The following is a 53,318-nucleotide window of genomic DNA, read 5'->3' as shown; positions in this document are numbered from 1 at the left end:
TGGTTGCATAAGTGTGTACACCCTTTAAAAAAGGAGGTTGTAACTGTGTTGAAATTTAACCAGTCACATTCCAGATCATGTACAAAGGTTATTTGCCTTCGCCAGACATCAATTGTATTGATGACAATTACACACCTGAAGAAGGCTCCACTGCCAAAACGCTGTTTTTTTCTTTTTTTCAGCATGGAATAAACCTATTACTTGATCAATTGTATTGATTCTGATTAGTTCAGTTGGGTAGCTGCGTCAGCATGCGTAGGCTGCAAAGGAACAAGTAATAGGTGTATTCCATGCTGAAAAAAAGAAGAAAGAGAACACAACGTTTTGGCCGTGGAGCCTTCTTCAGGTGTGAGAGAGACAGGGCAGTAGGCAAAGGTAAAGTAGCGGGAGAACAGAGGAGTGAGAGGCGGGAGCAGGGGACAGAAAGAGAGCCCAATCAAGAGGTGTGAAGTCAGAATGGGTGCAGAGAGGTGTGAAATGAAACTTCCAATGAATGGAGAAAATTTAAAATAACAGTAGTCTGTAGTTAAGAGAAGGGAGAATGTGTGATTCTAGCTGCAGAATAATTTTGGTTTCGGTGGTCTTTCTGATGTATGAGTTCGGTAAACCGTCTTTGAGAACACAGACGGAGAGATTAGAGTGGTCGTGGCCGTCAGAGGTGAAATGAGAAACAACGGGCTTGGAGAGATCTTTAATTTTCACAGGCCTGACGTGTTCTCTGAAGCGGTCTCCGAGTCTCCTTCCTGTTTCTCCAATGTAGATGGCTGGGCATTCACTGCAAGAGATACAGTAAATAAGGTTGCTGGAGGTACAAGATGCTGTCTGGGTGATCCGGAATTGTCCTGAGGGTCCTTGAATGAGTGTGGTGGTGGCTGTGTATTTGCAGGTGATACAGCGAGCTCTGTTACAAGGGAAAGTGCCAGGTGTGGATGGTTATTGAGGGCGGTCAAGGGAGCTGTGAACAAGGAGGTTACGCAGATTAGGTGGTCGGCGATATGAGATGATAGGGCGATCAGAAAAGAGGGCCCCAATGGAGGCATCATCCTGTAGGATGGAAAAGTTGTGGTTAATGGTCCTGGGGATTGGAAGTGTGTTAGGGTGGTAAGGAAGCACCAAAGGAATGTGGTTGTTACGGCGGGAGTTCCTGATCGGGTTGATGGTCCGGGGGGTGTTTTTGGCTCAGGCAAGGGCCCTGTCAATCACACTGCTGGGGTATCCTCTGTTGATGAAAAATGAGTACATTTCGAGGGCTTGGTTCTCGAAGTCGATGTCGTCGCTGCATAATCGTCGTAACCTAAGGAACTGTGAAAAAGGAAGAGAGTGTTTAGTGTGGTTGGGGTGAAATGAGCTGTACAGGAGGTAGCTGTGTGAATCCGTGGGTTTGTAATAAACTGAAGTGGACAGTCGGGGGTAGTTGATAGACAAGTGGATGTCTAGAAACGGAAGAGTAGTGGAAGATATGTTAACCGTATATTTGAGGGACGGGTGGAAGTTGGTGAAATGGTGCAGAAAGAACTCAAGCTAATCGTTGGAGCATGTGGCGGCACCGACGCAGTCATCAATATATCGTTTGTAGAGGTCAGGGACATAGCCAGTGTAGGAAGCGAAGAAGCGTTCTTCTACCCAGCCGACAAAAATGTTGGCATAGCTGGGTCCCATTCTGGTGCCCATGGCAACTCCACTGACCTGTTGGTAAAAAAGATTATTGAAAGAGAATGCGTTCTCAATAAACCTATTACTTGTTCCTTTGCAGTCTACGCATGCTGACGCAGCTACCCACCTGAATTATTATTGAGAGACAGGGTGACTGTTCCTCAGGCTGGGACAGGAGATCACACACTATATTATTACACTGTTATGTTATGTATAGTGTATATTATATTGCCCTGGTCTGAGTGCGTGCATGCCGGTGTGTATCTTAGCTGACACCACATTACACAGCTGTGTCATCAACAAAGCCCACATCCAGAAGACAAGTTCGTTTTGCCACCTGAATTCATCAATGAGACAATTTATGGGTGTGATCCAGGCTCCTTTAACACAGTCCACATCTGCAAGACCTGTAGCGACCTTCAAGGGCTGTGAACAGAAGAGAGCAGGGAGCTTGCGCTCAGAAAGGCCCCATTTAGAACCAGTGAATGAACTTGACGCCCATGTACTATACCTCAAATTAACCCATTCCCCCTCCGGAAACGGCCCTCCGTGTCACCTGTGACCAGGGCAGTCCATTCAAATAACTGGAGATAAGCATTCAAATATGACCTCTGATCTCGTCCTTTCTCCCCACTGACTCCAGGGGCTCTTAAAGCAGCCTGTTATTAATAAGTCCTTTCAGATCTTATTTCTGAGCTCCTTGAAGACGCCCCCTCTCTTCCTGAAACTTGTGACGCCAGCCAGCTGTCATCCTGAGGTGTTCCCCAGGCTCATAGAACCCCCTGATGGTAATATTGTAACAGGTAAGAGTCTTTTGCCATGACTGGATGCAATTTGTGGGGTAGCTTGGTGATGGTTATAGTATTGCTGGGGTTTCTGGGTTCAACTCTTGGGAGCTATCTGTGTGGAGTTTGCATGTTCTCCTATGTTCAATTGGGTTTCCTCCCACAGTCCAAAGACATGCTGGGAGGTTAACTGGCTTCTGAGATAATTGTTCCTAGTGTTTTAGTTGTGTATGCCTTGCAATGGAGTGGTGAGAAATAATGGACTTATTACATTATAATTAATAATAATTGCTAACACTTATTTTCTGGACACACCACTCAAAGCACTTTGCAGGACATGGGGACTTCCCTCCACCACCACCACCAATGTGCAGCATCCACCTGGACGATGCGACGGCAGCCATAGTGCGCCAGAAAACTCACCACACACCAGCTATCAGTGGGGAGGAGAGAAGAGTAATGAAGCCAATTCATAGGTGGGGCTTATTAGGAGGCCATGATTCGTAAGGGTCAATGGGAAACTTGGCCAGGACACTGGGGTAACACCCCTACTCTTTTCGAGAAACACCCTGGGATTTTTAATGACCACAGAGGGTCAGGAACTCCATTTTACATCTCATCCGAAGCACGGCGCCTGTTTACAGTATAGTGTCCCCATCACTATACTGGGGCATTAGGACCCACATGGACCGCAGGGTGAGTGCCCCCTGCTTGCCCCACTAACACCTCTTCCAGCAGCAACCTTAGTTATTATTGTCAAGAATAAAAGAATATATGAACATGAAAAGGTTGAATGTCTTAAATGCGTTTTTTATACTGATACAGAGCCACGCACACACGTCATTACAAACGCACACACACGGAGACGTCCGCAAGCGCCTTGTGCACAAACATGGGTTCAAATAGGAACAAAAAACGCCAGCCTGACAATTCGGGCATTCAAACCACGAACCCAGCACGCACTCACGCTGGCAGCCTGGGCAGAAAAGCAGAAAGAACCACAAGTCTTCTCTGTTGGGAGGAAAAACACACTCTCTCTCTCACACACTCCTGATTACCTTAAATAGCTCATTCTTCATCTCTGGCTCCTACATACAGTATAGCAGTGCTCAGTCTGATTTGAATGAGGCTCAGCCCCCCACCTACACAGAAGACGCACACGGTTACAAACATACGCCTGAACAGAGTTTGACCCATGCAAACGAGCTTGATAAAGATAAGATTTTAAAAATATATCAGGATAAAAACACAAGACCGAAAGAAACACACAAGCCTTACCCGTTCACAACCGTGTACCCCCACCTCTCTCACACTCGGCACGCCTGAGCTGATTTCCTTAAACAGCTTATCCTTCATCTCTTGTTCCTACATACAGTTTTGCAGGGCTCCGTCTCCGTTGAATACACCATAAATGAAAGATGTATTTTTTTTCTTTGCAAGAGGCCTAACATCTCTCCTCCGTTCTGGGACGATTATATAAAATAGCTGTGTCTGAGAAACTGTTCACTGCCCCGATGGACAGGGAAGCCCGTTATCACTGGACATTCCCATACCTCCTGTCTGTCAGTGTGAGACACTCCCTTGAGTCTAAAGAGACTCAGTTCCTCCAGTCTGTCAGTGTGGGACACCCCCTTCAGACTGAAGAGAAACAGCATTTCATCGTATAAACTTCTTTTTTTTTCTTCTCTTTTCAGCATGGAATAAACCTGTACTTGTTCATATACATAGATCTCGGCACATACGATGTGTAAATAGGTCTATAATTTATACGACTTCGCGCATGGAGCGTTGACTGTTTACCAGTGCCCTCCACAGCTACCTGTAGCGCCCCTGAAGAGGGAAATGATTAAATAATCAGTCACTCAACTCATTGTTTCCTCATCAGTGGCTTTTAGCGTGAATCTATATAGGATAAACAGTTTACAGTAATACAATATAACAAAGAAAATAAGCTGAAAGTTACAAAAATGCTTCTTAATATTTTTCTAATTATATATTAAGAAAATATTCTGCATTATGTCTTATTCAGTCTTCTTCTTAGTATATTATACAGTTTAGTAAAAAAAAATAAGAAACACTAAAACACAATGAAATCGAAGATTTTGTGAGACCACGTTAATATTTCTTTAAAAACGTAATGTTCACTAGCAATATAAATGCGATAGCACTGTGGTTATTAAAATAAAAAAAACACGAATAAATATAGAAAACCAGGAACAGTGAAACTAAGGCTATTACCGAACATGAACTTAATTGCTAATCACTAAAACATTCACATTTAACATACCAAATACATGGCCTTTATGCTAACCACGAGGATTCGCGCTACTAACTTTGTTCTAATAACTCGATATAACTTAACAAATACACTCAAATATGACCGGAAAATACTTCTGTCATAATAACAAATAATTTATAACTGTTTTCTGCAAATAACAATCGTTTTTTATACACTTTTTACCTGAAGAGGGAAATGATTTAATAATCAGTCATTCCACTCATTGTTTGCTCATCAGTGGCTTTTAGTGTGAATGAGGAAAGGCAACGGGAGCTCCCTCTCACTGTTTCACAGACAAAAGTAGTAAATTATTGATTAAAACTGTAGACTCCACGGGTAGATAACAGATAAAAAGATTGAACAAAATAACATCCCAGTGAAAACTATACGAAACAACAGCGTCCATTACAACCCATTACACGCGCAGGAGAAGTTAACACAGATTGCATTTTTAAAAGCTTATTTTTAAAAAAAGTGTAAAAACAGTAGGGTTTCTAGAGATTTTGTATATTTAAGTCAGGAGTACAGCAGGCTGGTAGCGTGGTATATCTCCCTCTCCCGTACATGTTATTTTTCCCTGTTTCAAACTTTTTTAAAAAGTTTAAACACGACACAACATCGTCATTTCTAAAATTACTATTAGATTTATGACATCATCTCACTACCCATCACTAAACCCGTCTGCCAGTATGAACAGTGCGAAAGAGAGCTGGGAGAGAATCAGCCTGTATTCATGAGTCAGTAACGGATTTAATCTCCACACTGACAGCAGGCAGCAGCTCAAGGTCTTTATCTGAATCCCAGGTACAGAAGACAGGATAGATCTTCTCCCCCTGAGTGAAGACCATGTCAGTGAAAGTGTAGAGATGAGCTCTGGACTCCACTGTGTAAAAGGAGACTTTCCTTTCCTCAAAATCCACACACACCCCCAGCTTCCTGGGCCGCAGACTGAGGGGGAGGTGGGTCCGAGGGTCAGTGAGAGCAGATAAATCAAAAGGCTTAGAGTGCAAACTCCAGTATCTCAACATCCAGTAACCCTTCTCAGGGGAGAATCTGAAATCTCCTTTACTCTGTACAGACTCTCTGGTCACTCCTATTATCCAGTATCGATTCACCTCCACCTCCCAGTAGTGTCTCCCTGAGGTGAAGGCCTCCCTGCTCATCACACAGCGCCAGTAATCAAATCTGTGAGGATTGTGAGAGAGACTCTTCCTCTGTCCCCGTCTCACTCTCTTCTTATCCTCAGACAGGCTGAGCTCACAGTGAGCTGTATCAGGGTCCAGAGTCACAGCAGCTGGGGAATAAAACAGCAAACATCACAACAGGCTCCTGCCGATTACATTACAACTCAACTCAATTATACTGTGAAATGTCTTTGTCCCCCAAACACACCAAGAGAGAAAAACAAGTAAATGAATAATTACTTCTCTTCCCTTCATGTGAAATGACATATTTTGTAATTGTTTCACTAAGTATTACACGTGCAACTGATGCTTAGGACAAGAGTGGAAACTACAGCCCTGAAGCCGATATGAAAACGTCTTCTGCTGATATTTCACACTCATTCTGTGTAGAAAAGGACAAAGTGTCAAACACTGACTTAGTCCACAGGAGAGTCTATCAGTCTGGAAACACAGACACCCTCTAGATCAGTGGTTCTCAAAATATGGTACACGTACCACAAGTGGTACGCGGAGCGTCGCTAGGTGTTACACCATATGACCCTGGAACTTTGTTTTCCAACTGAAAAATTGGGACGGGTTTTCACAATTTCTATTTTAATAAAATTAGTTTGTGTCAAATACGGCGCCTATGTACTACGATACAGCACACGCTAATACTTGATTGGACACAAGAGCTATTCTAAACCATTGTATAGGAGTGCGTGCTACGAACATAAGTGACCAATTGTATTTTAAAAAAGTTATCTCCAGCAAATAGGGAGGTAGGAGAATGTATGTGATTTTGGAACAATGCCAAACTTGTAAGCACAAGAGAGTGTGATAGATAGAAAAATATTTAAGAACTGTTCTAGGTTAATTTGAGAAAAATACACAGAGCGTCTCTGTGTTTCGCTCCCATGCGCATGAAATAAGAACTTCTTTTAACTTCTGAGATGGATCCCTGAAACAGGGAAAAATGCAAGCTTGCAGATTGCTAAAGCAGGTAAGCCCCAAACTATTTTTGAAGAACCTTATTTACCGCTGGGAAAAGAGCTGACACATATTGTCTGTGGAGAAAAAGCTGCTAAACAGCTCGACCTTCTGCCCCCTGCGAAAGACAATCACTCGTAGAATTATTGATATGGCGGATGATATCAAAAGATGAGCAGATGCTTTTCACTGCAATATTTCAGCTTCTGAATGAATTTACCGAAGAGAATTGCGTCAGTTGGATGAAATGCATCGGAGTTTGTACAGACGGCGCTAGAGCGATGACAAGCCGACACAGCGGTGTAGTTAGAGAGGTTGTTCTAGATATGAAGTGGACGCACTGCAGCCTTGGCCGTCAAGAAAATGCCTGTTAGACTCTGTTGTGAATTGTATCAAGGCTCGAAAAATGACTTCACATCTGCTTTGCTCGACTAAACAGTCTCACCCCTCTCAATAAAATGGTGCTTTTTTATTCTTTATTTTTAATTGTTGTTGTTCCTGTTGTCATTTTGCAAAGAGCTTTGAGAAGCCACCTTTAAAGGGGCTATATCAAATAAAATTTATGATAATATTTATTATAAGTGTATGTGAGTGTGTGTGTGTGTGCACGTGCGCTCATGTTGGTCATTGAGATTTTCTGGGGTTCCTATGAGATGATGACTTGTAGGTGGTACTTGGATGCTTTGGTTTAATCAGGGGTGGTACTTGGTCCAAAAAGTTTGAGAACCACTGCTCTGGATCACTCCTGTTTGAAATGAGGTCTCCAATATCATAGGCGAACACCCCAGTTCACACTCACTCTGGTGGGACTAATGAAATAATATTGACACTCCAGTGTCATTCTTAGTGAAACACCCCACTGGGTCTCTTAATGACCAGGACCATGTGAGAACACCAGCTGAGAACACGTGTCTGAGCTGCTCTGAGGAAAACAGGCCACAGAGACACTGACTGACTTCATGTCATTGAAACACTGTCAGTAAAGAGAGATCAGAATTAATTACCCCCCTGTTCTGAGAGGAGGGCAATTCTCAGCTTAATACTCAACTGCCACTTCCTTTCACAGTGCTGGCATGAGTAACTGAAATTTACAGAACCTTATTAGCGCCACGGAGATAAGGTATTTATTGTGGTTAGATGAGATAGTATTGTGTTTGAATGCAGCAGTTAATTTGTGAACAATATTGTCTACTATTTTAATATCTGACATTATATATTGGGTAGTATTGTAATAATAGTGGGTTTAAATGAGAAATTTGGTGTGTTTATACGAGATATTATTGCGTTTGAATGCAGTAGTTACAGTAATTTGTTAACAATACTGCCTGCTATTTTAATATCTGGTATTATATATGCAATGATACTGTCCTGTGTAAAGTAGCATTGACTCTAACAACAGAAGAATATGGTCACACTCCTTTTTCTGGAAAAAAAATAATCTAAAGGAGCATGTGTTCTGTCTTTTGTACACATGAAGTACAGCATTGTGTCAGTAAGTGTTCCTGGGTTAAATGTGTGTCGTTCTTACCATTTCTGTAACAAGTAGAATTGACACAGCTTTCCAAACATCTGTTACTCTTGATGTGAAACTGCAGAAACATGTCCTGTACAGGGTGTTTGCTCACTCTTTAAACACTAAACAGAATACATTTACGATGACTTATCCCCCCTATTGTCTTCCTGTCACTGTTACTGTTGGTCCCAGTAAACAGCAAGCCAGCAATAGAAAAACTGTATAACGGGTTGTGTGTTGTCCTGGAATTCTTTTTCTTTGCCACACCCTCTGCAGCCAGAGGGCGCTCTCTGTCCTGTCTCTCATTTCCGGTTCTCTGCTGTCCTTCTGGTGTTTCTCTTTCTCTGGGGCTATATATTTCTGGGTCTTTCATTCTGCCTTGGCTCAGCATTGACGTTCGGATGTCCTGAGAGCCGCATAGCACCAGGTCCCCCCACGTCCGCTACCTGAGGACATAGGTTGCTTTACCGCATTCCCTGAACAGCTGAGCCCAGGCTAACCTCCGTCTCGCTGCTATGCATAGGGTCTTTTCACTCTCCTGTCATTTCACGGTTCGTCCTTTCCGACATCCGTGACATTCTTTTTGTCTGTCATTCCCCTATCTCTTTACATTCATCTGCATAAAATACGCAGAAATACTGTTTTTTCATCCTTCAAATTACACCTCTCCTGCATTTTATTGTGTAATTCCCAATTCAAGTGTATTTGATGTCTACATACTGCGGACTAAAAGCTTTTGAGGATTTTCTGCTTGAAGATTTAACGGGTGACCAACAATAACCTAAGACATTCTTATTTTGATAGGAAACGAAGAACAACCAAAAGACACCCAAAAAGGTATCCACAGCTGAAATGCTGTGTTTCTTCTCTTTTCAGCAGGAATAAACCTTTACTTATTCCTTTGCAGCCTACGCATGCTGACACATCTCCTTACTTGAACTACTTAATGTGAATGTATTACCCTTGGCCTATAAATAGTTCCTCAATTCAAACAAAAACAAAAAGTTTGAGAACCACTGCCCTAGGAATAGTCCCTCAATTCAAATTTAATATCCCCAACTATTATAGTAGCGTTTTTTTCACACATACATTCTTAGACACACAGTCACTGTGTCACTCTTAGAAGATAAAGTCCTGTCTGACATGGAAACACAGGAGCTAAATTTACTCCTCCTGCCCTGTGAAGACAAACCCAAATCTGAGGTAAAAACCCCAGTCTTCACTGACAATATTGATTAATGAACGGATGTTGAAATTACTGATCTATTCTGAGTCAATCACACCACTGAGTCTCTTACTGAACCCACATCATTGTAGCCTGTCTCAGTAGAGCTCAGAGCTCTCAGATGTATTCTCCAGCCCAGGAAACAGACTCCTTACTGACAGATAAACACCCCAACATCTCTTTCTATGACTACTAAGTCATCTGATGGTGAAGAATCTCAGACTCTGGAAGAGAAACAGTCCACTGAGTCTCTTTCTAACTGGACCTGAGAGCTCTGTCAGGATACACCGATATGCCTTCTGTCCTAGGAAGAGCCCTTCATTCCCAGATAATTACCCCCTGACTGAGAGGCATCTGCCCCAGACCCCTTTGTAACCAGACAGGTGTGGTGACACCAAACCATTAACTTCAAATTACAGCTCTCAGTAAACACATCATGTTAAAATGTGCACATCTGAGTGTCCTGTAATTAATTCTGGCAGAGGGAACCCCTCTGGGTTCCCAGATTTTCTACTGGTCCCCTTTCAGAGAAGCCTGCACAGTCCACTGTTCAGACATTCTTCCCAAAGAGACTTTCACTCTTCAGATTAGCTCTTCCTCCTTCAGCCAAACTCAGGAAGTCAGAACAGGAGAATTCCTCTCAGGTACTCCATGTCTTTCAGATACTATAATCACAAACAGAGACACCCTGGTGTGCTGAACTCATATTAACCCTTTACACCAAGTTTACCATCTTCATCTTAATCAGTACCAGTCACCTCCTATAATGAGACACTGGAGCAGAAACACCAGAATATTTTATCACAATGATTCTGAGCTGAAAATCACTGTAAGACCCTCCTTCTCACAACAAATTAAGAAGATGCACTCTCTCCCAATATAAACGGATAAATGTAGTTGAGTTTTCCTTTCACTCTAATTGTCCAGATATAACAAGTCCTGACTCTGACCCATCAGCCTGGTCGGCATGTGAAGTAGCCATTTCGCAGACAAGAAAGAGGCCTACAGGCCCCAGAGGAGCCCCTGTACCAGAGTCACACTGCTGCCTCTCGCAAGAGGCTGTGTGTTTGTGAAGCTGCAGGGGAAGAGTACTGTCATTATACCATCTTTTAACAGTCCTTCTCCTCAGGATTTGAATGGCTTGTTATTATGAGACTGGCTCTGCACCTGATTCATTCCTCCTGGTATTCCACAGTTATTCCCAAATCCAGGATCACTGGTTCTGCCACATTCAGTCTGTAGACCCTCATTCAGCAGTAAGCAGAGACCAGAGCACATGGCCTTCAGGGAAAATTAGTTTCCTACACTGTCAGTCCCTCCAGGAGAGACTCATACTGGCCAATAGACTGAAACACAGGATGGAAATAGAAATTCCCACCATGAAACTTTGATTGATCTTCACAGCCCACTGAGATTATATGTAGGATGATACAGAAACATGAAATTGAAATACATCTCCTTCTGTATACAAACCAGGAATGACTTCCTCACACTAAAGAGACCTTCTGGAATCAAAAACTCAATAACCACAGACACTAGAGCTTAAAACAGCATCTCTGTCATCAAGAAGAGACAGACTTACCTGCAGCACTGCACAACCACTGCCATTCTGAAACACAGAGATACAGACACTTTTAATCACAGTCACACACTGGAACACAGAGATACAGACACTGTGAATCACAGTCACACACTGGAACACAGAGATACAGACACTGTGATCCACAGTCACACACTGAAACACAGAGATACAGACACTGTGATCCACAGTCACACACTGGAACACAGAGATACAGACACTGTTAATCACAGTCACACGCTAGAACACAGAGATACAGACACTGTGATCCACAGTCACACACTGGAACACAGAGATACAGACACTGTTAATCACAGTCACACGCTGGAACACAGAGATACAGACACTGTTAATCACAGTCACACGCTGGAACACAGAGATACAGATGCTGTGAATCACAGTCACACGCTGGAACACAGAGATACAGACACTGTGAATCACACTAAAACTCTGGTAATAAAATGTCAGTACAATCAGTGTTGTCAGTCAGCAGATTTTCACAGAGTGTACGTACGTGATTTAGGGATAGGGGCTCGCTTCACAGGATCTGCAGATAGAGAGCAGATTTTTACTGTATTAATACCTGCACTGATAAATTCAGTCACTCAGTCAGTGATACTGGTCACTGTAGGTATAGGTCACTCAGTCAGTGGTACAGGTCACTCAGACAGTGTTATTGGTCACTCTGAGTACAGGTCACTCAGTCAGTGATACTGGTCACTGTGGGTACAGGACACTCAGTCAGTGAGTCAGTCAGTGACTGAGTGATACTCAGTATCACTGACTGAGTGACCTGTACCCACAGTGACCAGTATCACTGACTGAGATACATAGATGTTCTGCTCACTTGTCACACTGCCTGATCTCTAGACATCAGCTGGACAGTGAGAGGTGTCAATGATTTGAACCGGCAACCATTCCAGTCACAGGCGCAGATCCTTAGCCACAGAGCCACCGCTCCGCCCGAACTACTTGGATCCTGTCCAAGCTACTGGCCAGCAGACTGAGGACCGCCCTGCCCCACATCATCAACAGCGACCAGACGTGTGGGGTGGAACAGAGATCTGTCAGCTGGAACCTCCAGCTCATGAAGCATGACATAGCCATGTAGGATGAAGCTATTTAAAGAGGTAGCCAGGTGGGGTTTCTACACAACAAAAGTGCACTGGACAGGACAGAGGGCTCTGTACAGGGGCTGAAGAAAACCCAGAAAAACCTGTTCCTTAGTGCTCCTCTTCAGAAATGGACAATTGCAGTTTCAGAGCCAGGACTGCATCCACTGGTAACACCCAGGAGGCTTGGAGGGGCTCTTATTGTTTGAACCAGCCTCACTGACCACTTCAGGGGGGAGCTGTTGTGAAAACATACTCACAGTGTAAAAGCTCTGCTCTTGACCCAGGCACTGGAGTCAGCAGACTGTAGACTTCAGTCACTGGGGAGACACACAGAGAAATGTCTCATCAGGGCTGCAGTAACAGAGTAACAGGAATAACAGTTGTTCTGCTTCACTTGGGCTGTAGATTCTGTTGTAACAGGACTGATCTACTGTACTGGGATTGTAGCTCCTATTGTAACAGGACTGATCTACTGTGCTGGAACTATAGCTGTTATTGTAAGAGGTCTGTTGTACCGTACTGAGACTGCAGCCCCTATTGTAACAGGACTGTTCTACTATACTGGGACTGTAGCTCATATTAAAACATTCCTGTCAAACTATATACAGCACAATATAACAATACAGTTACTGTCATAAAGATTTGTGAGACTAAAACTTTTAAGATATTTTACTGAGAATTTGAATCATTGACAGATAAGCTGCACTGATAAATTCAGTCACTGCACAGAAAATCCAGTTACAGTATAAGAGAAAAACAGGAAATATATAAGATATTCAGAAAGACATCAGTGTGTTTCTCCACTAACCTGTCGTGGAAATCTTTATTGATTCCTTCTTGCAGATGTCCTCCAGTCGCTCTTTCAGTGCAGAGACAGCTCTCCTCACTGGCTCAGGAGAGAAGTGTGGACTGACAGGGATACTGGGTGAGTCTCCAGCTCCAGGAGGGACACAGACAGACTGGAAATTCTGCAGCAGGGAAGAGAGAGGAGTTTCCAGTCAAACACAACACACATTCCTGGGGAGAAGCCAGGAGCAGCTCTGTGTGAGAGACACCCTTCCGTACTGCAGAGTCACAGAGCAGTGATGTTACCTGGAGGAAATGGATGTGATCCTCTATGTGTGAGAGCTGGTTCAGCTCAGCATCTCTCCTCTTCAGCTCAGTGATCTCCTTCTCCAGTCGCTCTAGAAGTCCTTCAGTCTAGAAGTCACGGCAGCCCTCTCTTGAGCTCTGATCAGCTCTGTGACCTCAGAGCGTGTTCTCTCAATGGAGCGGATCAGCTCAGTAAAGATCCTGTCAGTGTCCTGTACTGCTGTGTGTGCAGAGCTCTGAGGGAGGAGTCACACAGTGGATTATTACACAGGAAAACACTCAAACTACATTATTCTGTACGCTGTGTTTTCTAAGGGTACTATCCAATATCCAGCTGTGGAAATGTGTGCCAGTGTGTCCACTGCTCTGGTCAATACCTACTCTGAGTGACTCTACAGCCTGTCTCAGCTCCTGCAGCTCCTTCTCTCTCTCCTGGATTCTCTGCTGGGTTTGTGTCTGTGTCGCCCCCAGCTGCTTCTGTGGAGAAACAGAGACACTCAGGACATTTCTGCTGTAAAAGAATCACATCACAGAGACACCCCTTAGAGTCACCCTGGAAAATTCACACTCTGTATCCCTGATGTCTTATCCACATGAGATGTGTTTCTTGGTCCTATCTGACAAGCTCCTTTTTCATGTCTAATCTACACCGGCAGCGTGTGCAGCGCAGCAGAGCACGAGTCTCCACCTCCTGCTCGAGTTTCAGGATGGCCCAGGGCCAAAAGGTATACCGTGTCCCGTGTTGAAGATATAAAGTCCAGCTTTGAATTGTTTCTGCCAAAGGCTATTGTAAGGACAGTCCTAGATATGACAAACCTGGAGGGGAGACGTGTGCATAGCGATAGCTGGAGGGAGGTGGTCTGGTAGACTCTCAACCATACGTGGGTCTGTTGATTCTCTCTGGCATATACAGATCAAGGAATGAGGCCACCACCAGCTTATAGCATGCCGAGTCTGGTCGGGCCATTTTTCGGACTACTATGTCAATCCTTTCATATTCTCTCAAGAGCCATTCACTTTGACAAGCAGGACACAAGACCTGCTCGACGTCAGCGAGACGAACTCGCTGCACTGGAGATGTCTGGGACAAGTGGGTTGAGCGCCTGCCACTCGTGCCCAAAGGGGTGTAAAAACCAGCATCGTACACCACAAATATAGGCACTTTTGATAATCACTCAACATGTTTTCCTCAGGTCTTTACTGTAGTCAAAAAAACACATAAATTGTGCTTATTTTACTCAAAAATGAGTAAAAAAAAGTAGCATAACTTCAGGTAAATTAGGTCTATATACCATAAGTTCCAAAAAGAAGTGCAGAACTTGTGATAATGACTAGGAATGAAGTTGTAACTTAATAAATATTTATAATTACTTAATAAACAATAATATTGGACACCCATTTTTGGGTGTGAACATCACCAATAGAAAGCTGTCTTTTACATGGGCTGAAGGGGTGTTAGGGTGGTAAGGAAGCACCGATGACATGCACTTGTGAGGCCAGGAGTTCCTAATTGAGTTAATGCTACTTTAACACTCTGTAACTTTGGCTACTGTAATGCTCCGCTCGGTAGGGTATCTAAACCCAGACTGAACAAATTTCAGCATGTCCAGAATTTGGCAGCCAGAGTCTTCACCAGGTCTAGTGCAAGTGATCCCATTACTCCTGTCCTGTAGTCCCTGAAATGGCTTCCTATCAGGTTTCGTGTCGACTTCAAAGTCCTCATGCTCCCCTAAATGTCTCTGCATGGCTGGACACCTCAGTACCTGCCAGAGTTACTGTCATCCTACTCCCCACCTCACAACCTTCACTCTTCTAATTCTGGTCTCCTCTTTGTCCCCCAGGCCAGCACTTTGGGTGACATGGCTTCTCCTGCTGCAGCCCAGAGCTCTGGAATTCTATCCCTATGGATATCATAGAGTCACCTTCCTTGAGCTCTTTCAAATCCAGACTCACAATCTACTATTCATTAAGAGCTTTAATTTAACTGGGTCTGTTTCTGCCCCTTTGCTTTTCTGCTGTTTTTCCAAACCCCATTCTACCATCTCTTCTTAGTATGCATTTTTATGTACAGTGCTTTGAGAAGCCATTTTAAAGGTACCATATAATTTTTTTTTATATTAATAATCCTATTGTGGTGAAATTAAAGAAGGACTTCATTGGCGAGGGTGCAGTCTGTTCTAGACGTGTTGAGTGTGCTATGCATTAATGAGGGTGCAGTCTGTTCTCGAGGTGTTGAGTGTGCTGTGCAGTAATGAGGGTGCAGTGTGTTCTAGAGGTGTTGAGTGTGCTGTGCATTAATGAGGGTGCAGTCTGTTCTAGAGGTGTTCAGTGTGCTGTGTAGTTGTACAGGTTCATCGGTGCTACATGAGGACAGTAAAGAGAGAAACAGTGAAGGTGAGGAGGAGGAGGAGATAATGAACAACAGACAGAAGAACAGGAGACACAACCTGTGTGGATCACAGCTGAGTACAAAAGCTGGACTCAGCAGTGGAGAGATACAGCATTGCAGATACAGTAAATACAGTCCAGAGATCAGTTAGAGCCCCAAATATCCTAAATATCCATTTTACATCTTGTACTAGACACTAAATGCAGACTCAAAGTCCTCACCTGTTTCTCAGTCCTTCCTGCTGCAGCTGAGGCAGTATCATGGCCTCTGTGGTCATCCATTGCACAGAGATAACAAACACACTTCTCATCAGTACGGCAATAGACCTCACACAGTTTGTGATGAGTGGAGCAGATCTTCTCCTGCAGTTGTCCTGTGGCATCAGCTAGCTTGTGTCTTTTCAATGGAACAGCTTCATAGTGAGGCTGGAGGTGAGTCTGACAGTAAGAGGCCAGACACACCAGACAGGATTTCACAGCTCCCCTCTTTCTCCCAGTGCAGACATCACATAGCACGTCTCCAGGGCCAGCAGGACTGTAAGCAGGTGGAGGACGACTGCACCCTGTCTCCTTCAGTTTCTCCACCACTTCAGCCAGGATGGTGTTTCTGTGAAGATCAGGTCTTGGAGTGAAGGTCTGTCTGCACTGGGGGCAGTTGTAGATCCCAGTCTGATCTTCCTGATCCCAGTGGTTCTTAATACAGCCCATACAGTAACTGTGTCCACAGAGCAGAGTCACTGGATCCTTCAGCAAATCCAGACACACTGAACAGCTGAACTGGTCCTGAGAAACTGAAATACTGCCTTCTGCCATTTTTCTGACAAGTAAAAACTGCACAGAGAGGAGCAGTAGAGACAGAGCTGCAGTGAGTCTGTTTCTAGTGAAACGAAACTGATCTCTGAGTTTCACTTCCTGGATCTGCACAGAGCTGTAAGGGTGTGAATGTTCGGGGGTGTGGTTGTTAGGGGGTGTGATTAAGGTTATTAGGGGGAGTGGTTTAGAAACAGCTGTGATTTCTTTGGTGGTTGTTGTTTGAAAGAAGGTGTGGTGTTGTAGGGATGTAACTTATCGTGTCATATTGCACTTTTTAATGTTTTAATGTCAGTAGCTGCTCATGTACAGATATTAATGTGAAGTCAGTCCAGTGGTTTGTGTTCCCAATAATCAAAACAATAAAATACTAACTCACCATGAGAAGATCAGAGCATGATGGTGACAAACAAGAGGAGGCCAGCTGGCCCATCCAGCTGTTTTAACAAACCCCTGATCTTTGTGTGAGATTGACAACACCCCGTGTGTCTGATTATTATTAGAAAGAAAGTAATCTGACTATCTCATCACATTACTCTAAAGTGTTGTGGAACCTGTTTCACACACCCACCACTGTTTGTGTAAAGTAGTACTCCTGTAACAGAAACCCACTTTCTTGTCAACACCTCTGAGAAGTTAATCAGTCTGGATACAGTAAGTCCTTCCTGAATCTCCTGCAGCTGTGATTCACTGGTGTTCAGTGTGACATTTTCAGAGGTCGTCTGGTCACAACCAACTGGGATCTCAAGGCTCTACTCCCTGAGAAAAGCCAGGATTTTGTCCTCAAGTCTTTTATAACAAAGGAATCCAAAGACACAAACAAGCTACCTGTTTTAGGAAGAAAAATGCAATCAAATGGGATCCTTAATACAAACACCAAACTCCAGGATTACTCACTTTGTCCTTTTCAAGAGTCCAAGACAAGCCATCGTCAAAAACCAGACTTTCAAATCGTTCTCAAACAAAAGACCCCTAACTCCAGATGCAGGCACTCAAAACGCGCAGTATTTCTTCCTAATACAGTAAAGGTTGTGCGGTGCATTGCAGTATGCAGTTTGCTGGCCAAAGATTATCAATAAGTGGCTCTTGTTGTGCATTAGATGTTAGTGAAACGCCTGCTTCATTGAATCTGTATCTCTACTGTGCATGTTTAAATCCACTTTACATGGAATATTAAGATGGAATTGTACAACTAAAGGGAAATTGTGGTAATATTCTGGTCAAATCAGAAGTATACCATAATTTATACCTAATGTAATTCAGATTTCAGCAACAACTAATCAAGAAATAATTTAACTTTAAATTTTGAATATAAAACATGTAAAGGGAAATTTTGCTAGTAAAACAAAATATCAGAAGTGAAACATGATATATACCTCATGTAATTCAAACTTCAGCAACAAGTAATCAGGAAACAATTTAACTTAATTTTTTTTTATTACAAATATATTTCACACATACCGCGCTGTAGTAGTTTTAAAGCCATACAGTCTCATATGTAATATATACCTCATGTACATGCAGTAGATGGTAGTGGTAGCTAAATATATAAAAAAGTACACAGTATTCCACCATCTTCATAAATATTTTATGCATCAAAGTCTTTAACTCAGTAATGTACGGTGGTTTAATTCACTTGTTCTATGTATATGAAGTATATATACTTCATTAAAAAACTATAATGTTTTATCCTTTTCAAAGAATTTGTAATAAGAACACTTGCTGCCATTGTTATAAAAAAGGTGTAATACTGATTTAATACCACATTATAGGGAATATTAATATGGAATTAATATTAATATGGAATCCTGTAACTAGAGAAAATTGGACAGTTACAAATATCACTTGTGGATATTTTGACATCCATATTTTAAATCTCATTACAGTGGTAATGGATCAATAAACTGTAATGTAGGGTACTGTCCCCGGATGGCAGTTTAGTGCAGTAGTTAAGACAAGTGGTTGCTGTTCTGATGAATGTGGTTCAAGTCCTGATAATCACCAGGTCTCTACAACACAAATTAAACTTTTAATATTAATAATATTACCAGTGGGACAGAGAGCTGGGAGAGAGTCAGCCTGTGTTCATGAGTCACTGACAGGCTTAATCTCCACACTGACAGCAGGCAGCAGCTCAAGGTCTTTATTACGATCCCAGGTACCAAAGACAGGATAGATCTTCTCCCCCTGAGTGAAGACCATGTCAGTGAAAGTGTAGAGATGAGCTCTGGACTCCACTGTGTAAAAGGAGACCTTCCTCTCCTCAATATCCACACACACCCCCAGCTTCCTGGGCTGCAGACTGAAGGGGAGACGAGTCTCAGTGTCAGTGAGAGCAGAGAAACCTGTAGAGTCAAAGTCCAGACACCAGTAACCCTGCTGGGGAGAGAACCTGAACCAATCTTTCCTCTCTGCACACTCTCTGGTCACTCCTATTCTCCAGCTGTCATTCACCTCCACCTACCAGTAGTGTCTCCCTGAAGTGAAGGACTCCCTACTCAGGACACAGGGCCAGGAATCAAATCTGTGAGGATTGTCAGAGAGCTTCTGTTCCTCCACATCCTCATCATCATCATCACTGTCATCGCTGTCATCGCTGACATCGCTGTCATCACTGACAATGCTGACAACGCTGAAAACGCTGACATTACTGTCATCAATGTCAGAGAGATCCTGTTCCTCCTCTCCCTTTCTCACTCTCTTCCCATCCTCAGACAGGCTGAGCCCATAGTGAGCTGTATCAGGGTCCAGAGTCACAGCAGCTGGGGAATAAAACAGCAAACATCACAACAGGCTCCTGCCGATTACATTCCAGTTCAACTCAATTATACTGTGAAATGTCTTTGTCCCCCAAACACACCAAGAGAGAAAAACAAGTAAATTACTGTAGCGATGGCAATAATCATGCAGACGTGTGGTAGTGGAATTGTTCTTTTATTGATCAGAAATGCATAGTATGCTTAAAAGCTGCTCTCCCTAGCAACACCATCTATCCCATCATACACTGCTGAGGCTGACATAAGCGCCTGATGAAGGCGCTACATTACTAATTACTTCTCTCCCCTGCCAGAGAAAGAACATATTCTGTTATTGTTTCACTAAGTATCAGACATCCAAATGATCTCCAAAATCCTCTTGATATTCTAGCGCTCGTGGGGTTTGTGCAGGAATAATCAAGACAACGTTTTTGATTGCAGACACACTTGCCGACAACGGAGAAAATAGGAGTAAATGATTAACTCCTGTTACATAAAGTGTTATAGTGACTATTCATACCAGCAAGGTGACCCTCAGAACATCCACCGATTACAGTTTCCAGCCTGCACAGCAGCACAAGAGAAACTACAGCCGGACCACTCGTTTTCAAATACTTCAAAACCCACCACAATGACCTGTATACTGTAAGAAACTGGACAACCTGTCTTTTAAAACGGTTAATTTCAAATCCCACTTCAACAGCACGTTCATCTTCTCTAAGACCATTTCCTGATGACGCAGAATAAAAAAGTGCTGTAGTCAAAGAGTGTATAATGGTGACTTTTACAGAAAAATGTAATGGCAAAAGCAAAATCTTGCTAAAATATAAGAAAGCCATCACACATACTTTGAAAATGCCAAGAAATATTCAAAATATTCAATTTAAACCAGAAATAACACATCAAGAAACCCGAAGAGAAAGACGAGAGAAACAGAGGCGCTCATACTGACTTCAGACTGCTCGCGCTCAGCTGTCCGCCTCTCTGATAGGAGACAATACGAGCAGTATTAACTCTTAATTCTTAATACTTAATACTAAATAAATACTCTCCCTTTGTCTGCCTGCCAATTTAGTGAATATCAAAGAGATTCCTCACAGTGCTAAATTTTTCTTTACTCCTGGAGTCTAGAAAGGCTGGCACCTACCTACATGAATTATAAAAACACCTTACTCATTTCTGGACACAGAGTGCCTTTGGTTTAGTGAGAGAGAGTTCTGAACAAGACTGGACACTGCAGGTCTGAAGCCAACATGACAGATATTTCACACTTATTCTGTGTAGAATAGGACACAGTGTCAAACACTGACTTATTCCACAGGAGAGTCTATCAGTCTGGAAACACACACAACCTCTAGATCACTCATGTTTGAAATGAGGTCCCCAATTTCACAGGCAAACACCCAATACACACTCACTCTGGTGGGACCAATGAAATAATATTGACACTCCAGTGTCATTCTTAGTGAAACACACTACTGGGTTTCTTAATGACCAGGACCATGTGAGAACACCAGCTGGGCTGAAGAGGAAGACCCCAAAGTTATTACCCCTGGCCAGTAACAGGAGCCCTGCAGCCCCAGTAAATACCCCTCTTAATCTAACTATGAGCACCTGACTCTGACATGTCTGAGCTGCGCTGAGGAAAACAGGCCACAGAGACACTCCAGACACATTTCTGGAAAAAAATAATCTAAAGGAGCACATGTTCTGTTTTTTGTACACATGAAGTTCAACACTCTGTCAGTGAGCGTTCCTGGGTTAAATGTGTGTCGTTTTTACCATTTCTGTGACAAGTAGAATTGACACAGCTTTCCAAACATCTGTTACTCTTGATGTGAAACTGCAGAAACATGTCCTGTACAGGGTGTTTGCTCACTCTTTAAACACTGAACAGAATACATTTACAATGACTTATACCTCCTGTTGTCTTCCTGTCACTGTTACTGTTGGTCCCAGTAAACAGCAAGCCAAACATCTGTACTTTTTGACTAAAATGTTCCAAAAGGTCTGTTTTAGTGAACTAAAAGGAAGACTTATGTGGCATTACGCAGGGGTATTCCCAGTGTGGAGCCAGAGCCCAGGTTGATGCCTCGCCTTTGTAGTCCCAGCAGTCTTGGCTTTTAGCTGATGAGCCACAGCTGGGATTGGTCCTATAAAGGCACTGTTTTTTCACTCATCTTGTATTATTTTTGGTCCCTGCTAAAGTCGCAGAATGTGGGCCGTTGAGGCAGTTACAGGCTGGGATTGATTGGGTAATGGAGATTGCCAGGATGGTGTCAATGTTGCCTCTCACCCAAAGCAGGGAACAGTCAGGAACAACTCATTCAGGAAGCAATTAGAACTGATGATTGGGGGTGTGAGGAGTCGCTGAAACAGTTTTAACCAGACCAAGGGAGGAACAGGGAGAGCAGGAGAGTGAACAAAGAAGTGATAAGAGCCCATAACATCTAAGGTCGGCGCTCCCACACCCCTCAAACAACACAAGCTTCCTCCTGGTATAATACTGGGCAACCCGTTTCCGACAAGGACAGCGGAGAACCCCCTGAGGGGGATTGGCTAAGGGGAGGAATAAAAACATCTGAGCCGGAACAGAATGGGTTCCTGACTCCCACAAGACCCTGAAGACGACACAGACAGCACAAGGGAGGCTGCAGAGTGCGAGACCACGGGGGCAAGGAACTATTGGTCTAGGAACTGACGACTATGGAAGACACTGTCATTGGAACATAGGTAGTGTACACAAACTTTTAAATCTCTTTAGGATGGGAACAAAGAAACCATCCCAGCTAGCTGATACAAACCAAGGGAAATGTAGCACAGCCCATGGGAGGATTTCTAGTCATACCCAAATGGAGACTGGGGAAGTTGGACTGAGTAGTATCCCTCTCTTCTAAGTGTCTGCTCTCCTCTGAGCCATCAAAGACTTTTACAGATAGGAGAAAAATTCTAGCAGCCTCTCTTCAGCACTTTACGGAAAAGGACAGCTGACACTCAGGAATTCACTACAACCCTTGGAAGGACCTTTTGCTGCAGCAGATGCTGTTTTCACTGTGTCATTGGGTGATGGTGTATGTGAATGTACTTAGAAAACAAAAAGGGCACTTATACAATACAAATGCTTGTCGCTGGTCTGTGTGTGCATTGGTGATTCCGGGAGATAAACTTGTGGTTATGTAGAGGGGCCCTAGCACCCCGTTTGTATTGCAACAGTAGGTGGCGTCATCCTATATGAGGCAGGAAATGATTCAGCTCACTGTGACACTAGCACATGGAGCGTTGACTGTTTACCAGTGCTCTCCGCAGCTACACACAGATACACCTGTCTCTACATTCATCTGCACAAATAGACACAGAAATACTGTTTCTTCACCCTTCAAATTACACCTCTCCTGCATTTTACTGTCTAAAATATCAGCATACTGTAATCTAAAAGCTTTTTAGACTTTTGTGATTAGAGATTTAACGAGTGACTAACAATAACATGAAACATTCTTGTTTTGGCAGGACTCCAAGAACAACCAGAAGAAGGTTCCACAGCTGAAATGTTGTGTCTGTTTTCTTCTCTTTTCAGCAGGAATAAACCTTAACTTGTTCCTTTGCAGCCTATGCATGCTGACGCTACTACCTACAGTACCTGAACTACTAAGAATTTCTTACCCTTGATCTAGGAATAGTTCCTCAATTCAAACAAAATATCCCCAACGATTATAGTAGTAGTTTTTCACACACATTCTTAGATACACAGTCACACTGTGTAAGAAGATAAAGACCTGTCTGACATGGAAACACAGGAGCTAACTTTACTCCCTTTGCCCTGTGAAGTCACCCCAATATCTGAGGTAAAAACTCCAATCATTGCTGACAGTAGAGAATAATGAACTGATGTTGAAATGTCTGATCTATTCTGAGTCAATCACACCACTGAGTCTCTTATTGAGCCCACATCACTGCAACCTGTCTCAGTAGAGCTCACAGCTCTCAGATTTATTCCCCAGCCCAGTAAACAGACTCCTTATTGATAGATAAACACCCCAACACCCCTCTCTTACCAGGACTAATAAGACACCTGATGGTCAAGTAAAAGAAGTCTCTTTTTGACTAGACTCGAGAGCTCATTCAGGACACACAGATATGCCATCTGTCCTAGGAAGAGCCCCCCCTTCCAAGATAATAACCCTGGACTGAGAGGCTATAGGCATCTGCCCCAGACCTCTTGGTAACCAGACAGGTGTGGTGACACCGGTCCATGAACCTCAAATTACATAATTACACATTAGAAATGTTGTGGATATTCCATATAGCGAGTTTACATTGCATTAACATTTATAATTACGTTGCCTTGAACACCTATGAATCTGTTAACAAAATTAATGTTGGATGGAGTCAAAGATACTACCAATGTACACTTCATCAATGAAACATTCAAGAGAGAGAGAAAAACAGCTGAAGCTGGACTACCTGTAATTACAACAGAGTGCAGTTGATTAAAACCGGACACAGGCGGGTAGACAAACAAAGATCTCTGTTTATTGTGGCTAAACAACCACAAAACTTTACATATGTCTGTGTCATCAGCTAGCTATTGTGCTCATGAAAACACCAGAATATATTCTACCACAGTGATTCTGAGTTGAAAATCATCGTAAGTCCTTCCCTCTCACAACAAAGATGCCTTCTCTCCTAATATGACTGGAAAAATGATGTTGAGTTTTTCTATTGTTTTGTTTGTCCAGACAGAACAAGTCCTGACTGTTCCTACCTGCTGACCCATCCTGGTTGACATGTGAAGAGAAGCAGCCAGTTCTCAGACAAGAGAGAGGCCTACAGACCCCAGATGAGCCCCTGTAACAGAGTCACATTGCTGCCTCTCACAAGAGGCTGTGTGTCTGTGAAGCTGCAGGGGAAAAGTACTGTCATTTTACCATTATTTTTCCCCCCCAGTATTGTACAGTGTGGCTGGCTTGTTATTGTTAAACTGGCTCTGCTCCTGATATTCCACAGTTATTAACAAATCAAGTGTCACATTCTGACAGATGGAGAATAGCAAAGCAACTTCCCAAGAAATTCTACACCTGCTTCTGGGACACCCCAGTGGCAGACCTGGTGGAGGTGGAGCAAGAACTCTTCCGCCAGGGAAAACTCAGAAATACGATGAGAGAAGGTTTCATCTTCCTGCTCTGCAACTCAAAAACTGGAAGCTGGTAACATAGCTCTGTGTGGACATCAAGATCCTGAACAAGCCAGTGCCCAGCAGACTGAGGACCTCCCTGCCCCACATCATCAAGTGTGGAAGGGTGATCTGTCAGCTGGAACCTCCAGTTCCCCTGTGACAATAACCGAAACGGGCCCGTGATGAGCCTTGGACCAGGAGAAAACCTTTAACAGAGTAAACCACAGCAATCTGTTCACAGCGCTGGAACACTTCAGATTCTGAGAAAGCTTCATCTGCTGGATAGATACTGTACTCTGAAGTTGGCCAAAGGGGTCAACGTGAACAGACATCTTTGGAATTTCATCCCCCAGGAATCCGGATTATGATAAAAGTTTCATGTTTCACCTCTTCTCTATGTTCTCATTATGGAACCATTGGCAGAGGCACAGGGGTCCTCAAGATCTCCCAGTACACATGACGCTGTTCCTGATTTCAGACAGGGGGTTGCAGAGTGGGCTGCAGTTTAGGGAGCAGTACTGCAGGGCCTCAGACTTGAGGCTGATAAACAGAAAGAGCAAGGGCAAGCTTTTTGAACCCTGGAGGGACAGGGAAATGGCGCTAGAGAATTTCAAGCTTTGCATGGAGCCCCTAATGATACTGGTGGTTTCATTCCAGAGCAGGGACAACAAGTACATAAACTGGACAGAGAGGACCGTCAAAGTGAACATGTAACTGGGCCTGTGGAAGACTCGCTTGCTGACTCTCATGGGGAAAGTGAGGGTGTTGAAGGCAGACACCCTGCTGGCTTTAGCTGACCTGGTCGTAGTGTGCCCTCTGTTAGCCAGACTCAGACGAGGGCTGCTAGGGATGGCAGAACAGGTACGAGTACATCACAAGGAACCAGATGTGCCAGCCGTTGAGGAAGGGGCGAGAGACGTGCCGAATTTCCCCCTGAAACTCCACTGCATCTTCTTCTGCAACCTCTGTCACTAGGGGTTGGACCCAATCGGTCACAAGTACCAGTAATTGGTCAGGCTGTGGTTCTCCCTCCCAGTGAAGCACCTGATTCAGTGGTCCAACACTGGGCCCAAAGCAGAGAAGCAACCGGATACCTACACCCACACCGTCAAGTGGAGCAGGAGGTATAAGGCCTCAAGACAATTAGAGCTCTGTATCAATAAAGGGCCCTGTACAAGGAAGGGAAGGAAGGAACTGGTCACCAGGGAGAGGCTGACGATCCCACAGGACACCAATGTAAGGACTCAACCCAAAGGACTAGACAACATGCTGAAGGCCCACAGCTGGATGACTGTGCACCAGAGCTGGTGACCAGAGAGGTCCTTCACAGGTACTCGCTCACCAGGAAACCGCAACGCCCCTGGGACACGTGTTTCATAGAGGAAACGCAGGAGCACTTGTTCAAGAGCTGGACCTTCACCAGAGCAGTGTGGGACAGAATGGACAACACTGTGGAACTCCTGGGAGGGGGAATGGTTATGAGCTACCATCCATAGTGACACGCTCGTCCAGCACCACACAGAGAGAAAGGCAGGAGAGGTGGAGGAGAGGATCCTCATGAGCCTCAAAGGCAGAATGAAGCACGATGTAGCCTGGTGGGATTTCATCACAGCAAAAGAGCTCTGGACAGGTCTGAGGGCCCCATAAAGGGGCTGAAGAAAACCCAGAAAAACTGTTCCATAGTGCTTCTGTTGAGAAATGTACAATCACAGTTTCAGAGCCAGTACTGCAGCCAGTGGTAACACCCAGGAGGCTTAGAGGGGCTCTTATTGTGTGAACCAGCCTCACTGACCACTTGCAAAATAGAAATACTGATAATGGACAATCACTCTGTTTAAGACATTTTAAATTCTGTTGAAGTGTTGTTGTTAGAATTGTATTCTTTGTAAGAGTTGTGCAGTAGACGTTGTAATAAAGTGCATGTTCTTAAAAAAATGACACTCACTTGGCTTTCTGTCTGTGTTCACCTGTGTGTTTCTTACACAGTGTATCTCTGATCCACATAGAGCGACTGTCTGCAAGCTTGACTTTCTGAATTCAGACGTGTATCAGCAAGTATCAGGGTGCGAATCAGTGTGTGTGTCAGAGTGTGCATCAGTTTATGGATCACTGTTTCTGCTGTGTTTTTGAGCTCCAGGTATATTTCAGGGGGGAGCTGTTGTAGACTCACAGTAGAAAAGATCTGCTCTGGACCTGGGCTCTGGAGTCTGCAGAATGCAGGCTTCAGTCACAGGGGAGACACAGAGAAATGTCTCATCAGGGCTGCAGTAACAGAGGAACGGGAATAACATGTTCTACTAGACTGGGACTGTATCTCCTAGTGTAACAGAACTGATCTACTGTACTGGGTCTGTAGCTCCTAGTGTAACAGGACTGTTCTGCTGTACTGGGTCTGTAGCCACTATTTTAACTACTATATTGGGACTGTAGCCCCTGTGAAAGCTTCCAGATATTTGAGATATTTGACTTAGAAATTAAATTATTGACTGATAAACTGTTTTGATAAATACATTCACTGCACAGAAAATCCAGTAACAATATAAGAGAAAAACAGGCTATCCAGAAAGATACCAGTGTGTTTCTCCACTAACCTGTCATGGAAATCTTTATTGATTCCTTCTTGCAGATGTCCTCCAGTCGCTCTTTCAGTGCAGAGACAGCTCTCCTCACTGGCTCAGGAGAGAAGTGTGGACAAACAGGGATGCTGGGTGAGTCTCCAGCTCCAGGAGGGACACAGACAGACTGGAAATTCTGCAGCAGAGAAGAGAAAGAGGAGTATCCAGTCTAACACAAGGGGCTCAAAGACACATTCCAGGGGGGATACCAGGAGCAGCTCCATTTGAGAGCTTTGTGTGAGAGACACCCTTCCGTACTGCAGAGTCACAGAGCAGTGATGTTACCTGGAGGAAATGGATGTGATCCTCTGTGTGTGAGAGCTGGTTCAGCTCAGCATCTCTCCTCTTCATCTCAGTGATCTCCTTCTCCAGTCGCTCTAGAAGTCCTTCAGCCTGACTCACGGCAGCTCTCTCTTGAGCTCTGATCAGCTCTGTGACCTCAGAGCATGTTCTCTTAATGGATTGGATCAGCTCAGTAAAGATCCTGTCAGTGTCCTGTACTGCTGTGTGTGCAGAGCTCTGAGGGAGGAGACACACAGTGGATTATTACACAGAAAAACACTCAAACTACATTATGCTGTATGTTGTGTTTTCTAAGGGTACTGTCCAGTGTCCAACTTTGGAAATGTGTCAGTGTGTCCACTCCTCTGGTGAATACCCACTCTGAGTGACTCTAACGCCTGTCTCAGCTCCTGCAGCTCCTTCTCTCTCTCCTGGATTCTCTGCTGGGTTTGTGTCTGTGTCGCCCCCAGCTGCTTCTGTGGAGAAACAGAGACACTCAGGACATTTCTGCTGTAAGAGAATCGCATCACAGAGACACCCCTTAGAGTCACCCTGGAAAATTCACACTCTGTACCCTTGATGTCTTATCCACATGAGACGTGTTTCCTGGTCCTGTCTGACATGCTCCTGTTTCATGTCTAATCTACACCGGCAGCATGTGCAGCTCAGCAGAGCACGAGTCTCCACCTCCTGCTCGAGTTTTACACCTCACACCTGGGTCTGCACATCTGTATGTGAAGTGAAATCTAAAAACACAGAAAGTATACCTGAAACACAATCTAGAGACTTCAGTTTTCATTCTGACATCTAAATATAGTGTCTGGACTTCTCTCTGCACCACAAAACAGAGGACTTCAGCAGTGCTGATGAGTCCGAGTGCTACTAGTTTGTGGCTGACGTGCTTGACCACTGGCTTAAGTTCTGGGCCAGGCAGACCATGTGTCCGACCACATCTCACATCCTGTCTGCTTCCTAGAAACATGTTCTGTGTCAGATCTGACTCCAGCATAGCCCAGTGTGAGTCTTGTATTCAATAAAGCAGGTGAAGGTATTATACCACAGTTAACTGGTTTTTGTGTATGAAATCCACCACCTGCCTATTGGATCCCCTTCCCAGCACTTTATTTCAATCCTGTTTCACTGCTTTCTCCCCCATAGTCCTCAATATAATAAATAAATCCTTGAGTACTGATGTGGAACGAGTGGCCTTCACAACTGCTGCTGTTACCCCTATGTGAGAAAAAGAATCATGGCTCTGGACAGCCTGAACAACTTTCACCCTATATCCAAGTTAACCTTTCTTGCAAATCTTTTAGAACGAGCTGTTACATTTCAGTTAAATAACCTATTTTAACCTCACCAATCTGGTTTCAGACAACTTCACAGCACAGAAACTGGCCTGCTCAAAGTCACTAACGAACTTCTAATGGCTTCTGATTCTCATTCTCTTTCTATCCTCATTCTTACTGAACTCAGTGCTGCTTTCGACACCGTCAGCCATGACATCACACTTTCTTGTCTTGAGACTGTGTTTGGAGTTTCTGACACTGTTCTTAAATGATTCCAGTCTTACCTCACTGATTACTTGCACTTTGTCTCTTGGCAATTGTAGCTCGGAAATTGGACTCATTAAGTCTGGTCTTCCTCAGGGGTTGACACTGGGCCCCCTACCCTTCATCATGTATGAGTTCTGATGATACTCAAATCTACAGTACAGTACGTCCATACTTAACTGACACTGACATGTCTCTGCTCCAATTGCTTCTCGGACATAAACACATGTATGACTCATAATTTCCTTCATTTAAACTGCAAGAAGACAAGTTTATTGGCACAGAAATCCAGTAACCTTATCTCGGAAGGTGTGATCCTAGTTTCAGGATAATTTGGGTTTTGAATGTCTTTCTGCAATAGGAGTTAAGAAACCCTTCTTTGAGGATACAGAGATTAGTGTGATCATGGCCATTAGAGGTGAAATAAGAAACTATGGGCTTGGAGAAATCTTTGATCCTCAAAGCCCTAACATGTTCTCTGATGCGGTCTCCGAGTCAACCTGGCTGGGCATTTTCTGCAAGAGAGGCACCAAATAAGATTACTGGAGGTACAAGACGTCATCTGAGTGATCTGGAATTGTCCTGAGAGGCCTTGAATGAGTGTGGTGTTAGATATGTACTTGCAGGTGATGAATCGAGCTCTGTTGCAAGGGAAAGTGCCTGGTGTGGATGGTTGCTGAGGGCAGTCAAGGGAGCTGTGAACAAAAAGGTGATGCAGATTAGGTGGTTGGTGATATGAGATGAGATCATGGGGTGGTCAGAAAAAGGGTACCAGTGGAGGGATCATCCTGTAGGATGGGGAAGTTGTCGTTAATGGTCCTGAGGATGGATGGGGTGTTAGGATGGTAGGGAAGCGCCAATGACATGCACTTGTGAGGCCAGGAGTTCCTAATTGTGTTGATAATACTGTACCGCTCTATAGTTGTAACGCTTTGACTACTGTAACGCTCCACTCAGTGGAGCATCTAAGCCCACACTGAACAAACTACAGTATGTCCAGAATTTGGCAGCCAGAGTCTTCACCAGGTCTAGTGCAAGTGATCCCATTACTCCTGTCCTGGAGTCCCTGCACTGGCTTCCTATCAGGTTTTGTGTCGACTTCAAAGTCCTCATGCTCCCCTAAAAGCCTCTGCATGGTTTGACACCTCAGTACCTGCCAGAGCTACTACATCCTACTCCCCACCTCACAACCTTCACTCTTCTAATTATGGTCTCCTATCTGTCTCCAAAGTCAGCATTCTGGGTGACAGGGCTTCTCCTGCTGCGCCCCAAAGCTCTGGAATTCTATCCCTGTGGATATCATAACTCACCTTCCCTGAGCTCTTTTAAATACAGACTCACAATCTTCTATTCATTAAGAGCTTTAATTTAACTGGGTCTGTTTCTGCCCCTTTGCTTTTCTACTGTTTTATCAAACCCCTGTCTACTATCTCCTCTCACTGTGCATCTCTCTGTTCTGTAAAGTGCTTTGAGAAGCCATTGTAAAGATTCCATATCAAAATATATTTTTTTATTAATAATAATACTATTGTGGTGAAATTAAAGTAGGACTTCATTAATGAAGGGTGCAGTCTGTTCTAGAGGTGTTGAGTGTGCTGTGCATTAATGAGGGTGCAGTCTGTTCTCGAGGTGTTGAGTGTGCTGTGCATTAATGACGTTGCAGTCTGTTCTAGAGGTGTTGAATGTGTTGTGCATTAATGAGGGTGCAGTCTGCTCTAGAGATGTTGATTGTGGTGTGCATTAATGAGGGTGCAATCTGTTCTAGAGGTGTTCAGTGTGCTGTGCATTAATGAGGGTGCAATCTGTTCTAGAGGTGTTCAGTGTGCTGTGTAGTTGTACAGGTTCATCGGTGCTACATGAGGACAGTAAAGAGAGAAACAGTGAAGGTGAGGAGGAGGAGGAGATAATGAACAACAGACAGAAGAACAGGAGACACTTCAGAGACATAACCTGTGTGGATCACAGCTGAGTACATGAGAAGGACTCAGCAGTGGAGAGATACAGCATTACAGATACAGATACAAACTTTAACATCTTGTATAGACACTCAATACAAACTCAAAGTCCTCACCTGTTTCTCAGTCCTTCCTGCTGCAGCTGAGACAGTATCATGACCTCTGTGTTCATCCATTGCACAGAGATAACAAACACACTTCTCATCAGTATGGCAGTAGACCTCCAGCAGTTTGTCATGAGTGGAGCAGATCTTCTCCTGCAGTTGTCCTGTGGCATCAGCTAGCTTGTGTCTCTTCAATGGAACAGCTTCATAGTGAGGCTGAAGGTGAGTCTGACAGTAAGAGGCCAGACACACCAGACAGGATTTCACAGCTCCCCTCTTTCTCCCAGTGCAGACATCACACAGCACGTCTCCAGGGCCAGCAGGACTTTGAGCAGGAGAAGGACCACTGCACCCTGTCTCCTTCAATTTCTCTACCACTTCAGCCAGGATGGTGTTTCTGCCAAGATCAGGCCTTGCGGTGAAGGTCTGTCTGCACTGTGGGCAGCTGTAGATCCCAGTCTGATCTTCCTGATCCCAGTGGTTCTTAATACAGCCCATACAGTAACTGTGTCCACAGAGCAGAGTCACTGGATCCTTCAGCAAATAAAGACACACTGAGCAGCTGAACTGGTCCTGAGAAACTGAAATACTGCCTTCTGCCATTATTCTGACAAGTAAAAACTGCACAGAGAGGAGCAGTAGAGACGGAGCTGCAGTGAGTCTGTTTCTAGTGAAACGAAACTAATCCCTGAGCCACTTCCTTGATCTGAGCTGCAGGGTTGTGGTTGTTAGGGGGTGTGATTAGGGTTGTTAGAGCGTGTGGTTTAGAGCTTCAGTTATAAACCAGCTGCAATTTCATTTCTTTGGTGGTTATTGTTTGGGGAAGGTTTGGTGTTGTAGAAGAGGTGACTTACAGTGTTATTTTGGGCTGACAGAGATTTATTTTTATAATCTTGGAGCATAATGGTGACAAACAAGAGGAGGCCAGCTGGCCCATCCAGCTGTTTAATTGTTGGGAGTTATTTGGCTCCAGGATCATCTCCAGCTGTGTTTTGACAAAGGGGTGTCACAGTCACAGCTCCACATGGTGCAGAGGATTTCACTGTCCAGGTGTGAACTCTTACTGCGAGCAGTCCAGCCTGTTGTGTCTCTCTCTCCAGGCCAGTGAGCCCAGCCTGCTGCCTGGCTCTGCCCTGCAGCGTGTGGGCGAGCAGGGTACGTCCAGGGCTTCCTGCGCAGTGACCCCCTCTGTGAGCCGCTGCAGAGAATCATGAGCCCATCTCTCCCCTGAGAGACGCTAGAGGAGCAGATGGACAGGGCAGTGTCATGTGGGTGTGACTGTGATCTCCATCCACCCAGCGTAACAGCAAGCCCCTGATCTCTGTGTGCAGCAGCTCGCAGTATTTCTTCCTAATACAGTAAAGGTTGTGCGGTGCATTGAGGTATGCAGTTTGCTGGCTAAATATGATCAATAAGTGGCACTTGTGGAGCATTAGATGTTAGTGAAACGACTGCTTCATTGAATCTGTATCTCTACTGTGCATGTTTAAATCCACTTCATATGGAATATTAATATGGAATTGTACAACTAAAGGGAAATTTTGGTGGATGAACATAAGAAAGTATAACATAATATATACCTAATGTAATGCAAATTTCAGCAACAAGTGATCAGGAAACAATTTAACTTTACATTTTTATAATAATGTATTTCACACATACTGCACTGTAGTAGCTTTAAAAGCCATACAGTCTCATACGTAATACATACCTCCTGTACATACAGTAGATGGTAGCAGTAGCTCAATATAGAAAAATACAAATTATACACAGTATTCCACCGTCTTCATAAATATTTTATGCATCAAATTTACTCTGTAACTTGCGGTGTTTATTTTGGAAAAGTGTTGATGTGCTTGTTCTAACTATATAAAGTTTATATACTTCATAAAAAGATCCTGTCAGAGCAATCCTTTTGGCTGTAATTTTTACATTTACTATATTTTGTCTTAATTCAAATTTCAGCAATGAGAAATCAGCAATTAACTTCAAATTATGATTATGAAAAATATTTCACATATACTGTACTGTAGTGGCTTTAAAACCATACAGTATCATGCTGTATTACAGTTATATATATATAACTTACATACATTGGCGTGTGTGGAACAGCTGGAGATTCGTTTGATTATACTATGAATGAGTCCAAGTTTCGAAATTATAAAAAAAATAAACCTTTGTTGAGTTTGTATGAGAGACAAAAGGTATCTTTTGAGAAGTCATGTACTGCTTGCAAATTAGCTGATTTTGACAAAGTTAATTTTGCTTAATGAATTTAAAATCTGTCTGACTGTACTGTAGCTTTCATTTTCATAGCTTTCACGCAGATTCTAAGCTGAATGAAAATTACCCTCTTTTCGTGTATAATAAGTTGTTTATCTAAACCTGTTTTCTATAGTTATACAATGTCGGTTTCAGGCAGGGACACATTATTGTTTCTTATTTTTATTATAATATTATTTTTTTATGTTTTTGAGAGACTTCAGAACGCTTTTACTAATGCATAAAAAATGTAGCATAATGCATGCTGTGGTGATAAAAGTTATTGAGCACAGAACATCTTTCCTCCTGTCAAAAGAATTTCATAAGTAGTTTATTCTTATTTGGGGAAAAACAGAAAATACAGAAAGTTTCTCAAATTTAAGAGAGGTTGAATCCAACGAGTTTGTGTTATTCTGCTTTATATGTTCAGGTGTTTCGCAAACATACAGTAGCTTTTGAATAGTAATTGTCTCGTTATAAACTCACTTAAGGTGGATCTGCTTTATTCAAACTGAGGTTTCTAAAAATGCAACCAGGTACTAGATGATGTTTAAATAACAGTTGCTAAAAGTTTCACAAATCGCAATATTTAAAATGCCTGTACTGTAGCTTGAAGGCTCTGTGTTATTTGGTCAAAAGTTATTGACATCTGATACATTGTGTCTCATAAACAGACGTTTCAATAAGAAAGTGAAGGTTATGAAAACTGGAGAAAGAAAATGACCCTGAACAAAATACAAAAAGTTTTAAATTATTATTTGTAATCAATAAATTAATATTGTTAATAATGATCAAATACATTATTATAGTTCAGTTTCAGTGGTCTTTTTAATACCACTTTGTTGTTCTCTATTATAATTATGATATATACAATATATATTATAATTTATTGGAGAAATGGAGAAAGAAAATGACCCTTAACAAAATACAAGAAGTTTGAAATTATTTGTAATCAATAAATTAATATTGTTAATAATGATCAGTTTCAGTGGTCTTTTTTAATACCACTTCATTGTTCTCTATTATAATTAAAATATATACAATTTCATTTTAAGGCTTGTTGTAAAGACTTGTGTTAAATTGCCCCACTGGGGTTAATAATGTATTTTGAATTGAATTAAACCAGTTGAACTGGTTTTAGCTCCCACTGTTAACAGTATTCACATTTGCTTATTCATGTTTTTAATAATATCATTTAACATTGAACATGCTGTGATACTTAAAAATAACAAAAAGTCAATACAGTATACAAAATATTTACTATTTACTTTTTTATAAAAGGAGTCATTTGTTAAGAAAACTTGTGCCCTGTGTGGGAATAAACATCTTCAGGGTCTGAGAGACATGAAGCAATCCCACTATACCAACACACCACTCAGAAACATACCTGAAATGGATAGATCAAAATGTTTCCAAAGTATTCACCAGTGAATGTCTCAGATTGATTTCCAAAGAAAGTGGACTACAGTAATACTACCAGTTATATAAATAGATTAAATGATTTTGAAGGAAAGGGTTAAGAGCACACTGTAGCTCTTAGCTGTCTGGGCAAAGAAACTGCCTGAGGATTAACAGGAGTGTTAGATAAGGCTATGTGGCACTGAAATTTCACCAGACTTAAAAATGGAAACCCACTGAAGCTCAGCAGGTGTGGCCAGTACCTGGATGGGAGACTCCTGGGAAAAACTAAGGATACTGCTGGAAGAGGTGTTAGTGGGGCCAGCAGGGGGTGCTCATCCTATGGTCCACGTGGGTCCTAATGCCCCAGTATAGCGACAGGGACACTATACTGTAAACTGGCGCTGTCCTGTGGATGAGAAATAAAACCGAGGTCCTGACTCTCTGTGGTCGTTAAAAATCCCAGGGTATTTCTCGTAAAGAGTCGGGGTGTAACCCCAGTGTCCTGGCAAAATTTCCAATTGGCCCTTACCAATCATGGCCTCTTAATAATCCCCCTCTATGAACTGGCTTCATTACTCTGCTCTCCTCCCCACTGATAACTGATGTGTGGTGAGCATTCTGGCGCACTATGGCTGCCGTCGCATCATCCAGGTGGATGCTGCACATTGGTGGTGGTGGAGGGGAGTCCCCATGACCTGTAAAGCGCTTCGAGTGGAGTGTCTAGAAAAGTGCTATATAAGCGTAAGATATTATTATTATTATTAACACCTCACAGGCCAGACCCATCCTTCCCCTGCAGAAGAAAAAAGAAAAAAGAAACAGACTTTCCACAGGAAAAGCCTCCTAAAACGCCACCAGACCTATTTTACACGAAAAGCCAGCGGGTGTCCGAATGAAACCCAAACACAATAAAAACAAAACCCCCAATACTGTGACTTGGCGGAGCTCAGGCGAAGACACACACGTTCCCTTCGGTTAATTGTGTGATTGAAGCGCAAGACGCAGAGCCGGACAGGAACGGGGCCTTGAAACCAAACGACGCAAACAAGAACGACGACCCTCAAACTAACAAGCCCTTTCGCCCAAAGCGGAAGGCGAGGCCGAGGCCAAAGGCGGAGCCACCAGAAAAACTAACTGTGCCGCTGCGTGTTTATCCCATTCCGCCTTGCCGAACTCAGGGGGGTCGAATACAGGGGTAGACTCAGCGCCATTTGGGGGGGGGGGGGGAGGTTTTGTCTGCGTTTATTTGGAGAAAATAACCCACCGTCTCCAAGAACCGACTGACTCCCGGCTTTTTCCTCCCTCTCACAGTCCAAAGACATGCTGGTGGATAATGTTGGCTTCCCCCAGTGGTGTGAGTGTGTGTGTGTGTGTGCCTGCCCAGCGACGGACTGGCGTCCCGTCCCGGGTGTACCCTGTCTTTGCGCTATTTGCTTGCTATAAATAAAATAAAAACCATATTTCTTTAAAGGGGTTTATTTGTAGCCACCTAGATAGCGACCTCACCAATCTTGTGTTTAGAAACGTTTCACGTTTTTTTTTATTTCCTGATATAATCAACACATCTAGTCTGTAATAGCCTCCGAATCCTGGATAATAAACAGGTTACGCTTGGTTTTTCAGGTCTGTAAAACAACTCTCCTGGGCCAGTAACTGTTTAGCTCATTGTTTCAGACTATGACCTACAGTACATTCCTGAGTATCCATCCTAAGATAAGGGGACAGGGCGTTTTTTATTAACACAGACCTCGACCGCCCTCGGCGGCCGTCACAGTTTTCGGCTTCGTTATCGAAGTTTCTCTCAACACTTGCCCAACACGTCACATTAACGGGCAGCGAGGTGGCGTCGGTAAAATAGAGCAGGGGTCCCCCCAACTTGAGTTCTGGGGACCCCCCTACACACACACACACCCGCTGTTTTTAATTCCACCCAAGCCCCTCAATTAAATAACTGAAATCAGATCTCACTGGACCCGCATGATAGGGGTTCAATCCGAGCTCGTTGTTTTCAGTTCAGTAGGAGGTCATGTTTTTCCCTGCTTAAGAAGCAAAATCTCATACCTCTGAGTGGAAGAAGAGAAGCTTGCAAATATTTTCAAAGCCAGACACAGCTAGGTGAGCTCCTGCAGTCGGGACAGGAGGCTCTTTTTTACACAGAGGGTGGTGGGGGATGGGAACAAGCTGCCCAGCCCTGTTGTTGAAGCCGATACCCTGGCTTCTCTCCAGACACAGAATTTACTCACGAGTTGTTCCTTCACGATCGGTTTCCCCGTCTCCCCCCCCCCCCAGAAGCTGCGCACAGTCCGCCCGGGCGACGCCGTCACCCTGCGCTGGGACATCCCCTACTGAATGGAGACCCTGTGGTTGGCGCACCGCGCCCGCTGTCCCCGGGTCGTGCTGGTCCGCTGGAGGCACTGCAGCCTCTCCGCCCTGCTCGACTCGCCGCTGCGCTCCGTCTGCCTGCGGATCGAGAACGTCACCCAGGACGACCTGGCACTGTACTTCTGCTCCGACAGATTCGAAGGGGAAATCGCCTTCGGAAATGGAACCCTGCTCGTCTTCCCAGGTGGGAGATCTGGGGGGCTCAGTGAGGCTGGACCTGGCTAGTCAGTGTGTCTGTTAATCAATCAGTGTGTCAGTGTGCCAGTTAATCAATCAGTGTGCCAGTTAATCAATCAGTGTCAGTGCGCCAGTCAGTCAGTCAATCAGTGTGCCAGTTAGTCATTGTGCCAGTCAGTCACTCTAGTCAATCTGTCAGTTTGCACTAGTCAGTCTATCAATCTGTCCAAAGTGCTGTCTCTCACAGGGATACATCAGTAAAGGCCGACTCACCCCCCTCACCCAGTCTTGCCGCTCTGTTACAGGTTCGGCTGTCAAACCTGGGGCCTTCCCACTGTGCTGGGTCCTCCAGGGCTGCACAGCTGTGACACTGCACTGGCTGTGATCTGCTCCTGTTGCACCTACTGCCTCTCCCACCGACCAAGTCAGAGCACCTCGATCAGACCGGAGTACTGTGCCCACGTTCTGAAAAAGTTGTTCTTCATTCTTAGGGGAAAGAACTATACAGTACTGCCTGGCTGGAGGAACTGAGTCTCTTCAGTCTGAAGGGAGTGTCCCACACTGACAGGTTGGAGGAACAGAGTCTCTTTAGTCAGAAGGGAGTGTCTCACTCAGATAGGTTGGAGGAACTGAGTCTCTTCAGTCTGAAGGGAGTGTCCCACCCTGACCCTGATTAAACCAGAGGAAGCCCATGCAAATGGGGTGGGGGGGGGGGCATGCAAACTCCACACAGACAGTCCCCCCAGGTCCAGAATTGAATTGTGCACCCCTGTGCCACTCTCCACTAAGAACTGTGCCACAGACATGACTTTAGCGAGTCACTTTGTGGATTTTCTTCTGTCAGTGCCCTCTCCTGGGGGGGTGGGGGTGGTGAAACTCCGATCGGCACATTTTGGAGCCCTCAGACACAATCTGAACTGCTTTCGAATGAAGGATTGTCCTCAGGACTGCAGTCACTGGTGAACCTGTGTGTGACGGGCTTGGATACGTGCAGAGACAGTGTCTGGGGTCTGATTTGTGAGTCCAACCAAATTTTCCAAAAAAGCTTCAATTAAAATACAGAGACAATTTTCAGGATAGATTTGAACACAACAGCACAGATGTTGACCCAGCAGCACATCTGGATATCTCAGGCTGATTTAATACCCAAAATGCATTAAGAATGTTAACTGGAATGTTAATTTTTATTAAAAAAACAAAATCAGTCATTACGCTACAATGCTTTAACAGTCATTGGAGCCTCATAGAACATAGAAAGAAGTAAAACCCTTCAATCAACTTGTATTGACAAAATATTAAAAAAATACTCTGTTCTAATGTCATTGGTTCCAATTACAGTGTTGTTCATTTTTCTTTAAAAGCTACGCTCCTCGCTGGTAAACTGGCAAACGTTACAAGAGGTAAAAGTTCACAGAGCTCTGAAGATGTCTGGAGAACAGTCTGAGAGATCACGTTCACAGACTTCAGCACCTCTTCAGAAGTGTAGTGTTCTTGAAGTTGCACTGAAGAGCCCAAAAGTTCATTACGCAAATCAGCAGCATCAACATGATCAGGATATATATTTGTACATCCAGGATTATGGCACTGGGGCTAAGGATCTGCGCCTGAGGCTGGAAGGTTGCCAGTTCAAATCCTGCAGCCAGCAGAGGAATCCTCCTCCGTTGGGCTCCTGAGTAAGACCCTGCTCTCCTCCAGGGGTGCTATATAAATGGCAGACCCTGCCTTCTGACCCCCAGCTTCTCTCCCCCTGTCTGTGTGTCTCATGGAGAGCAAGCTGCAGTCTGTAAAAAGACACATTCCTCATGCAAAAAATTGTATATGGCCAATAAACTGATCATATATCATGACATACAGCCTTAGCAGCCTCCATCACAGCAGGAAGAAGAAATCCCCTTGTTTCAAGGCTCTGAATGAGCCCAGTGCTTTTAAAGACCTAATTTATTACAAAACCACCAGTTCTAACAAGGAAAATGCTGCTCTTTTTCAAAACTCTGTCCCTCGGGGGACAGGACAAGCGTCCAGTCCGGTCCTCTTCGGAGATACCGGGTGTGAAAGGGAGGGAGTCAGTGCCATCGCCGAGTCTCCCCTCTCTGGCTGTGCCTCCTCTCCCGTCTCTCCATCGTCGCCATCTCTGATGGCAGAGTCCTGTCTCCCGCCTGGTTCTCTCTCCTTCTTTTTATAGTACAGACCAGCCAGGACACCCAGGGCAGACAGGACAGTCAGGACAGGGATGAGGTAGAAGAGGACACGAGCTCACCCTGGAGGAGATGGTCATGTGAGACCGGAGGAGAAGAGAAAGATAAAAATGAATAATTCTTTTATTATAATTCACTTTCCTGGACACTCCACTCGGAGCTCTTTACAGGTCATGGGGATCCCACTACAGCCACCAGTGTGCAGCCCCACCTGGATGATGCTCCAGTCCGCTCAGCACACACCAGCTCTCAGTGGGGAGAAGAGCAGAGGGATGAAGCCAGTTCAGAGATGGGGGTTATTAGGAATCCATGATGGGTAAAGACCAGGGGGGAAATTTGGCCAGGACACCAGGGTAACACCCCTACTCTTCTCGAGAGTCACCCTGGGATTGTTAATGACCACAGAGAGTCAGGACCTCGGTTTGACGTCTCATCCGAAGGACGGCACCTGTTTACAGTCTAGTGTCCCCGTCGCTATACAGGGGCATTAGGACCCACGCAGACCACAGGGTGAGAGCGCCCCCTACTGGCCCCACTAACACCTCCTCTAGAAGCAACCTTTTTCCCCAGGAGGTTTCCCCTCCAGGTACTGACCAGACTCACACTTGCTGAGCTCCAGTGGGAGCTGCAGGGTGATGTGGCTGCTGGCTTGAAAGATTAGAAATATCCAGTCTGTTTGATTCTCCACCTCAGAGCAGAGGGGCAGACAAACCACACTCCCACAAATCACACACTGTGGCTTCAAAACAGGGAGACGGGCAGGGTGTCTAACCAGAGGGAGAAGGAAAAACATCTCTTGCAGGGCTCAGACAGCAACTCTAAACTGAGGTGAGGAGAAATGACTTATAGAGGGGAATTTTCTCCCATAAAAACAGTGTAAACATTGTTGAGTGTGTTTCTCTTGTAGCTACCACGTACAGGACAGAGGGTCCTGATATAAATTCAGGTTCAGAATAATGCACCTCACAGAAAAAGAGGAACCAGTATCCATAAGAAATAATATAATTAGCTGTACTTTTGTTTAGCTGGATGCTGGGTGCTTTTCTGTTTCGAATGAAGACCACAGGTAATATATAATTAGGTTGAGATTCATTCCCAACATACAGCCCAGACAAGGGTATATATATGTACCTATAGCTCACAAAAAAAACAGTACATAGATATAGGGACACCAACTCCTTTTGATCACACCTCGATCCACTGACCAGTGTTAAGAATTCAAATGTTTGACACTGGGGCATAACAATTCATAATCTACGTCAATAGCACTGCCTACAAGAAGAAGAATTTTGAATGTCAAATTCTGATCTTCACAGTTTTTTTTCATTTCTAGAAACAAATAATCCATGAAGCACCTACGTTTCTGGCTTTTGGTGCCTTGCCTGGAGAATTTTGATGTCAGTGTGAAACGAGAGTGATTCCTACCACTTCTAGAACATGTATAAGATGACAGTCCTGAGGGGTGTTTCCCCATTTGGCGGGGACTACAGCTCCCACAGTGCTTTGCACCCACACTGTTCATATTGAGGGCACAGTTCTGTTTCAAATGCACTATCCGACAGAGCTGCAGATGCACATCGTTCGGCCTTTGGAGAGGGTTCAGGCCAGGCACAAGCTAAACTCCACATGCTTCCCAGCTGCATTCTGGAAAAAACTCTCGGATACCAGATTTTACTCACCTCCCACATTGACTGTCACAGTGCTGATAGTGTTTCCTTGAAGGTCCCTCACTGTGTAGCTGCCCTGATCAGCTGGAGTGAGGGAGCACAGTGTAAGAGAGCTGTTCTGCACTGACACTCTGTCTCTATACTGGGGGACACAGCTGGCTGTGCTGTTCTGGACAGAACACACTGAGGTCGAGTCTCCAGCTCCTGCAGGATCAAACAGCACCTCCACTGGCTCTCCTGTGAGCAGAGGGACAGACAGAGAGGCTCCAGGCTGCAGGGTGACAGTGACTCTGTGAGCTGAAAGACAATCAGGACAGAGGATGATTCACCCAGCTGTGTCTTGAGAGAAGCCAGGGTATCGGCTTCAAAAACAGGGCTGGGCAGCTTGTACCCCACCCCCACCCCCCTCTGTGTACAGAAGAGCCTCCTGTCCTGACTGGAGGAGCTCACCCAGCTGTGTCTGGAGAGAAGCCAGGGTATCTGCCTCAACAACAGGGCTGGGCAGCTTGTTCCACACCCCCACCCCCCTCTGTGTACAGTAGAGCCTCCTGTCCTGACTGGAGGAGCTCATCCAGCTGTGTCTGGAGAGAAGCCAGGGTATTGGCTTCAACAACATGGCTGGGCAGCTTTTTCCTCTCTCCCACCCCTATCTGTGTAGAGCCTCCTGCTCTTGATTTTAAATATTAGTGTTCATTTGTCTTTGTTCCAGCTTGTATGTATAGTGGTACCTTCAGTATGTCAGTGTGGGACCACTAGTTAAATGTACTTCCACGTAGTTTCCACAACAAATTAAAGTTACTAGAATTGATACCTATAAGCAAAAACCCCAGCAGTGGACAAGACAGGAAGTTTAAAAAGGAGGATAAACATACATTCATTCCAGCTGACAATACATTCTCCGTTTTAGAAAATCAGACTTCACACAAAAAACGTTGCCTCAGTCTTGTTCTGCACTGTTGGTCAACAATAATTGCTGCTACGTGATGCTTGTGGTGACCGTTCTAATTAGGGCTGGGCGATATGGCCAAAAACATTATCACGCTAAAAATTGTCATATCAGTCGATATCGATAATTATCATAATAAAAATCAAATCATTATTTCTTTCAAGTTTAAAAGCAGATTTTTTCTCCTGAGTGAAAGTTGAAGAAACCAGACAGTTAATTGGTAATTTAAACAACTCTTTATTTTAAGAACACAACCAACACTTGCCAAACAGCAGAAACATTCAACAAATCTGAGGTAGAAAGTATTCAAGTCTTTTTTATGTCAAAATATGCATGAGTAAAATTTACAAAATAAATATAAATAAATAGAAAAATTAAAAACTGCAGTGTGATAAAACACACATAGAAGATGGCTCTGACAGACTGCAAAGTTTAAAGTGCTCTGTTTTATGTCTGATCGTAAAAAGCCAAAATATCTCCAAATTACCGAAGTTGAATGACCTTTTCTGTTGACGATGTCATCATCCTTCGAGCTGGTCGTTGGCAGCACTACATTTGCTTCAGTGTCACTCATTTCTCCACTCTAACTACAATCCTGTCAGCCACCACCGTGTGGGTAAACAACACCACGTTAGCTGCCCGGTCTGCAACACGCACACACACTCGCGCAGTATTTTGTGTGCATGCGCATGTCATGCGAAAAGCATAAACATATATATCGAACATTTATCGAAGTTTTGTTAAAATTATATCACGATAATTATCTTTATCGAATTATCGCCCAGCACTTGTTCTAATCCTCAATAAAACTTTCAAACAAGATATCGATCCTAGAGAGAATATTGCATCATACTGTAAGTGAAGATTGTAGCAGACAAGAAGAAACTGCTCTGTTCATATCCCGGATGGAGTTTCTGGTGATCAGCTGATCAAACCAGGGACATGCTGGGATACAAACAATTTCAGTCTTTGTCTGCTCAGACAGGACAGTGGCTGTTGTGAGGAGAGGACTCTGGAATAAAGTATTATAATCGGTGATTATAATCTTCTTTGGGACCAGAAGAATTTTTGCCTAAACAACACTGATATTTCCAAAATGATTTACTTATGGACAACAAAAGGAGACCCATACATACCTAGAACAGCCAGGTCCACCCTCTGAAGTGCTCCTTATCGGCTATGAGGTGTAGCGGCGAGGCTTAATAATAAGGCAGAATTCTGAGCCTTCCCAAATGAGGCCCCATTTCTCTGTTCATCTCTGTGGTGCAGCCACAGAGAAACTATTCATGCAAGATGTTTTCTTTTGATAAGGACAGCTCCCAAAGGGGGATGCACTTAGCTAAGCCTGGCTATCATGATCAATGGTCATCCATTGGCGCCTATCTGTCTAGGGAGTGCCAGTTGGACATCTGGACTGCATTACTAAGTGTCAGGAGTAAGTGACTCATATCTCACCTTGATCAACCAATCAGGGACTGGTAGGGCCGAGTAACCCACGTGGGACTCTGATGCCCATGGAACTTTCAGCCAATCGACGAGCTGAAGTTCCTCCAGGTAAAAACAGGCAACACAGAGAGCCTGGGAGATTCAGATTCAGTAAGATTCAGTAAGATTCATGAGAATTCAGTGGACTGTTCTAAAGGGAATTCAAAGGAGAATTCCAGGGCAGGACAGCCCAGGAGCAGAAGGCTCCCAAGGGCAGGACATTCTCGCAGCGCGCCTCCTGACCATCCTGAGACTCAGCCCGGACAACCACGGAACGGCCAGTGTGTCCGAGTGCCAGAACTTTCCTTTGTTCTAAGAGTCTAGAGCGGAGGTTGCCAGAGAATAACCAGAGGATCCACCCGAGGTTAGCACCAGCAGCAGGCCTCGTGAACAGGTCGGAACTGTGGACAGCTGAATCACTATTCAGAACTAGCGCTTCATCAGGAATGAACCGGTCCTCTTCCTGACTTGCTGGGACCCACAGTCATCTTTTCTCCTGTGCACAAACTGTGCTAGTTAAAGCCAACACTAACTAGCCGGTCAGTGAGCATCAGCAGCGCACCGTCGCAAGCCGCACAGCACAGCCTGGCACGGAGCCAGAGAGCGCGGATTGGACAGCAACTAGCCTGCAGCTGATTGTTTGTGCCCGCAGGAGTTATGAATCCTGGATGAGTATTCAACTTCAATGCATTACAGCTCGAGAATTCAATTGTTATCCCAACCAGATGATATCAATTTAATTCCTAAGAGTTATGTACTTGTTTTGAGTATCTAATGTAGAAGTTATAACCAAGTTCATTTATGAAACGGTCTTAATGAATGATATACTGAACGTATGTCCTCTTGATGTGTAACACTTCGTAACTGATTGAATATATACCTTTTGTATTCTGATAACCCTCTCGATAAGATCTGTTAGGTTTATATGCATATTTTATGTATTAATAAATGTATCCTCGTGTATTAGTACCTGTGTGTGTGCGTTGTTTGAGTTATGTCGCATGATTGGATTCTAAAGCCATCAAAAGAATCAACTTTGTGATTTACTGCTACAATTAATAATTGTCTCAGTAAATGCCCAAACCCTAAAGAACTGGTGCCTTCAGAGAGCCACTACATTTAATTTTGCTATGGCAACGTTACATATTTGGCGTCCCTGAACCGGTTTTCTCTTACAGAGGTAACACATGTAGATCTGGCCATCAGAGAAGTTGGTGTGGTGGACGGTCAGAGAGAAATCCCCCTGGCTGATCTTCTCTCGGGACATCTCGGTTTTGTTCTGGAACCTGTTGTCAGGATAGCCCTTCCCACCCACGAACACGTAGACAAGGTAATCCAAGGTTTTTCAGAAAACGTGGAGTGCGTCTTCAGGGATCCCAAGGATGTAGGGTTCTCCATCGCAGAGCAGAGTGACCGAATCCACGAATTTTGCCGTCACCGGGACATGTCCCGAGGAGACTGGGCGACGGGGGAAAAAAAAGCAAGGACGTGTGAGGGAATTTTGGAATAAATTCAATCCCTCCGTCTTCTGATCACTATTTCCAATTCAGAGTTGCGGGGGATAGCAGAGCCCATCCCAGCATGCAACAGGGTACAGACCACATGGGACGCCAGGCACACGCTGGGGCAGACACACACTGCTGGGACACACACTCACACCCAGAAGCCAATTCCACCCACCAGCATGCATCTGGGCTTGTCAGAGGAAACCGGGACACCACTAACCACTGCACCCAGTATATCCAACAGTACATCCAATCTGGAGCTGGTGGGCTCACGGACACTTGCACTGTCCCATCAACCAACAGAAACGGGATGAGGCTCATCTAAATAAGGGGTCTCCAAACCTGGCCCTGAAGAACCTCAATCCAGTTCGAGATGTAGTCTGGGACCCCAGTCCAGTCAGTCCAGGGGTCTGTGACCTCTGGTCCGGTTAGTCCAGGGCTCCCCAAAAGCTGCCTCACCTGATGATAGAATCGGCAACAGAATCCATGTGGTTGACCTGTAATAACAATAACAATAATTCCTTAAATTTAAAAGTGGACATTCCATTCAAAGAGCTTTATAGGTCATGCGGATCCCCTCCACCCCCACCAGTGTGCAGCCCCACCTGGATGATGCTCCAGTCTGCTCAGAACAAACCTGCTCTCAGTGGGGAGGAGAGCAGAGTGATGAAGCCAGTTCAGAGATGGGGGTTATTAGGAGGCCATGATTGGTACTCTTTTCCAGGAACGCCCTGGGATTTTTAATAACCACAGAGAGTCAGGACCTCGGTTTTACAATACGTCTCATCCTTTTTACAGTCCATTGTCCCCCGTCACTTTACTGGGGCATCAGGACCCACACAGAACTCAGGGTGAGCGCCCCCTGCTGGCCCCACTAACCGCTCTCCCAGCAGCAGCCTCAGCTTTTCCCAGGAGTCTCCCCTCCAGGTATTGGCCAGGAGTTACTGTCATGTGTTACCATTCCTCTCTGCCTCTGAACTGAACAAAATATTAAATAATATTATTTGATAACAAAAATGACAAAACACCCAGATTAGAAACCACTTTGACAGTACCTTTCTGCTCTCTTTTCTCCTTTCCAGCTCTTCAATCACTTCCACTGAAACCCCTGGACACTGTCACACTGTCATCACAAAATATCAACCAGAAACAGAAACAACAGTTAGCTACTACCACACAGCTGGATGAGCTCCTCCAGTCAGGACAGGAGGCTCTACTGTACACAGAGAGGGGTGGGAGGAGGGAACAAGCTGCCCAGCCATGTTGTTGAAGCTGATACCCTGGCTTCTCTCCAGACACAGCTAGGTGAAGGTTCAGTCACCTACTAATTACCAAACCAGCTAGAGGGCTGAGAGGCCTCCTCTGTGTCTTATGTTAATAAGGAAACGCATGATTGTGATCAGCACCAGCAGCAGTAATCGTATCTGTGGAGAACACAAGCCCTGGGTTCGGTCGGGTCCCCACCTTCCTCTTCCTCCTCCTTCATCCGGGCTGGGGACCTGCAGTGCAGAGAGCCAGAGTTCTGCACAGGTCACCATCGTCATCATCACCACCCTCTTCATCATCATGCACGCGGGCGTTTATCTGCACGGAAAGATCAAATCATCCCTGTGCCGACACAAACTGGTGACAGATACTGGAGTCCTGGTTCCCAAGGGGACGAGCAGTCTCCCCAACTCAGATCTCTTTTGTGTCCCAGATGGGAATTCTTCACAGTGGAACCGCACCACTCACATGTATCACCCAACAGTGCCCCCATCTGCTAACAGCTTGTAACACACACTTGCCAACTTCTTCCTGGTCTTGAGTAATCAGCAATCAGATAATGGGATATCTGACAAGTAACCGGAACTGGAACTTGAACTTTATTGCCATATGTGACCGTTACATGTACTGGTACAATGGAATTCTTACTGACAGAAAGTCTCTCGATTTTTAAAACAAGTGTAATAACACAAAGTGCAGACAGTGCATCAAGACAATATACAAACAAACAGTAGACAATGTACAAGTAAACAATGCAGACATGTAAACAGTGACTGGAGATGTGCAATAAATAAGAAATCATAATGAGGTAGATGGTGTAGGTGTGGTCCAAGGGCCATGGCTAAATCTGTTTGCCAATCGCACTGCTTGTGGATAGAAGCTATTGAGGAATTTGGTGGTCAGTGTCAGTATGCTCTTGTGTCTCTTGCCTGAGGGCAGTGGGGTGAAGAGCTCATGCCCGGGGTGGTTACTGTCCTCTGTGATGACCAGAATGGTCCTCATAGAGCTGATTAATCTCTGTGAGACCACAGCCGATGATCTTCTGATCAATTAGGGAATAAGTCGGCTTTCTCTTGTAGGAGCAGATTCAAAATACAGAGTCGTTCGAAGAGAAATCAGAGCTTTATTTCTGTAGCGTTAAGATTGCTGGAGCAGAAGTCTATAGTTTAAAGAAGCATTTAAGAATTAACAAGCAGGACTCTCAAACCCTTGGATTGAACACTACTAAAACCATTACAAAGCTGTGAAAACGATTGTGAATTCATAGTCCTTCAGTTCAGAGCTGGGCCTGCTTACTGCATCAGAGCCGTGCTGGAGAAAAAATGGGCACACAACTTTAGGGCATTAGTTATTTGCTTGCATAGGAAGCTGGTGTCAGGGCTAGATTTCTCTCACACCATCTTGTGCTACAATATGAACTATGACTCTCCACGGTACAAACTGGACACAGCACAACAGACATGAAAGGCGATCTGGTATCTCTTACCGTTTTGCCCAGACATCGCTGCAGCTGTGCTGTTTCATCATTATTTGGCTTGGCTCCAAAGGGTATGTCCGTATGCTGTTCATTACAGCGGTCGACATGGAGGCCTGTTTTGAATACAGATGAGCTGTAATAATTTAGTAGGCGACCTTTGTTTTGGTTAGTTAATCAAGCGAGTCGTTCAGTCATTTCCGTGCTGGATTTCAAAGAAAAATGAGACCCCCACAGTGTCCAGTGTGCACCCTGAGCACAAACACGATACTCGAATTCTCCGATCCCCGCACCGGGGTAAAGTTAGCTTGAAGTTCGAAAACCATTTTGGCACGCCTGTAGCGCTTACACGAAACCTCTTAGAGTTGCGAAAATACATCCTTTGTGTATAAAATACATTGTGAATGCTTTCTCAGCCTTTATTTTTTTGTTTTTATGACATTTTTTTGACCAAGCACGAATGTTCTTTTGTCCACATCTCCGCAATGGAAGCACAGAACTCCTTCAAACCAAATGCATTTTAAAGACCACGACTTGTGGATATTTCCACAACCTCTACATCAAGCTATCAGTGAGCTAATTATCTTTTTTTAAACCTCCGGTTTCTCATCGATGTGTAATTACGCACTAACTGGAACCCGGGGGACCGCTGTGTACACAAGTTCACAACGCAAGAAATACTGTTCAATACGGCTTCGTGCGAAAAACCCATATATGACCATAGGCAACAGAAAAGCGCAGTCTCCAATTACTCTGTAAGCACGGGAATAAAGCTTTGTTTGATTTCTGAAACCCTTCCTTTACGCCCTGTTTTCATTCAGGTAAGGGTCAACTATATTGACAATACTACTGACAGCAGGAAGATTAAAATATTCTTTACTCAGCAGCTTATTAAAAACATCTCTCCCCCTACCAAACGTGCACGCGTCAATCAGTCCTCTACTTGAACCCTCATCTGTCCCCCGGTCATTGCTCATGACTGAGATTCTCTCCCGGAGCTTACCTACTAACTACGCCTTTGCCTTACTACGACTTCTCCCCTGGACCTCGACCCCGCTTTTCCGACTACCGCTTTAGCAACTCGATTTTGTACCTTCGCCTGTTTTACGCCTTCCCGGACTCCGACCCCTGCCTGTTTACTCCGACTACGCCTGCGTCTCGCGCCAACCCTACCAAGGGCACCGCATTGGATCCCTATCCTCAGCAGTCAGCCCCTGTGTGACAGGTTCTGAGTGTCTTGGTTACATCCGTTTGTGTGTATAGATGAAAAAGCTATTGAAGAGCACCCCCACACCCCCCACCCATCTCGGTGGAAGTTGCCATGTTCAAAAAATCCTAAAAAGAGAATTAATGTTTCACACAACAAAGCATGACTATGAAAGGTCAGGAGGCCTGCCTAGTGAGCACAACACTTGATTACAGTCAAAAAATCATTAAAAAATAAAGAAATGTTCCACAACTCAAAGCAAGGTTGTATAAGGTTAGGGGAGCTGTCTGGTGTAAAACACCTGGTTGCAGCACTGTGGCTGTTGTGCTTGAAGAGCTATTGACTTGTAAATAGCACCCCCCAATCCCCATGTACCGCCTGTCTAATGGTGGTACATTGAAAAAATCATAAAAAAAATAAAGAAAGGGGCCACAGCCACAGCAAGGTTGGATGAGGTTCGGGGGCCTGTCTGGTGTGTAAAACACTTGGGTACAGCAGTGTGGCTGTTGTATTTGAAATGCTATTGAGCCATGAAGACGACCCACCTGTCCCAGTGTATTACCTGTAGTGTTATCTTCAGAAAATCATAAAAAAATAAAGAAAGGGGCCACAGCCACAGCAAGGTTATATAAAGTTAGGGGGCCTGTCTGGTGTGTAAAACACTTGGTTTCAGCAGTGTGGCTGCTGTATTAGAAATGCTATTGAGCCATGAAGAAGACCCACCTATCCCAGTGTGTTACCTGTAGTGTTATCTTCAGAAAATCATTACAAAATAAAGAAAGGGGCCACAGCCACAGCGAGGTTGGATGAGGTTCGGGGGCCTGTCTGGTGTGTAAAACACTTGGGTACAGCAGTGTGGCTGCTGTATTTGAAATGCTATTGAGCCATGAAGTCAACCCACCTATCCCAGTGTATTAGCTGTAGTGTTATCTTCAAAAAATCATAAAAAAATAAAGGTTCCACAACCCAAAACAAAGCTGGGAAAAGTCAGAGGACCTCCTTAGTGTGCAAAACACTAACCTGCAGCATTGTGGGTGCTGTGGTTTAAATGCTATTGGTTTGTGAACAGAATACCCCCATCCCAGTGCATTGTGCCACATTAAATAAAAGCACGAGAAAAAGAGATTCAGAACACAAAGCTGTGTCAGTGTTGTGTGTAAAAAGTCGGTTTGAACATCATGGGAGCTGTTTTTAATAAGCTGCTGAGTAAAGAATATTTTAATCTTCCTGCTGTCAGTAGTATTGTCAATATAGTTGACCCTTACCTGAATGAAAACAGGACGTAAAGGAAGGGTTTCAGAATTCAGACAAAGCTTTATTCCCGTGCTTACAGTCTGGGTAATTGGAGACTGCGCTGTTCTGCTTCCTATGGTCATATACGGGTTTTTCGCACGAAGCCGTATTGAACAGTATTTCTCGCGTTGTGAACGTGTGCACAGAGCGGTCCCCCGGGTTCCAGTTCGTGCGTCATTACGCATCGATGAAAAACCGGAGGTTTAAAAAAAGATAATTAGCTCACTGATAGTTTGATGTAAAGGCTGTGGAAATATCCACATGTCGTGGTCTTTAAAATGCATTTGGTTTGAAGGCGTTCTGTGCTTCCATTGCGGAGATATGGACAAAAGAATATTCGTGCTTGGTCAAAAAAATGTCATAAAAACGAAAAAGTAAAGGCTGAGAAAGCATTCACAATGTATTTTATACACAAAGCAAGTGTTTTTGTCACTCTAAGAGATTTCGTGAAAGCGCTACAGGCGTGCCAAAATCGTTTTAGAACTTCAAGCTAACTTTACCCCGGTGAATCCGCCTCTTGTCCTTCAGCTCTGCAGAAACACTGCGATCGGGGATCTATGCAACATTTTTTTTCACGCAGATACCAGGTGAAGCTGAGAATGCACTGCGCCCATACTGCAGAGGGGCGTGACGTGATTTATTTTAATGACACTGTAACACACCGAGCCCCGTTAAATGCACAGCTCGACCACATTCAAAGCTCGTAACATGTCTACCTTTCCGTCGCATTATCCCAGAAATGACCGCGAACAGACCAGACCCTCTGTTTGCCTAAAAAAAAGGGGGGGATTGAACGTGTTTGAACACGTTGAAAACGATATAAGCAAGTCGAAGAGGGGAAAGTTGGTCTCCGCTCTAAAAACAGTTCAAGAACCACGTCCTTTACAGAGCGAGGGCAAACGTGCACAAGTAAGAGAATAGAGGATCTAAAGAGAAACACGCATCCAAACGGCTACATCATTTATCACCTGTAATGGAAAGTTACTGAGAAAAGGTGTTTTATCCTAAAAATGTTGTTTACGGACAGAGCTGTGCTGCAGAAGCAGCTGGATACTTAGAACAAAGTGTGATAGTACCCAACTCGTCAAGGGCACGGGATGTTTTAATAATGTTTATCTCTGCTGCTTGAAGAATGGAGTATGAGAAACTATTTTATTAACTGCTCTTCTTTGTTTAAAGCAAAAACATATAAGGAATGGAAAATTACTGCTTTGCCTGTCCGTGAAGTGTTGCATCAGCTTAAAAAAGATATAAAACAAGGGCTCTCCCTGCTTGCTTTTGAATCAGCCTTTACTTCTCTGCACATACAGGTGATGGCTTTTTCCCATATTGCAATATGAATAAAGACCTTAATGGGTGAATGAGAATACTTCTCCTGGCTCTTCTTCGATAAAATTCCACGACACAACTTACCGATTAAAAAAAAAACCCTTAAATGAAACGACATCTGCAGCAACTCCCGTTTTTTTTATCAGCAGATTCAAAACAACCAACGAGTCTGGCCAAGAGGAGCGTCAGCAAAGGGAGATGATATTCACTGCGCCCTCCTAGTCGGGAGATGTGGGTACTACTACTAGTAGTCTCCACGGGCGAAACTTTGTGTTTTCTTTCTTCTCTTTTCAGCAGGGAATAAACCTATTACTTGTTCCTTTGCAGCCTACGCATGCTGACGCAGCTACCCCACCTGAACTAATAATAATAGTTACAAGTAATAGGTTTATTCTGTGCTGAAAGGAGAAGAAAGGAAACGCAACGTTTCGGCCGTGGAGCCTTTTTCGGTTGTGCAAAGTGTATCTGTTGGTAAAGTCGATGTGACTTTGTGTGGGCCAATATTATTGCAGAGCTAATATAAGGTATTAATATAGAAGTATAGTCACAAATTAACCATTGCGTTTTCTCTCCTTTTTTAAAAAAAGCAATGTTTTTCTCTTCTCGGTGGCGTTAATAAGCTTCCTAAAGAAAGAAAATTTGAAAAAATAAAAAAGCAACAGCTAAGACCCGCCCCGAGTCTCTGATCGGTCGGAATTCGCTGAATGACAGCTGTTTCCACCCACGAGATCAGCTGGTTGGGTAAGGTCGGCTTGAAAAGAGAATGGGACGGTTGGCAGCCATTTTTAAATCTCTTGATTTCCCTAGCATTTGTGAATTAATTTTGCTTTGGAAATCCGTTTTTTTTTCCATGACAGGGGGAAAATGGCTTGTATGTATTTGTGTGCATCTGTGCCTTTGCGGTTTGTATTGTAGCGTTTGCAGGTTCTTTCCAGAACAAGGACGAGTGGAGACGCAATTAACAAACAAGCATTAGCTTTATTCGTTTTCAGCCACACAAAACCAAACACAGGATCTACACACACATGAGGAGACTGACGGAACACGTACACCTATTTAGGGTGGTAATTACCTAACAACACACTACACTTTTACAGGACTACACAGGGCACTAGAATTCATAGGACATTATTTACACAGGTAGGGTCAGCCGCTGACCCTCAGACTCTCCCCGGCTACCACTCCCAGCATGCCCAGCGGCACTACGAGCGCCTAGGGGCGCTTCCTCCTCACCACCAGGCGAGGGCGTTACACTGCCCCCACCTGAAGCGTCTGGCGTCTCGCCAACGTCGAACACCCCCCTCAGGCTGTACTCATGTTCGGCCAACTGCTGCGGAACCCTGCGTGAGCGGGCGCTGCGCCGCGGTGATGGCTGGCGACCCACGGACACCCCACTATCGGCCGGCTCCAGCCCCGGCTGCTCCTCTAGAGCCTCCCCACACGGCTCCTCCTCCCGGGCCCGGTAGGGGGCCAGGCGGTCTCGGTGCAGGACCACCACTCTCCCCCGTGTTCGCAACCGGACACGGTAGCAGACCTCGCCCACCACCCCGAGTACCTCAGCGGGCCCCTCCCACGATGGCGCCAGCTTAGGGCTGAGGCCTTTGCGGCGGCGTGGGTTGTACACCCAAACCGAGTCCCCGGGCTGGAAGGCAGGCCCCCTGCAGCGCAGGTCGTAGTACCGCTTCTGCCGGACCCCCGCC

The 53,318-nt window shown here is 44.5% G+C and overlaps 1 protein-coding gene and 1 pseudogene across 2 annotated transcripts; both read right to left on the bottom strand.

Annotated features, from left to right (window-relative positions):
- Positions 1-3,233: 3,233 nt before the first annotated feature.
- On the bottom strand, positions 3,234-16,651 carry LOC148825469 (E3 ubiquitin-protein ligase TRIM39-like; annotated as a pseudogene). Its single transcript, XR_016091764.1, has 8 exons — positions 16,004-16,651; positions 13,775-13,870; positions 13,394-13,629; positions 13,110-13,269; positions 12,559-12,618; positions 11,701-11,733; positions 11,190-11,216; positions 3,234-6,010 (listed from the first exon to the last, which is right to left on the bottom strand). The product of XR_016091764.1 is annotated as an E3 ubiquitin-protein ligase TRIM39-like (transcript).
- Positions 16,652-18,058: 1,407 nt separating this feature from the next.
- LOC148825468 (E3 ubiquitin/ISG15 ligase TRIM25-like) lies at positions 18,059-31,686 on the bottom strand. Its single transcript, XM_088926246.1, has 5 exons — positions 31,042-31,686; positions 27,798-27,893; positions 27,421-27,654; positions 27,112-27,271; positions 18,059-19,353 (listed from the first exon to the last, which is right to left on the bottom strand). The coding sequence occupies exons 1-5, from the start codon at positions 31,630-31,632 to the stop codon at positions 19,052-19,054; spliced, it is 1,383 nt and encodes a 460-aa protein (XP_088782372.1). The 5' UTR covers positions 31,633-31,686; the 3' UTR covers positions 18,059-19,051.
- Positions 31,687-53,318: the final 21,632 nt, after the last annotated feature.

Source organism: Atractosteus spatula, chromosome 10, assembly GCF_055471065.1.
Source record: "Atractosteus spatula isolate fAtrSpa1 chromosome 10, fAtrSpa1.hap1, whole genome shotgun sequence".
NCBI lineage: Eukaryota > Metazoa > Chordata > Actinopteri > Semionotiformes > Lepisosteidae > Atractosteus > Atractosteus spatula.
This window is presented reverse-complemented; position numbering and strand designations above follow the sequence as displayed.

Coding starts and splice junctions, on each gene's coding strand:
- LOC148825468 (XM_088926246.1), bottom strand. CDS start 31,632: ATGGCAGAAGGCAGTATTTCAGTTTCTCAGGACCAGTTCAGCTGCTCA. Junction 27,272..27,420: donor ATCACATCCATTTCCTCCAG/GTAACATCACTG, acceptor TCTCTGCTGCAG/AATTTCCAGTCTGTCTGTGT. Junction 19,354..27,111: donor AATAAAGATTTCCATGACAG/GTTAGTGGAGAA, acceptor TTTATTCCCCAG/CTGCTGTGACTCTGGACCCT.